General features: G+C 40.4%; 1 long non-coding RNA gene across 1 annotated transcript; it reads left to right on the top strand.

The window, feature by feature from the left end:
* Window positions 1-15,883: 15,883 nt before the first annotated feature.
* Window positions 15,884-55,210, top strand: LOC117274772 (uncharacterized). Its single transcript, XR_011411903.1, has 4 exons — window positions 15,884-16,321; window positions 25,092-25,162; window positions 54,372-54,442; window positions 54,896-55,210. It is a non-coding gene; the product is annotated as an uncharacterized lncRNA (long non-coding RNA).
* Window positions 55,211-72,089: the final 16,879 nt, after the last annotated feature.

Here is a 72,089-nt window from a genome sequence, read left to right as displayed (position 1 = left end):
ATGCTAAGCAACCCAAACTCTCCGCCTTACGACTCAAGGCATCGGCCGCCACATTAGCCTTTCTGGGATGATAGAGAATGGTGATGTCATAATCCTTAAGCAACTCCTACCACCTCCGCTGCCACAAATTAAGATCCTTCTATTTAAACAGATGATGTAGACTCCAGTGATCGATATAAACCTCACAATGGACACCGTACAAATAATATCGCCAAATCTTCAAGGCATGAACAATAGCTTCTAACTCAAGGTCGTGGATCGGATAATTCTTCTCATGTACCTTTAATTGTTTGGATGCATAGGCAATCACCCACATAAGACTCAATGCCTAAGAAGTAATTTCCCCACTCGAGGTTAAGCAAGACACTTACCTTTTTAAAGTATATATCGATATTCCAAAATAGTCTTCTTGCTTGAATTGACCTCCGGACAGCTCAAATCTATCCAAATTAATTGCACAACCTCATTAAAATTCATCGGAAATAATTCCGGATAATAATACGTTGACTTAAAAATTTATTCCAAAAAGTCAACAAAGGTCAACGCAGGGCTTGCCTCTCGGAACCCGACATAATTTTTACCAAATCTGAACACCCATTCCGATACGAGTTCAGCCATACCAATTTTATCAAATTTCAATAATAACTCGACCTCCAAATCTTAAATTTTCGTTTTTGGAAGATTTTGCAAAAATCTTGATTTTTTCCATTTAAATCCGAAATAAATAATGAATATAACCATAGAAACATGAAGTATAATCACTTTAGGATATAGAATACTTACCCCGATCCATATGGTGAAAATCGCCTCAAGAATCGCTTCAATCCGAGCTCCATAGCTCCAAATATGTTAAAAATGATTGAAACCTCGAAATATAGCTATTGCCCAGGTATTTACTCTTCGTGATCGCAGAAAATGCTTCGCGATCATGAAGCACAAAAATTTTCAGCCCCAAAATTGCTCTTCGCGATCGCGGAAAACCAATCGCGATCGCGAAGAACAAACTCCCCAACTCTTCGAGACAGCCTCTAGTATAATAGTCATATCTTTTTGTACAAAACTCCAAATGATAAATGGTTTAACTTTATGAAAACTAGACTCCAAGGACTATAACTTTATTTTTTTTTTATCTCCCAATTCCTTATATATTTTGAGATATAAGCTTCCATATTCAGCCCTATGCAATAGAGATTTCCAAACTCTCCCCGGACAGCCTATAGTGTATCCACTATAACAGTTTATACATACCTCCAAATGACAAGTGGTTTACCTTTCTGAAAACTAGACACAAAGAGCTACAACTTTTACTTTGGGATCATCTCAAAATTCTTTATAGATTGCGAGATATGAGCTTCCAAATTCGGGTCAATGCGGTAGGAGTTTCCTCTACGCGATCGCGAAAAGCCTTCCGCGATCGCGATTCATAGTGTTGGAACAGCAAAATTGCTTTTCGTGATCGCGACCGTTTGTCCTCGATCGCGATGCATACCTCTGTGGCCAAAAATCAGCAACTAAAAATGGCCTAGAAATGGTCCGAAACTACCCCGAAACTCATCCGAGCCACTCGGTACCCCGTCCGAGCATACCAATAAGTCTTAAAACATATTATGGACTTAGTCGAAACCTCAAATCACATCAAACAACGCTAAAACCATGAATCATACTCCAATTCAAGCTTAATGAAACTAAGAAATTTCAACTTCTACATTCGACGCCGAATCCTATCAAATCAAGTCCGATTGACCTCAAATTTTGCACACAAGTCATAAATGACATAACGGACCTATGAAAATTTTCAGAACTGGATTCCGACCCCGATAACAAAAAGTCAACTCCCTGGTCAAACTTTCTATTTTTGTCCTTTCAAGCCTAATTCCACTACGGACTTCTAAATAATTTTTCGGACACGCTCCTAAGTCCAAAATCGCCATACGGAGCTATTAAAATCATCAAAATTTGAATCCAAGGTCGTTTACACATAAGTCAAATCTCCGGTCAACTCTTTTCATTTAAACTTCAAAAATGAGAATTGTTCTTTTAATTAAATTTTGAATCTTCTGAAAATCAAAATCGACCACACTCATGGGTCATAATACATATTACGAAGCTTCTCGAGACATTAAGTCACTGAACGGGACGTTAATTCTTAAAACGACAAGTCGGGTCGTTACAATTGGCTTTATTGACTTTTCGAACGGAGTGGAGAATTATTATAAATTAATTAATTATGGGTAATATAGTACATTTTTATGGATTTGCACATTTGATTGATTAGTTTTGGAGAGACGGGCATCAGTTTGAGGTGTTTGAGAGGTGTTGGAGCCTGTTATGGATCTTCGAAGCGAGGTAAGTCTCATGTCTAACTCTGTGAGGGGGAATGTTATACGCAATATTTTCGTACGTGAAAGTACGCCGTAAATAAATTGATGAAGCTCGAAAATGAGATATTACATCCCGCATTTTCGTACGTTAAATTTTTGTCGCAAGTTAATCGACGTAAGTTCGGGAATGAGATTATTTTGAGATTATAAGCATTATGCTATTTGAAACAAGTGAAGAGTAAATTCGTGAAGGTGAGAGGGTAAGAAAATCGAAGAAAATGAATTTCGTCGAAGTTTGACATTTTGGGATAAAATACGGCCCGAGCTAAAATACCCGGTATTTATGGACTAGTACCATACAAGATACCACATGGCCATGATAGTAAAGTGTATTAGGTGTGTTAAAAGTGAGTTGTATTTTAAGTAATTAGAGATAATTCTTAATTATGTGGGTAGTTGATTGATTAATAGTTAATGAGAGATTAATTAGTTAAATAATAAATTAGTGATTAATTAAGAGTTTGGATAAACTCTTGAATCTAACGTAGCATCCAAGAGCAAAGTTAGATATGACTCTTAAATCTGTATAATAATGTGGCACACTAAGAGAATTTTGTGGCTTAGTCATCTTACAAAGTGGCCCCCACACCACCAAGACTTAAAAGTCTCTTTAATTCACAAAATTGAATGCTTACAACTACTATGTAACGTGTAAGGCTTCAGCAAAGATAAGAATTTGCATTAGCAACGTGAGTGGCTTCATTCTTTCATACAAAGACATCTTCCTAAGTTATTAAGTGAAATGCTTGTATTTCATCTACATAGCAAAGAAATTTCTTAATGAAATAGCAAAGAGATATCATTTTGGTAACGTAATTGCTTCAACATTTCATACGAAGACTATTTAATATTATAGCAACGCGAGATTTGTAAATCTAAAGGAGTACGGTACAATCTTTCTCAAGAATATCATACGGATTTTTTCCTATTTTGTTATGCCATTACGTGTTGTTGCAATTGACGTGTGTTAGAGGGATTGTCAAGAGAATCGACTTTGGTATGTTAAGGCTATCCTTTCTTTCTTTTTGGCATGACCCACATGATACTGCAAGAAACGAGTAAACGTACAGTTTCTATAAACGACTCTATTCATAGAAATATTAGGGGTGTCTATATTCTTGATTTCCCGTGTGAATTATTATTATATATTCTGTTCATGGGTCTCAGAAAAATACGTATTTAATAAAATTTATCCAACAGGCATATTATTTTTATGACATTCCGAGAAAATCTTATTAACGTATTTCTTAAGGCATATTATTTTTATGACATTCCGAGAAAATATTATTAACGTATTTCTTATGCATTTTATGCATTTATATATAGGCATTGACCCATGACCAGATGGCGTTATATACACATATATATGTATATTATATGTATATGGGATATGAAAAAAGGTTATGGGGTTATATACGCACCACTACCTGATCAGCTGGTATACGTTGATGATTTGCCCATAGTGGCCGAAATGATATGATGGGATGCCCTCAGAGGCTTGATGATGTTATGAACATATATACCAATGCATGGTATGACATTTATACGCATATGCATGGCATTATAAAAATGAAATAATTCACAGAGCTATGCAGACGTACATGTCGAGTCTTTTACTCCATGTTTCTCTTATGTCTATTATTTACTAATTTTCATTCCTTACATACTCGGTACATTATTTTTACTGACATCCCTTTTGCCTGGGGACGCTGCGTTTCATGCCCGCAGGTCTCGATAGACAGGTCGAGAGTCCTCTAAGTAGGCGATCAGCTCAGCGGGAGATGTTGGTGCACTCCATTTGTTCTGGAGTTGCTTATGTGGTCAGTATGATTAGGACATATACTGATTAGTATGGCAGGGCCCTGTCCCGATCTTTATGACATTTATGTAGTCTTAGAAGCTTGTAGACATATGTCGTATACGTGAAAGATTGTACGGCCTTGTCGGCCTATATTTTGAGTTTATAAATGATGATGTTGTCCTATTAGGCCTGTATGTCACGTGTATATGATAATGTAATAAGAAAGATACGTTACGTTGGTACTCGGTTGAGTAAGGTACCGAGTGCCCATTGCGGTTCATCGGGTTGGGTCATGACAAAAGTGGTATCAGAGCAGTACTGTCTTAGGGAGTCTACAAGCCGTGTCTAGTAGAGTCTTGTTTATAGGTGTGTCGTGCACCACACTTATAAGCAGGAGGCTACAGGGCATTTAGGACTGTCACTATTTCTTCTTACTCTAGATCGTGTGGTGGAGCTCAGTTGTAAGAACTCAATTTCCTAAACTCTATCTTATTCATAATACGATGATGCCTACATCTAGAAAGACGGTTGGTAAGAGATTGCAGGTGGCTGTGAAAGTGTTGAGTCAGAGGAACTCGATTTTGCATGATGCGTATGATGAGTATATGTAAGGTCTTTAGTAGATCATGTGTGTACTAAGACATGTAAGCCTCTTAATAAGGAGCCTTAAGGAAAAGAATATCTATCCACTCCTATGGTGAAAGGCAATGAGAGATTCAGAAGATAGATACAAGCTTCAACAAGTAAAAGGAGCAAGATGAGAAGGGTGCGAGGTACCCAGTTAATGAAGATTATCGATATTTTCAACTCCGACAGAAAAATATAAGCATTGTAAGTTACCTTCTACAGTAACAGAGGTATGTAGAATTGGCCACACCCATCTCAGTTATACCCTATTGGGGGCTAACAGGTGTAGTTTAAGAAAAGGACGGGATATTAGGATCCGATTGGGGTTAGAATAACTCAAAATGGTAAATGGATTGTTTGTGTTAGTTGACATTTCCGAAGGATATTACAAAAGTGCTAATAAATCTCCTTGTGAGGCACCCAGATGGTGCACTCTAGGATATTATAATTAGATGTGAATATTAGCATGATAAAAAAAAAACAGAAGATAGACACTGAAAGCCTAGAAGGGATAAATATTACCGTAGTGTGGCTCGTGTCCCTAGTAGAGCGAGAACGTTAAGCAACCCGAAGAGCCACTGGATGGAGCAAAGGGGAGCTAAAAGCAAAAGAATGTCTTGTTCGAGTTTTCAGAATAAAGTCATAGACAAAAAGTGTTAGCAAGGAAATAAGAAGAGAATTAATGAAGCATTATGAGTAAAATGTGGTACATGGATGACAACAGTAGATCAAAACAAAAAGAGATAGTATTACAGAGTCTATAGACAAGGGAAGGAAAATACGAGAGGTGACAGGCCTTGAGGCAACAAAAGAGTATAGGCCATAAAGTCATATCCTCATTTCAAAAAATAAGTTTGTGACTCCAACGCGAGTACCAGAAGGAAAAGTTAGACCCCAGAGTAATAGAATTTAGTATGGGCTGGTGAACAAGATAAACTAAACATGAATTAGGGACTGTATGTGCTAGTTATACTAAGTGTCACCCTCGCGAGTAAGGAATTTTGTTATCCTTGGTACAGAAGGATTACCGCGAGGCGAGTAAGGATCATCGATGATGTGGAAAGATGCCAAAGATGAAGAGGTAAAACATCAATACGTAGATCATCGTAGCACTAAATATTAGTACTCCCCTAAAGGGAGAAATATGGAGTGATGTGGCATTAAGTCAGAATTAAGTGGTTTTAGTAACTATGGAATGGTAAAGGAAGGATGTAATAAAAAATGAGAAAGCGATGAGATTGCACTTATTCAAATCCTACATACATGCTACGATTCCAGAACATTATGCAGATACGGCGTCAAGGAGAGGAAGTAAGGGTTCCTGCCCGAGATGTTATTGATACAAAAGGAGCCAGAGCGAGACGTAAGTTAAGACCCCGGGAATAACCCAAGAGGGATTACGCGGAATACAGATATGAGAATTGACCAACGAGCAGTTAGTAATTGATCCAGGAAGAGCCTAGTTATGGATAAACAAAAGGATACAAACAAATTAATAGATTGTGCAAGATGAACATAGTGAACTCCAACATGGGGAATTCAGTCTCGCAGATATGACATCGTGATCCTTGAGAAATATTCAGATAGGAGTTGGGGTAGTTAAAGGTACCGTATGAGTATTAAGAAAATAAAAGATAATGCCACTGGGAAGACAGTCAAAATATTAGTTCAGAAGCAACCCTACAAGCACAAGGGCGTGGAGATGAGTAACTACAGATAATTATAGGTGATAACGAACATCAAAAATTCTATCGGGAATACGATATAATAAGCTTGCAGCTTTGCAAGAATCAGAGGGTCCTCCCTAAGTACTACAATGAAAGACTAGCTGAGGAAATAAGGACGAAGGCTTCAACCTAAGCACAGTGACCTAAAGAGGAAATGGTCTTGGAACAACAGTCTCACAACAACATTGTATGCACTCCATAAGAAAAAGGCACCTATCGTGGCTAATGAGCGGGAAATGAAACCAAAAGTAATATTCGAGACCTTATGAATTGCACAAAATTCAGGCATGCGTGGGAACTAAGATGAGCTAAGTATGCATCTAACAAGGGGCAGAAAGACTAGGAAACGTAATTTCTTACGTTTAAAGAAAGCTGAGATGGATCGAAAGGAATTATTCGATTAGTGATCCAGAGTTAGTTATGTCATGAATGCACTTACGATTTCGGAATATTATCCATGCAGCATATATACTCAAAGCAGACCCTCTCTGAAAAGGCTAGTAAGTTCTAAGGCGGACCTCGAGAACTAGAATAACTACCAGAAGAACCTGGTACAATGATCCTTGAACTGAAGGAGCACAGGGCGTACTCTAGGCTGGAAGTGCACTGAGAGATGATTGACCCTGATGAGAACTGTATGAACCATAGCTGGATGATATACCACGGTGAACTGGACAACCCGTTTGAGCGTGTCTGTAAGGACGACCCCTGTTGTGGTAGGACTGCCCTCTAACATCAAGGCCTCTTGGCCTCACTCTCACCACGCTCTTGGCTACAGACCACCTCTATCTGTTGAGCAATGTCAACTACCTCGTCAAAAGTGGCACCAGATACCCTCTCCCTAGTCATAAGTAACTGCATCTAATATGTGAGGCCATCAATAAACCTATTAATCCTCTCCCTATCAGTGGGAACCAACCAAACTGCATGACGAGCCAACTCAGAAAATCGCATCTCGTACTATGTCACAGACATGCCATCCTGACATAACTGCTCAAACTGCCTGCGCAGCTCCTCTCTGCGAGACTGCGACACAAACTTCTCCAAAAAGAGAATGGAGAACTCCTGCCATGAAAGTGGTACTACACCGACCGACCTGCGCCTCTCATAAGCCTCCCACCATCTGAAAGCAGCCCCAGAAAACTGAAAAGTAGTGAACGAGACCCCACTGGTCTCCAGAATACCCGCTGCCCAAAGCATCCGCTGACACTTATTCAGAAAACCCTGAGCACCCTTTGACTCAGCACCTCTAAATGATGGAGGTCAAAGCCTCCCAAATCTCTCAAGTCTCCTCTGTATATCATCTGCCATAACGGGGACTACTGGGGCTTAAGCAACTACAACTGGCTAGACTGGTAGTCCCCCCAGCATTTGAAGTCCCTGCACTACCTGATCTGGAGTACGGGCAACAGTGGTAGGAGTACCTCCCTCGGCCTAAGAAGTGGTAGGTGCATCCTGAGCCGAAACTACCTGAGCAAGGCCAGTGCAAACTATCAATATCTGGGCCAAAGCCTCCTGAAGGCCTGGAATCACAATGAGCACAACTGGTGCCTAAGCTGGTCCTGTTGGCTCATCTATATCTAGAATATGCTCCTGAGCTGGAGCAATTGGTGGTGCTACAGGTGCTTCCCCAACTGCTATACGAGCTACACCTCGACCTCTACCTCGGCCCCGGCCTCTACCACGGCCACAGACTCTCGCGGCCCTAAATGGTGACACTGGTGGCTGACCGTCCGATCCGGTAGTACGTGTCCTCATCATCTGTGAGAGAATAAAATAATAAAAATTTAGTTTCCAGAATCAACAAATTCGCACGACAGAATACAAGAAGGTGAATTTTTCCTAAGGGTTCGACAGTCTCTCGAAGATAAGTACAGACGTATCCGTACCGATCTATAAGACTCTACTAAACCTGCTCATGACTCGTGAGACCTATGTAACCTAGGCTCTAATACCAACTTATCACAACCCAAAATCTCATCTGTCGTGATGGCGCCTATCTCGATACTAGGCAAGCCGACAATCTCAAAAAACCACCATATCTTTTAAGTTTGAAAACATAATATTTAAATTCAGTGGAAGAAATCTCATAAATACATATATAAACACTCCCAAAACCCGGTGTCACTTAGTATATGAGCATCTAAATGAATACAAAGTCTGACTGATAAAATTACAGCCTGAAAATATAGAACAGTACAATAACTAAAAAGGAAGGGAGTCAAAGTATGCGGACGCCAAGCAGCTACCTTGATTGTCTCCAACAGAATAAACTCTGAAATCTAGCAGTTGCCATATCTGGGAGCACCTGGATCTGCACACGAGGTACAGAGTGTAGTATGAGTACAATAAACTCAATAAGTAACAAGACTAACCTTTGGAAAAGTAGTGACGAGCTCAGCATGTACATTCCAATATAGAAATAACAATACAGAAATGTAGGCATGCTTTCAAGTTCAACAGTTACTCTCAGTAAAAATAAAATAGATCAATTCTGAACAATATAAGGAATATGACATCTCCGTATCTACATGCCAATGTACATACTGTATGTGATACACCTTAGTGAAAACTCCGTGCACTCACAATATAAAAATACTCAGTCACTCAGTACTGTATATGGCTAATCCAGCCAAGGGAAGATCCATTCCAAATATATATATGTATATCCATCAACTGACAGTCAGTCACTCAGTACTGTATAAGGCCAATCCAGCCCAGGGGAAGATCCATCCCCGAATATCAATGATTCGGACAAGATCCATGTCTAGAAAAAATTCATCTCACAATAAAAATGCTTCGGGCAAGATCCATACCCAGGGAAGATCCTATATATATATATATATATATATCAACTACGCTCACTGTGGGGGTGCAGACTCCAGAGGGGCTCCTTCAGCCCAAGCGCTATAATAGCCAGATCCAGGCATAAATAAATAAACATAACTATCACTCAGAATCTCCAGTCTCTCGGGCTCTCAATAACATGAAGAATCAACCCGACATGATGATATGAAGTATCAATGAATGACAATAGAGATTGAGATATGATATGCGAGTGATAGATGTGACTGAGTACAAAAATTATAATTTAAACAATAATTCAACAACAATACGACCCATGTGGGTCCCAAAATATATTAGTGTGTAGCCTAAACATGATCTTTAATATGAATCTCAGCTCAATTTATCTAACACGTGGAGGATATGCGGATAATGTCATTTATTTAATTATGCAACTCCTCGGAATTATTTTAAGTCACAATTTCCACGACGCACACCCACACGCCCGTCACCTAGCATGTGCATCATCTCTAAACAATTCACACAACACGAAATTTCAGGGATTTATACCCTCAAAACCAAGTTTAGAAGTGTTACTTACCTCAAAACCGCGTAATTTCTTACTCCGCTATGCCCTTGCCTCGTGAATTGGTCTCCAAACATCCCAAATTTAGCCACCAACAATACAATACAATCAACATAGGCTAAAGGAATCAATTCCACAAAAAAATACGAAATTATAGTCAAAATTCCGAAATCGGATCAAACCGGGCCCCCAGACCCACGTTTCGAAATCCGACAAAAGTCACAAAATCCGAAATTCCATTCACTCACGAGTCTAACCATACCAATTTTACTCAAATCCGATAACAAAATCAAATTCAAAGCATCAACATTCTAGTCCAAGAACTCTTCCTCATTTTCCCCAAATTTCCATCTCAAAATACTAATTAAATGATGAAAATAATAATATATTCGTGTATATTGACAAAATCCGAGTTAGAATCACTGACCCCGATATTTTTCCTTAAAAATCTCTCAAACATCGCCTCTCCCCAAGCTCCAATTTGTCAAAAATAGAAAATGGGACGAAGCCCCCGTTTTATAACTTAAAGTTTCTGTCCAGGTGCTGCCCTGGATTTCCTGCCCTCGATTTCCTTCCCTAGATTTCCTGACCTTGATTTTCAGCCTTCGATTTCTAGCCTCGATTGTTTTCCAACCGAAAGATTCCAGCAGCTGTTAATTAAGTCCAAATTTTGATCTGTTAACCATCCGAAACTCACCCCAGGCCCTCGAGACCTCAACCAAATACACCAACAAGTCCTAAAATATCATACGAACTTAGTTGAAACCTCAAATCACATAAACCAACGCTAAAACCACGAATCATACCTCAATTCAAGCTTAAGGAACTTAATAATTTCCAACTTCAACATTCAATGCCGAAACCTATCAAATCAATTTCGATTGACCTCAAATTTTGCACACAAGTCATAAATGACATAACGGATCTATAAAAAATTTCAGAAGTGGATTCCGACCCCGATATCAAAAAGTCAACTCCCCGGTCAAACTTCCCAAAAATTCAACTTTTGCCATTTCAAGCCAAATTTCACCATGGACTTCCAAATAATTTTTTGGGCGCGCTCCTAAGTCCAAAATCACCATACTGAGCTATTGGAATCATCAAAACTCCATTTCAGTGTCGTTTATGCATAAGTCGACATCCGATCACTATTTTAACTTAAGCTTTAAACCTTGGAACTAAGTGTTCCAATTCATTCCAGAACGTCACCGGACCCGAACCAGTTACCCTGACAAGTCACACAACAATTGTAAAGAACAAATTGAGTAGTAAATGGGGGAATGGGGCTACAACTCTCAAAATGACTGGCCGGGTCATTACACCTGCCCGTAGATGCGGAGGTGGGGGCTTGAAGGTAACCACATAAGCGGAGTTTCTGGCTGCACCTGCAGAACTGCAGAAGCAGTCAAGTGACAGCAGGTGCGATGATCGTTGGGCAGTGGTGCTTTTTAATCGAGGCCTAGCTCTCATTTCTCTCATTTTCTCTTGGGTTGGCCAAAATTGAGGAGCTATTTTGAGGGGGGTTTCATCGAGCCACATGAGGCAAGTAATTTCTACAAGTTGTGAGTTAAACATATGAATTTGGGCTTGTAAATACATAAAATTTGTGGAAATTATGGGATTTTAAGAGAAAACCTAGAAATTAGTATTTTTGGATTTTTACCATGAAATTGGATATGGAATTAGGAATAAATTATATATTTGAGTTCGTAAGGTTATGGTAATGTTTATCTTCAAATAATTTCAGAATCCGGGCACCTAGGCCCGATGGTTGACTTTATTGACTTTTCGAGAGAAGTTGAAAATTATTATAAATTATTAAATTGTAAGCATCAGAGTATATTTTGATTGATTTACACGTTGTTTGACTAGTTTTCAGATGTTTGGCTTTGCGTTGAGGTGTTAGAGAGGCGATATAGCTGGTGATGGAATTTTGGAGCAAGGTAAGTCTAATGTCTAACCTTGTGAGGGAGAAACTACCCCTAGGTAATATTTATTGTTATGGCATCTAGTTATGGGTGCTACATACGCATGAGGTTACGATAGTCCATAAGTAGCTAAATCATGTTTATGTCCGGGTAGACTTAGGACTCTATCATGTAATATTTGAATTGTTTGGACTCCTTTTTCTAGCTTAATTACCTGAAATTTTAACTGAAATTGAGTTAGAAACATATAAATATATTAGGCCGAGCTTTATCACCTTGAGTTGTTGACAAGATATTTGATAAATGTAAAGGGGCATATTTATTATTGTGCCCATGTACTGTGTTGTAAGCACGTATCTCATAATTCGATAATTTTCTTCCTCTTTTGTGGAGCGAGCCGAACGTCTCAGCAGTATAATGGATGCATCAATGGTTCATGCTGCTCAACCCTCGGCAGTATACACATTATTCAGGATCGGGCCGAATGACCTCGGCATAATCGTGCATTATATCGGTGGTAGTCCGAACATTCACGAGATTATCTTTCCACTGATGCCCGATTTTTTATATGGTATTTCTTATTTATTTGATATTTGTACTTGACATTTTCTAAGCTATTAAGGTAAAATATAAGATTGAGAAATTCATACTTTAAAAGAAATATTTGGAAGATTAGGTAACTTACAGATTTACCCCATTATGGCCGTGAACATCACATCTGCTTATTGTTTTATTATAGTGTTTTATTGGACCTCTAGTAAATTGTCGATGTCGAACCCTCATCACTACTTCTCCGGGGTTAGGCTAGATACTTACTAGGTACGCGTTTATTTACGCACTCATTCTGTACTTCTGCACTAAATGTACAGGATCTGACAAGTTCATTTGATGATCATCTTGGCGCGTAGGCGCACCTGTTGAGTGACTTTATGTGAGTTGCATTCCAGGCTATGCATCGTAGTCCACCGAGTCTCCATCGTACTATTTATTTTATTCTGTCTCATTTACATTATGGATAGATGTTGTATTGTTATTGTACTCCTTAGAAAATGCTCATGCACTTGTGACACTGAATTTTTGGGTTATATTAGTTAATGCTCACGGTTCCGTATATTATTATTGCCTTTCATTTCTTTTATAAACTATAAATGTTGTACGTCCCCGTGGATTTAGAAGTGTAAGTCTCTTTCCTTATTAAAATATATGATTTCGAAAGTAATAAAATGGGTAATTAAATTGATAAATCACCGTTGGCTTGCCTGGCGGAGGCGTTAGGCGCCATCAGGACCTATATTGGATGTTGGGTTGTGACACCCTCGGCCTTTACCACGTCCACGAGTGGTAGAAAAGGAACTCTGAGTAAACAGTGTTTAGGTACAATAACAGTATGGGCTTCATCCTTTTTAACTGTCATTTTTCATTCAACAACAATCCATACAATGCATCAAAAGTAATATCCTCTTGACGTGATTCAAGAGACCGTGTAAAAGGACGATAGGCAGGTCCTAGTCCAGCAAGAACAAATCCACCAAATCATTATTGGGAACCAAATGCTGCAATGCATCCAACTTATCTGCTATTCCCTTTGACTTTTGCACATACGATTCAATATTATCATTATCACGATGCAAAGTGTGCAACTGCATCTTGACGTCACGAATTAGTGATTTTGATCCTGAAGCATATGCAACAACAAATTTGTCCCAAGCTGCACAAGCAATGGCTGCTTTAACTCAGGCAAGATGCTTTCTGAAATAGAAAGAACAATCCAACTTACAAAAAGTTGGTCTTCACGTAGCCAAATCGTATAGTCCGGGTTGGGTTTGGTATTGGTATTATCCAGAAATTGTGTTGGCATCAGTTTACTACCATCAATATGATGGTCCAAACCACATGCATATACCATAAGCGTAAATTATGTCTTCCATAGTAGAAAACTGGAAGGTGTGAGTTTCACAGGTAATTGATGTGCCAGGTTTGGAGAAGATGAGACAATAGAGAGGCTTGAAGTCATGGAAGAGCGGTTGTTTTCACCCATGGACGCGTGTTGGTCTCTCTCTCTCTCTCTCTCTCTCTGGATGAAAAAAAGGATTTTAGGTTGGTTTAACCTCAGATTGCTCTTGATATCATAATATATCATAAAACGCTTCTCATCTCAGAGTAGTCACTACTTAGGACTACTAATTAGATAACGATTACGCCAAATCTATACAAATACACTTCAACAATTTCTGCGTGAAAGTATCCTTACACTTAAGGGGGCGATAAGGGTACCTATGGGTATTATAAAATAAAATATTTAAAAAATATTATATTTAAATACACACAAACTTTAATGGATAAAAATAATTCAAGGCTATAAAGTGTCTATTATTTTATTTAATGCAACGTAAATATTAAATTTTTTTACAAGTTACAAGTATTTATTTATATTTTAATACTTGTAAAAACAAATTACATAGTTCGTTTGAACAATTTACATAATTGTTCAATAATATTTCGTGATATTTTGCTTGGAATTGGTAGCACTTGTTCTTCTGCGTCACCATATTCGGCAGGTAGTATTTCATTATACGCATCGTTGAATTATTTCTAGAAGGACAAAGTTTCTTCTCTCTGCTTTAATTAATCCAATCTCTGAATAAGACGGTAGTCTCCAAGGTGTCTTCTGCCAAAAAGTATATTTGGTCTCCAATTTGAAATCATGTTGTACTGAAAGCGCTTTCAGAAACTGCTGATGAAACTTGAATAGTTAGCACATCTTGGGCCATTCTTGAAAGAATCGGAAATGTTTATTCGTTCATTATTCAATATTTCAGCAAGTCTTCATTTCCTTCATCATCGCAATTATCAATAATTCATGCAAGTAAATAAACGCCAAACTCGTTAACTTGTGAGGATTGTGATTGACTAATCATTTGTCGAATAACACCAAAAGTCTATGTGTAGCAGTCTTTATAAGAGGTTGCGATGAAAAAGAAGAAGAAGAGGCACCACTAGTTAGTGCAACAGAATTCCTCTGTCCTTGGTAATAGTCATACGCAACTTTAGTATATGGTTGAATACTAGCCAAACAAGTAGAAAGATGTGGTCTTTGTGTTGGTTCAATTTTAATAAGTGTCTTTGTACCAATAACTTTTATTTGAGAATGTAAACAATAGCAACAATGTAAATAACAGGAATAGGAAGAAGAAAATTTTTTAATCTTCAACCATTATTTTAATAACATATTTATAGCCTTTGTTTTGTTTATACTAAAAATATAACATCGAAATTCCAGTTATATAAATTAACATGCTAGAAATAATTGGATGATATATCCCAAAAAAATCTTCAGTAGCATAAAACAAAATTCTAAAAATTGAATAAGATGAAAAGCAGTATCCTAATCATCATCTATTATCCTATCTTAAATAGACGAAATATGTGCATTAAACATGTTGGTAATAGTCAATCGATATTGATAAGCAACAAACAACATATCATATACTGAATTTCATCTAATTGCAACTTCTTTAGAAATTTTTCTAAAGGGTAATTCACAATGTAATATAAATTCTCTATGTCTAGCAAATATTTGAGAGCAAAAAATATAACCAACTGCAAATCTAATTTTATCAAGAGTAGTGCCGAATAAAGTAAGTTCATAATGAACAACTAAATTATAAACGTGACAAGTACTTCAAATATGAATTAATTCCAAAATAGGTGGAGTTAATCTAGTTTCTAAATCTCTTATAACAGAAGTGTTACTACACTACAAGAAATTAGGTTTTTAGTGACGATCTTTAGTTGCGACGGTTCTTGTTGCCACAAAAGTACTAATTTTAGTGGTTACTAGAACAGATCGCCACTAAAATAATATATATTTGGTAGCTACTTTCATTATCGCCACAAAAAGTCAGGTTTAGTGGCGACTTTAACGAGGTCGCCTCTAGTAGTTACTTAGATTTTATTTTGAAACTTTGCTGAAGAATAATTTGTAGCAACCGTCAAATACTTGCCACAAAATCGTATTTGTAGCGACAAAGTCGCTACTAGTTATATTACTAATATTTTTATTTTCTTTTTGGATTATATCGCTTAAACTTAAGAAGAGAATACGCTGCCAGTGTTTTCTTTATTTTCCTTGTTTCCCCAAATCCCTTCCCCTTTCTCCCAAAACCCTAGCCGATGCAAAAATCATTCCTAAATCCCTTCTTCTGCTCTTCCAAACCCTCACTACTGTTAGATCTAATCGTCGTTCAGCTCTCACCCGTGGCTGTTAAAGGACTTAGAGTTGAAAGGTGTGACAATACCATGAAATTTTGGAAGAAGTTGGGGACTATTCTGTGTGCCGTTGTGTTTGAAAGATTTTTATGACGGATGTGATTTCTTTCTCTGTAAAGAAGAGAATTCCTTGATCCTCCTTAGGGTCTTGAGACTCCTGTTACACATATTTTACCTAAAAGAAATTCGATTATCAGGCATTTGGAGCCAAATTCAAGGTAAAAGTGGATCATTCATTTTTACGAATTATTATGATGTTTCAGTTTATGTATTTTTCGTTTTTTCCCCTTTAAATTTGGATTCAATTAAATGTGATTCTAATTTATTTTCTTTTCTGTTAATTACATATTATATTTGTTGTTCTTTTCCGATCTGTAGATACTTTAAAAGGTAACTTCTTGATTTCTCTTCTTAGATCAATCTAATTTTGTTTTTGTTTGCGGTTTTTGTTTTTTGTTTTTAATTGGTAACAAGTGTGGTCCTTTGTTTTGTGGCTTTTGTTCCGTAGATAGTTTCTTGTGTGGTCACAAGGACATATATGACGGGTTGAAAAGTTTGGGTAATTGGCTATATTGCAATATAGTCTTGATTCTTGAACGTATGATTTAGTATTAACTTGAGTAGAGAAATAATAATCATTTGAGAGAAGGAGGAACTGTAATTTGATTTACTAGGATGATATGTGGGATACTATTAAAGAATATGTTGAAAAGAAAAAGAACATCTTTAGCACCCGATCCCAACTTTTCATCAGTTAACTTTAGCACTTCTTTGAAAACATATAATGTAATTCTTATATTACAATCTGGTTGTAATTGAAATTCTCGAACCATATGAACAAAAGATAAAATTTTTGATCACTTTGTTCCTTATGGTGGAGTCTTAAAGTTGTCATAACAAGAATACCAGTTGCAGAGGCTGCAGATCTAGTATTTCTTTAAATATATCAGTTATAATACATATACTATCTCCAAAGTAGATTATAGTTGCCTGATACTCGAACAAAAAATATGTTGAGAAATTAAACATGCTTTAGAATGTTAACTGTACAGAGAGAAAAGTTTAATATATAACTAATGCAAAGTGTACTAATCTCAATATGTTCAGGAGAGATCTCTGGTCCTTAGATATTTATATCAATGTGATATGACCCCTAGCTGTAAACAACGCATTAGTCTCAATATATGCATCGATATCAACATTATCATATACTTCATAAGTATTGCAGCAGTAAACATGGCAGATGTAATAATATGACTGAAGTGTGTCAAGGTACAATATGCTCTTGATATCTTTACCTTTTAAAGAATGTTTGGATTACTTAAGTTGCTTCCCTCGTTAGTTCTTAAAAGTGATTGATTTGATTGTATCTATATTTGTGTTCATATTTTTGTAAGGACCCGACCGGTCGTTTTGAGCTCTAGTGCGTCATTCGGCGGTTTGAGGCCATGAGTAGTTTCACTTCGTATATTATGACTTGTACGTATTGTCGGAATTGAAATTCGAAAAATTCGGAGTTGATTTGGAGAGAAAATTTTAATCTCGGAAGCTTTAAGTTGGAAGAATTGACTAAGGTTTAACTTTTGAGTAAACGACCTCGGAATCGAATTTGAAAGTTCCAACAGGTTCGTGTACAACAACAACAACAACAACCCAGTAGAATCCCACTAATGGAGTCTGAGGAGGGTAGTGTGTACGCAGACCTTACCCCTACCCCAAAGGAGTAGAGAGACTATTTGCGAAAGACTCTCGGCTCAAGAAAACAAAAAGACAAAACGACAAGAGAAGACAACATTAGTATCACCACAACAATCATAGAAAAAAATAGGAATACCATGAAATGCAGAAGAAAGATGCAAAGCAAAAACGATAGCTAGTAAATAGGACATGCACTGAAAAGCGAAGTAGTAAAACACAATATTATCACTAGCTACCCTAGACAAAAACCTTACGTGGCCAGTCCCACAATGGTACGAAGTAAGTTAAGACTTAACTACATCCTAACCTACAACTCTAATACTCGACCTCCACATCTTCCTATCAAGTGTCATGTTTTCGGAAATCTGAAGCCTCGCCATATCCTGTCTGATCACCTCTCCCCAATACTTCTTAGGTCGCCCTCTACCTCTTCTCGTGCTTTCCACAACCAGCCGCTCACACCTCCGTACCAGAGCATCTGGGCTTCTCCTTTGAACATGTCCGAACCATCTAAGCCTCGCTTCCCGCATCTTGTCATCAATGGGAGCCACGTGCACCTTCTCCCGAATAACATCATTCCTAATCTTATCTATCCTAGTGTGCCCGCACATCCACCTCAACATCCTCATTTCTGCTACTTTCATCTTCTGGATATGTGAGTTCTTAACGGGCTAACACTCAGCCCCATATAACATGGCTGGTCTAACCACCGCTTTATAGAACTTACCTTTGAGTATTGGTGGCACTCTCTTGTCACACAGGACTCCAGATGCTAACCTCCACTTCATCCATCTTACCCCAATACGGTGTGTGACATCCTCGTCGATCTCCCCTCCCCTCTGGATAACCGAACCAAGGTACTTGAAGCTGCCTCTACTCGGGATGACCTGTGATTCAAGCCTCACATCCACGCCCACTTCCCCTGGCTCAGCGCTGAATTTATACTCTAGGTATTCCGTTTTCGTCCTGCTCAACTTGAAACTCTTAGGCTCAAGAGCCTGTCTCCAAACCTCTAGCCTCTCGTTAACACCGGCTCGCGACTCATCAATCAGAACTATGTCATCGGCAAATAGCATGCACCATGGCACCTCCCCTTGAATATGGTGTGTTAACGCGTCGATCACGAGGGCGAATAAGAACGGACTGAGCGCAGAACTTTGGTGTAACCCCATTACAACCCGAATCAGGTGGGGAGCCTTAACTAAGGATAAAGCCTAAGAGTTGGAAGGGCGGTTGTCGGCTATAGGAGCTTGGAGAAGCAGTGGCGGCACGAGCACTATGTGGTCAGCGACATCAGACTGTATTAGGGAGGTTGCGAGAGAGGTGTTAGGAGTCTCGACGGGCGTCTCTGGTGGGCACAAAGGAGACTGGTGGTGGAATGAAGTGGTTCAAGGTAAAGTGGAAGCTAAGCAGGTGGCGTACCTGAAGTTGGTGGGGAGCATAGATGGGGAGGAGAGGCGAGCATGCATGGAGAGGTATAAGACAGCTAGGAAGGAGGCTAATGCTTAGCCTCTGTGACCGCCAGAAAATGACATTTCCATTCAAATAAAGCATCAGATAAAATACTGATTTGGATATAAAATTTATTAAATTAAAACATACTAAAAATTTTCTTTCACTTAAAACAACTCAATCATCAAAACAAGTACAACCCAAAAATACAAATCCTCAAAGTCTCGTATGAAAAAGTCAAGGTCAACACAATACATCAAGAAATACAAAACATTTAATATTAAGTGAAATAATACATCACGGAGAACACAAGAAGTTACAAATTACGGAAAAACAAAATAACTAAAGGCAAGTACAGCCATAGAGAAATATCAACAAAAGGGCAGTCCCGAGGTACCGCCTCGTAGTCCCAAATCATAAATAAATTCACAATCTTTCATTTCCTTATATCACCGCGGAAGCCTTTACATTAAATTTTAAAGAATTTTTTTTTCCGAAATAGCATCTCACGTTTTAGCCACCCTTATCACACCACATGACTTTTAGTAGTTCCCCTACTAGCCACGTATTTCAAGCCACCCTTATCTCACCGCATGCGTTTCAACACCCTGATCTTATATCACCGCATGACTTCTAGTAGTTCCCCTACCAGCCACGCATTTTAAGCCACCCTTATCTCACCGCAAGCATATCAATATCACAATATTTCACAAATCACACCTCAAGTGCCCAAATATCACAGCATAATACAACTTGCACCTCAAGTGCCCAAATATTACAACATATCACAATTTGCACATCAAGTGCTCAAATATTTCAACATATCACAAATTGCACATAAAGTGCTCAAATATTACAACATATCATAAATTGCACATCAAGTGCTCAAATATTACAACATATCATTTTTCCACAATAAGGAGCCACGACTCGATCACAATGTGCACAACATCTTAACAAAATGTTTGGGAGTGAACAACTCAACTGAATAATATTTCACAATTTGGCGCCTTGCCTCAATATGATTCATGGCCTTTATAATTCAATACCAAAGTTTCAACAATGTGAACTGAAAAGTAATTCATCTTATTAACTAAATTTTTCATTTAAATTATCTGTAGGTAAAATCAATAGTGAAAGTGTTTTTCATAAAAATGAAAACTCAAACAAACACAGAGTTTACATAAAAGTCAAGTGGCAATCATACCAAATTATCACATAAAAACAACCTCGGCAAACAAGGAATGAGGCATGACAAATAAGGGATTTAATAAGTTACAATAATTTTCCAACTTAATACTTAATGGCATCTACGAATTTCAACTGATATAATTTGCACATATAAACCAAGTACGTACTCATCACCTCATGTATATGGTTTTCAATTACACAATATGACACATAAGACTCGATGCCTAAGGGGTAATTTCTCCACTCGAGGCTAGGCAAGACACTTACCTTATTGAAGTTATGCCGATATTCCAAAATCACCTTCTCGCTAGAATTGACCTCCGGACAGTTCAAATCTATCCAATTCAATTGTATAATTTCATTAAAATTCATCGAAAATAATTTGGTCGACTTAAAAATTTATTCTAAAAAGTCATCAAAAGTTAACGCAGGGCTCGCCTCTCGGAACCCGATAAAATTTTAATGAAATTCGAACACCCATTCCGGTACGAGTTCAACCATACCAATTTTATCGAATTCTAATAACATATCGACCTCCAAATCTTAAATTTAGACCAAGAGGGTTTTCACAATTTTTCCAACTAAATTCATCGATTAAATGTTAAAAACAACTATGTATTTGGGTAATTTAACCAATATTGAGTTAAGAGCACTTATCTCGTTGTTTTCCTTGAAAAATTCCCGAAAATCGCCTCTTCCCGAGCTCCAATCCGTCTTTCAGAACTTAAACTCACTTCCCAGTGATTTCTTCTACGCGATCGCGGACTTCCTCACGCGATCGCGAAGCACAATTTCAACACTGCCAAAATTAACTCTACGCGATCGCAAACAATGCCATGCGATCGTGATGCATAGAGTTCCCAGCTCTACGCGATCGCAGCTCTCTTCACGCGATCGCATAAAGCAAACGCGTGACCACCACTTCTGCTCCGTTACTCTACGCGATCGCAACCATAGCTATGCGTTCGCGAGTCACAACTTTTCAGAGCTACGCGATCGCATCCCTCTTCACGCGATCGCATAGAACAAGACTCAGCAGCCCCCCAATTAACCTTACGCGATCGCAAATATCCCTACGCGATCGCAGAGAACAAAATTCCACTGCCCAACTAAGCCTACGCGATCGCAGACACATTCACGCGATCGCGTAGAAGGAAAACAGGATCAAATATCGGAAAATTTCAGCAGTTGTTCAAGTCCAAATTTTTGATCCGTTAACCATCCGAAACTCACCCGAGCCCCTCGGGACCTCAACCAAATATACCAACAGGTCCTAAAACATCATACAAACTTAGTCGAATTCTCAAATCACCTCAAACAACATCAAAACGACGAATCGCACTCCAAATCAAAATCTAAGAACTTAAACTTTCAAATTCTATATCTTGTGCCGAAACACATCAAATCAATCCGGAATGACTTCAAATTTTGCACACAATCTATAATTGACATAACAGAGGTATTCAAATTTTCAGAATCGGATTTCGCAACCCCCGATCATACTTCCCAAAAATTCATCTTTCGCCATTTAGGCCAAATTCCTTTACAGATCTCCAAATAATTTTTCGGACACGCTCCTAAGTCCATAATCACCATACGGAGCTATTTATATTATCAAAATTCCATTCCGAAGTCGTTTGTTCAAAAGTCAACTCTCCGGCCAACTATTTCCATTTAAGCTTATAAATAAGGATTGTTCTTTTCCTTAAATTCTGAATCTTCAGTAAATCAAACTTGACCACACCCACGAGTCATAATACATATTGCGAAGCTGCTCGAGACCTTAAATTACTGAACGAGGAGTTAATTCTTAAAACGATAAGTCGGGTCGTTATAGTTTGTATGATGATTTTGGACTTGGGCGTATATCCGAATCGGGTATTGGATGACCCGAGAGCGTTTTGGCACCTATTGAGGAAGTTGATATTTTGGAAGGATTTTATAAATTTGGATTGGAGTGTATTTTAATGTTATCGATGTCCGTTTGGAATTCCGAGTCTAGGAATAGCTCCACATAGTGATCCTGGACTTATGAGCGCGTCCGGATGTGGATTCGGAGGTCCGTAGGTCATTTTGGGGTCTTTTGGCGAAAATTGGAATTTGAAGGTTTTGGGAAGTTTGATCGGGAGTGGACTTTTTGATATCGAGGTCGTATTCCAATTTTGGAAGTTGGAGTAGGTTCGTAATATATAATGTGACTTGTGTGCGAAATTCGAGGTCAATCGGACATGATTTGATAGGTTTCAGCATTGATTGTAGAAGTTTGAAGTTTTAAAGTTCATTAGGTTTGAATTAGAGGGTGATTCGTAGTTTCGATGTTGTTTGGCATGATTTGAGGCCTCGACTAAGTTCGTAATGTGTTTTGGGACGTGTTGGTATATTTGGTTGAGGTCCCGAGTGTGGATTTCGGATGGTTAACGGATCGAGTTTGGACTTGGAAGGAAAGCTGAAGCATCTGTCTTCTGGTGTAACCGCACCTGCGAGGTTTTGACCGCAAGTGCGTAGCCGCAGAAGCGGCCAAGAGGGTTGCAGACATGGTTCTGGCTGGGGAAGGCTGGGACCGCAGATGCGGTCGAGATACGCAGAAGCTGGACCGCACCTGCGCACGTGGAGCTGCAGAAGCGAATGCGCAGAAGTGCGTATGGGGCCGCAGATGCGGATTTAATAGGCCTGAAGGAGGACCGCAGAAGCGGTATTTCGGCCGCACGTGCAGGACTACAGAAGTGGTTAAGTGACCGCAGGTGCGAGAGGTCATTGGGCAGTGTTATCTTTTAAAAACCGGACTTGGCCCATTTTTTCTTCCACTCTCTCTTGGTTGGGCGATTTTTGGCGAGCTTCAAGTGGAGGTTTTCATCATTTATGCCAAGTTTTGGAGCGTTGGGCATCGAATTGAGTCATGTGAAAGGCTTGGGAGCCGGCTATGGAACTTCAGAGCGAGGTAAGTCTTTTCTAACCTTGTAAGAGGGAATTAACCCCATAGGTATAACGACCCGATCGGACGTTTTGAGCTCTAGCGTGTCGTTTAGCAGTTTGAGGCCATGAGCAACTTCACTTCAGGTATTATGACTTGTACGCATGGTCGGAATTGAAATTTCGGAAGTTCACAATTAATTTGAAAAGCAAATTCTCATTTCGGAAGCTTTAAGCCGGAAGAATTGACTAAGGTTGGATTTTAGAGTAAACGATCTCGGAATCAGGATTTGAAAGTTTCAACAGGTTCGTATGATGAATTCGGACTTGGGCGTATGTCCGGATCAGGTTTTGGATGACCCGGGAGCGTTTCAGCGCCTATTGTGGAAGTTGGCATTTTTGGAAGAATTTCATAAATTTGGGTTGAAGTGCATTTCAATGTTATCAATGTCCGTTTGGGATTCCGAGTCTGGAAATAGCTCCGTATGGTGATTCTAGTATTGGGAGCGCGTCCGGAAGTGGATTCGGAGGTCCATAGGTCATTGGAGTCATTTGGCTAAAGCTTAAAATTTGAAGGTTTTTGAGAAGTTTGACCGAAGTGGACTTTTTGATATCGGGGTCGGAATTCAATTTCGGAAGTTGGAGTAGGTCCGTAATGTTATTTATGACTTGTGTGCAAAATTTGAGGACAATCGGGCATGATTTGATAGGTTTCGGCATCGATTGTAGAAGTTGAAGTTTCAAAGTTTATTAAGTTTGAATTGGGGTACGATTCATGATTTCGATGTTGTTTGATGTGATTTGAATGCTCGACTAAGTTCGTAATGTGTTTTGGTACGTGTTGGTATAATTGTTTGAGGTCCCGAGGGCCTCGGGTGTGTCTCGGATTGAGTTCGGACGGATATTGGACTTTGAGGAATTGCTGGTTTCTGGGCATCTGGTTTCCTCTTCCGCGATCGCGAAGAAAGGGCCGCGATCGCGAAGGGTTAAGTGGAATGGTGGGATTTTTACTCTATGCGATCGCGTATAGTATTTCGCGTTCGCGGAGGGTCGAGCTGGAGGTTCTTCGCGTTCACGTCGGGGCCATCGCGAACGCGCTGTGTTAATGGGGCTGGCCCGTTTGGTGAAGGTTGTTCTATGCGATCACATAGTAGGGTTCGCGATCGCGAAAGAGGAAGGGGTTGAGCAGTGCGATCGCGTTCTGGGCATCACGTTCGCGAAGGAGAAGCTTTAAGGCAGCTGTTGATTGTCCTTCGCGATCGCGAGTGGATTTCCGCGATCGCGAAGGGGAAAGACCTGGGCAGTGTTCTTTTAAAATCGAGATTTTGGCTCATTTACACATCATTTCCTCCATGGGAGCCGGTCTTGGAGCGATTTTGGAGCTCCATATTCATCACGTATGTCAAGGTAAGTGATTCCCATCTATTGCAAGTTAAATACATGGTTTATATAAGGATTTAGACGTGAAAATTTGTAGAAATTTAGAATTTTGAAGAAAAACCTAAAAATTGGTATTTTTGGAATTTGACCACGAATTTGGGTAAGGAATTGCGAACAAATTATATATTTGAGTTCGTAATGCTATGGGTAATGTTTATCTTCAAAAATATTTGGAATCCGGGCACGTGAGCCCGGGGTTGATTTTATGATTTTTCGAGCGTAGTTGGAAATTGTAGTAAATTGAATTGTTATGAGTATTAGAGTATATTTTTATTGGTTTGCACATTGTTTGGCTAGTTTTGGAGCGTTGGACATCAGATTGAGGTGTTAGAGTGGCGTTGGAGCCGGTTCTGGAATTTCAGAGCGAGGTAAGTCTCCTTTCTAACCTTATAAGAGGGAATTAACCCCATATGCGAACTAAATTATTGTGTGTTTCTATATGTGGGGGCTACGTTCGCACGAGGTGACGAGAGTCCGTGCGTAGCCAATAGCTACTCCTGTGTCTGGGTAGTTTAAGGCTCACATCATGCCTTGTTGATACTGTTATTGATTTATGTTTATTGTCTGCCTCGAGAGGGAGCAAGATTAAGTTTGCTTATTAAATGTTTTGAAAGGAATTGAAATTTAAGAACTTAAGATTTAAAAGGTTTCATTTGAACTTCGTAATTTCGAAAAGGATTGAGAAATGCTATAATAGCTTAAGAAATCTATGTGTAATCGCGTCGCATGTATGTTTAGCGAGCGGGGTAATTTCCTTAAAAGGCTACAAGCTAAATTTCCCATATTTTGAAAAGAATCAGGAATGAGTTATCATTTTAATGTTAAATTTATATTTGACCGCGTCGCAAGTATGATCTGCGAGCGGGGAGATTCCTTAAATTTATATTTGACCGCGTCGCACGTATGATTCGCGAGCGGGGTATTTCCTTCTACCACTCTTATGGGATCGGACCGTTTGCCTCGGCAGGACTTATGTACCACACTCTCATGGGAGCGGACCGTTCGCCTCGGCAGGACTTATGTACCACACTCTCATGGGAGCGGACCGTTCGCATTGGCAGGTTAATAGATGCATCTATGGTTTGCGCCGTTCGACCCTCGGCAGTGCACAGTTTACTTTTATGTTGGATCGGGCCGTACGCCTCGGCATTTCCTATATATATATATATATCATCCTCATGGAATCGTGCGTAACGTTTGGCAATAAGCCAGTGTATCTGAGGATTTACTGTATCTGATATTATCGGACAACTAGTAAGTGTCGAAGTCGACCCCTCGTCACTACTTCTTCGGGATTAGGCGGAATACTTACTGGGTACGCATTGATTTACGTATTCATGCTATACTTGCTGCACATTTTTGTGCAGGTACACATATGTTTAGCGACCTTGTGGGCGCAGAGACGCGATTATGACGGGGACTAAGGTGAGGTGCATTCTATACGACGCACCGCAGCAAGCAGAGTTTCCTTTAGATTATTGTATTTTTTCCTGTCCGAGTTGTATTCCGGACAGTTATTGTATTTTATTTTAAATTTTTAGAAAAGGCTCATGCATTTGTGACATCGGATTCTAGGATGATTATGGGATATTCACTATTGGAATTGAAAAACATTGTTATTTATTCTGTAAATTCATCTTTTACTAGATAAATTGAAGTGAATTTACGATTTCAAAAATATTAAAATGAGGATTTAATTAAGTATTTATTGTTGGCTTGCCTGACAATGGAGTCCGGCGTCATCACGACCTTTATGAATTTTGGGTCGTGACAATAGGTGAATTGAATTAATATGTGTTTCCATTTGTCTGTGTGTGTGTAGGGGGGCTACGTACGCACGAGGTGACGAGAATCCTTACGTAGCTACTAGTTATGCCTTTGTCTGAGTAGTTTTAGGTTTACATTATGCCTTGTTGATACCGTTATTTGATTATGTTTATTATTTGCCTTGAAAAGAATTGAGATCGAGTATGCTTATTAAATGCCTTGAAAAGGGTTGAAATTTAGGATTTCGAGACTTGAAAGTTTTCATTGAATTTCGTATTTTTGAAAAAAAAAAGAATTTAAGAATATTATAATAACTTAAAAAATCTATGTGCAACCGCGTCGCAAATATATTCTGTGGGCGGGGTAAATTTTCACTACTCTCATGGGAGCGGGCCGTTCGCTTCGGCAGGTTAATAGATGCATCTATGGTTCGTGTCGTTCGACCCTGACAGTGCACAATTTATATTTATTTGTTGGTTCGTGCCGTTCGACCCTCGGCAGTGCAAAGTTTATATTTATAATTTGGATCGGGCCGTACGACCTCGGCATGACTTACACATGATAACTCTTTGGAACTAATAATACTTGACGCTGCTTTATTGGCTTGAGATATAAATTGTTAAATGATGAAAATGAATTTGGGAAGTTCTATTAGTAAAAAGAATTGTTGATTATTTTCAGTTATTGAATTTTCAGCTATTTTATGTATTCCATGCTTAAATATAAGATTGGCATTTTATTTTTAGCCCATAGTAAGTGTCGGAGTCGACCCCTTCTTCTTGATTCCTCATCGTGCGATTTGATTCCTTTGAGGCTTATACCTTCATTTCTCTCCTATTCACTCTTATGCGACGTGAAGCGCTTGTTATCTATTGGGAATCGAAGAATTTTAATGGTACCGCAGAGGTGGTGCGAGATGTTTCTCCCTACGCATTCGAGCAAGTTATTATGGTCTTCTTGCGGAAGGGCGTTCTGTCATTTCGGTTCAGTAGCTGTATTTCTGATGGTTTTGAGGCTATGCGCAGGTTGCCATGATGTTCGTAAGTTGTTATCGCACAGTAATGATGTAATGGTAGGATGCTTGTCTAGGCGTCGAGGCAGTGAATGACCTGAAATGGGGTTTTACTCAGTACATGATTCAGAGATTCAGTATTTTATTTCCGGTAGAGGAAAGGCAATCAGACTAAGAATGTTAAGATTTGGGTTGATGGAGTAACGAGACTGGGTATTTTTGTGCGTGGTGGAATTTTCATCTGTGATGTGGTGCCGTTGTCCTTGTTGAATGTGCTAAGTTCGCCGGTATTATGATTTTATTCAATTCGCCTTTAGGGCGAGGTATTGTGAAATGGTATCGGGGAAGCGGCTGTTAGAGATCGCGATGTGCAGTGATTCAGAATCGAATCGGTGTTCCTAATATTGATGGCTTGAGGAAATTATCTTCGGAGAGGTTTAAAGTTGGTAGCAATCTTGTCACGACCCAAAAATCCATTAAAGGTCGTGATGGCGCCTGACACCGTTATCAGGCAAGCCAAAAATAAATACTTAATTTAGTTCTCATTTTAATATTTTTGAAATCATATTTCCTTCAATTAAATAGTAAAAGACGGAATTTACAGAGTAAATAATAATATTTTAACAATTTCAATACAGCACAACCCATAATCACCCCAAAACACGGTGTCACAAGTGCATGAGCCTCAACTAGGAATATAAAATAAAATACAACATCTGTCCGGAATACAAATTTGGACAGGAGAAATATAAATACTCTGAAGGAGATTCTGCTTGCTGCGGATCATAGTATAGAATGCAGCTCACCTAAATCCCCGCAATAACTGCGCCTCTGCGCCCACAAGGTCACTAGACATATATGTACCTGCACAAAAAATATACAGCAAGTGTAGTATGAGTACGTAAATCAACGCGTACTCAATAAGTATCCCGCTTAACCTCGAAGAAGTAGTGACGAGGGGTCGACTCCGAAACTTACTAAGGGCTAACAATAAAATACCGATATTATAATTAAGCGTGGATTGTATAAAACGACTGTAAACTCAATAACATGAAGTAAGTAAACAATTCTTTTGTTAATAGGAACTTTCCAAATTTATTTTCGTCATTTAACATTTTTGTATCTTGGGCCAATGAAAGTAATATCAATTATTATCAATTCCAAAGATATATCATGCGCAAATCATGCTGAGGGTCGAACGACGCATACTATAGATGCATCTATCTGCTACCGAGGAGTTCGGCTCGCTCCATAAAATAAAAAATACATTAAACAACCAATTCAAGATTTATTAACGGCAAATATTCTAAAAATTTTAAATTCTCATTTAACAGTCAAGTAAATGAAGTTTAACTTTTTTACAATTCCTCTATCGAGTTTCTAAATGTTTTGAACGATTAAATTAACAAGTAGGGCGCAATCATCGCAAGTACAACATGATATGGGTCCTAGACTACCCGGACATAAGCATAATAGCAGCTACGCACGGATTCTCATCACCTCGTGCGTACGCAGCCCCCTCAAATAGAAACACATAATGATTTGATTCACCTATGGGGTTAATTCCCTCTTACAAGGTTAGAAAAGTGACTTACCTCGCTCTGAAACTCTATAACCGGCTCCAAAACCTTTCCAACAACTGAAACCAATGCCCATCGCTCCAAAACTAGTCAATAAAGATGCAAATCCATAAATATACTCTAATACTCATTATAATTCAATTTTAAACTATTCCTAACTCTGCTTGAAAAGTCGATAAAAATTACCCTCAGGCCCACGCGCCCGGATTTCGAAAATTTTCGAAGATAAACTTTACCCATAACACCACGAACTCAAATATATAATTTATTCCAAATTCAATGTCCAATTTCGTGGTCAAAATCCAAAAATATCCATTTTCTAGATTTTTCTTCAAAATTCCAAATATCCACAAATTTTCAAGTTTAAATCCATATACAATCCAAGTATTTAACTTAAATAGGTGGGAATCACTTACCTTGAGATAGATGACGAAAATCTCCCTTCCAAGAGCTCCAAAAATTGCCTAACCAAACGAAAAATGGAGAAAAATGGCCAAATCCTGTCTTTTAAAAACCTCACTGCCCAGGCGACCCCTCTTCGCGAACGTGGCACATCGCTCGCGTTCGCGAGGCTCAACAACCTCACGCCCAGAAATCTCTCTTCGCGTTCGCGACACTCTGATCACGTTCGCGAAGGCCAGCTTTCCAGACCCCTCGCATTCGCGTTCCCTTCTACGCGTTCGCATAGGCCAATTGGCCTTAGGCCCATCTTTCCCTTTCTTCTTCGCGTTCGCGTCGCCTTCCCCGCGTTCGCGAAGGCTTGCCCAGCTCTTGTTTTGCGTTCGCGTTCGCATCCACTTGCTCGCGTTCGCGAAGGCCAACCCAGCAGCCTCACAATTTGTTCTACGCGAACGCAGGACTTCCTTCGCGTTCGCGAAGAAGGAAACCAGACACCAGCAACAGCAGTCCAAAACAACCCGAAATGATCCGAAACCATCCCGAAACACACCCGAGGCCCCCGGGACCCCGTCCAAATCGCACAAACAAGTCCCATAACATAACACGGACCTGCTTAAGGCCTCAAATCACATCAAACAAAATCAAAATCACGAATCGCACCCCAATTCAAACTTTATGAACTTTAGAACTTCAAACTTCTACATTCGATGCCGAAACGCATCAAATCGCGTCCGATTGACCTCAAATTTTGCTCACAAGTCACATTAAACATTACGGACCTACTCCAACTCCCGAAATCAGATTCCGACCCCGATATCAAAAAGTCCACTCCCGGTCGAACTTCTCACTAACCTTCAAATTTCTAACTTTTGCCAAATGACCCCAAAATGACCTACGTACCTCCGAATCCACTTGCAGGAGCGCTCCCAATACCAGAATCACCATACGGAGCTATTTCCAGACTTAGAATCCCAAACGAACATCGATAACTTTGAAATGCACTTCAACCCAAATTTATGAAATTCTTCCAAAATGCCAACTTCTACCATAGGCGCCGAAACGCTCCCGGGTCATCCAACACCCGATCCGAACATACGCCCAAGTTCAATAACATTATATGAACCTGCTGGAACCTTCAAATCCCAGTTCCGAGGTCGTTTACTCAAAAATCACACTTTAGTCAATTCCTCCAACTTAAGGCTTCCGAAATTAGAATTCTCTTTCCAAATCAACTTCGAACATACCAAAATTCACTTCCGACCATGTGTACAAGTCATAATACCCGAAGTAATGCTGCTCATGGCCTCAAACCGCCGAACGACGCGTTAGAGCTCAAAACGACCGGTCGGGTCGTTACATTCTCTCCCACTTAAACATACGTTCGTCCTCAAATGTGCTAAGAACTGCTCTGGAGTTGTCTGAAATCACTGTTTAACTCCTCGTGCACCTACCTGTTATATTAGCTCGAGCAAATCTGAAGTCCTCCCCTTTAGTTAGGCAAATAAGCCTTAGAGCCAAATTCCAACATCCGAAATTCTCTACTAGGCCTGCTTCCAACATACGAACACTGTTTCAAACACTACACGATGTACCAATACATGATTGTATACTCTCGCTGAATTCACACCATGCACTGCATTATTCACATGCCCATAATAACATCCTCTGACAACAATAGCCGAAATCCCACGAATCTGATGCTCACGACACACCTCATGACACCTATAAGTCTTGTTCCAATTCTTGAAATGCCATGACAGAGAAGATGTGTAGAACTCATAGCCACCTGCCGAATTACAATTTATGGAGTCTCTTCTCCCGACAAGAACCATTACCTCATTCTGGACTGAATAACAATATTTACTCTTTGATATACTTCATATAAATCTGATCGCATTGATCCTAGGTCCAATAATCTCGTCTCACCCAGTACAAGTTGCTCAGACAATAAGCCACCTCAGACACTGCCAAAAGTCTCATATGATGCCACAATGTGCCAATAAGCTACAAACTCGAATGTGATACATAAGGAAACGAACTCTGGAAAGAATTTCTCAACCCAAGTAACTAATTTAAACAACCGAAAAAATATTATGGACCTTCCTCGGAAAAATATGAGAAGAAAAACACACAATAGAAGATATGGGATACTGTACTCAACATCATATTGTTGTGGTGTGCAACCCGATCCAACCATAATACCGTTGCGGCGTGCAACCCGATCCAACCATGATACCCGTGGCGGCGTGCCACCCGATCCAAACAATGTACCCATGGCGGCGTACCACCCGATCCAACCATATACCCGTGGCGGCGTGCCACGCAATCCACATATGACAATAAATAGGGAAGTACCCATCAAGCCAAAATGCTTATACCTACGAACTACCCGAATGTCAACCACAAGCACGCCAAGTGCACAATACCATCCCTGGGGAGACTGATAGCGCCATACACTACAAAACTCGAGCACGACTAAGGTGCAATAAATGACCTGCATCTCGGGAGCCATCCTTCTCATATAACACCACAAACTATACAGGATCTCAATACGAGTGCGAATAATCAAACTGCCTCACAACCCACATGGCACAATAAAGACTACACGGAAAGGCCGACAACAGAAATATCATCCAAGGCCCGAAGACCCCTCCGAAAACAACGCTATGCTGAAATGAACACATCCGGCATGATATAGAGCCCACATTCACATTTATATCCATCTACGGACCTCAAACTGATTTTGATCGTACCGCACCAGGCTAATAACCTTTCAAGGATCCACAATAACCTTTTTTCCCCCGACACACAAGAAAAACCGTCAAATCTGAAACAAACTTCCACAGTCCGCAACAAAATAAATCGAGCGCCCTTCAGGCATAAATTCTCACACTAGCGTTAGTACCACAATCTCCATACTTGGTTTTAAATCATTAATAAATCAAGTGACTACATGTCACACTTATACCATCTATCCGTGGGATACAATCCCACGACTTTCCGTACCAGGTAACAAGTCTGCACACCCATGCCACCGACCATACAAATGCTGTAAAGCTAATCGGAAATCCGCAAATTAGGTCACAAAGCCCCTTACACAGGACACCATTCTCAGGCGATGCTAAAGAAAATACCAGCTTACTTTAAACATCTGAATTCTTTCTTGATCATTCGAGCTCGTGACATTCTTGCCAACCCCGAACCGCAACTTTGATCCTCAACTTTCAATTTCCATGCCGCCTACTGCATCTAATCACGACAATATGTGAGAGTATAAGAATTCAATCTTAACTCCTGAACCACTAGTAGGATACACATTTCATCATGTATGAACCTTTCACTTAACTCATTTCAGGAAGACCATAGCAACACGCGACTGAATTCACATAACCGCAGAAATTACAATCCCCTAGTAGTGGTCTAAATCGCCATAACTCTTCTGGTATCCATCCACACATAACATGCCATAATACTCGAATGCCTCCAAATAAAATCGATTACGGCATCCATCAAGCCTCGCACGTACCGCCATACAGCACATGTATGTCTTAACACGCTAAAGGAACTGATCATTGCCGCCATCATACCAATTCAACCATTGCTAACCGATCTGACTTCTTCTAATTTACTCTGGACTTGCCTTAGGAATAATAATAGTCCCATTAAAACATAATGAACCCAAATCCGCACTCATCCCAAGTGACCTTATTTCACGAGACCACGATGTCTCAAGACCCACGAACCATCTCATAACCTCCTTGTGCGCATATTCACATCTTTAACTGGTACACCTATCCTGATAATTTCTTCATGAATCCGAAGTTACCTTCCCCCATTCCTCCAATGCTACACCGCAGACTGGACATATCAAGGAACACTCCAAGCCCCTATCATAACCCACTGCAAAGGCTCGATATTTAACCATACTACGGATTCGAAATCCTTAGGCACTGCACTTTAACTTTTGAATCCGCTAGGACCGTTGATGAGAGTCACCCACTCTGACTTGGTCCCGAATATAATCAAATTCCAAAGCCCTGGTAGCACATGAACACCCTTTCAAAGAAGCACCCAGCTGAATCACGTTCCTTGTAACTCACCTCTATATGAAGCATAAATCCTGAGTCTTCCCAAAGCCTGAACATGAATCGATAAGGCCAATTATAGCATACACTCCTCAAATCCTTTGCTCAATTTGCCACTGATGTTTTCTTTCCTTCGTCGTAATAATTTATCAATATGCTGCTAACCATAAACCTCACAAGTAGATAACCATACAATCCAATCGTAGGCGGGGGAAGGGGGGGAGGGGGAGGGGGTCCCACTTAGCTCGAAGCTACCATTGTATAACTCTAGAACCCACCAAGATTCCTTATCCCCCATTAACATGATCTTGCACAATTAACCCACCAAATTTCTCAAAACAGTTATGTTAAACTCTTCATGGCCACTCTGAATCACTAGCCACATGCACATATTCGACCTCTTCCTGAATAGTTAGTAGAAAATCTTCGTAGGAGCTTCGTCAACACCACGCAACTGCTAACCTGCTCACAGGAGATAACCCACCTGTGGAAACTCCATGCCGACATCATCCGATGCCGCTGCATTGGGTACAATTACTACAAAATCAGTAACCCATCCTAAGCTCGTACTTATTCACCAGCTGTACAAGTCCATTCACTCCTCATGGACATCAATTAAAGGTGCGATAATACATCCCAATCCAAAGTCCTGTTGTATCCCTCTTCATATCAAACAACTCCTTTATGTTGTATCCAACCTTCCTCCGTATAGCAGCCAACACTCCAAATTAAGCCCGTAGACCGAGTCACTGTCCACCATGAAATCCCAAATCACTCTAAACTTTCTCAAGGCGTGTAGTCATCCTACCACAGAACCCATATACTGCTCTGCCACTCTCCCACTTTGGTCAAACTTACTCTTTTAAGCAACTACTTAACTCATGTTTCTCACACTTGGCCTTCTAGAAGTTTATCCACTGCCAGACACCTCCCTCATGTCCTTCTTTATCCTTCGCTGCCCAGTTGTTGCCTTAAGTCAAATCCACCTCTGCAACACTTGAACCAATAGATCGCTACCAATTTTAAACCCCTCCTAAGATCATCTTCCTCGAGCCGTCAACATTAGAAATACCCATTTAAATTTCGGAATTACTATACTTCGTTGTCTCTGACAATCGCTTCTCCGGCACCATCTCACACTTCTCTGCCCCGAAGGCAAATTGATGAAGACCATGACGCTGGCGAACTTTAACGCGTTCAACAAGGACGATGACACCACATCACAGATGAAAACTCCACCACGCTCGAAAATACCAAGTCCCGTTACTCCATCAACCCAAACCTGAAAATTTATAGTCTGATCGCCTTTCCTCCACCGGAAATAATATACCGAATCTCTGAATTATGCACTTAGTAAACCTCCTTCCAAATCATTCACTGTATTGACGCATATACAAGCATCCTACCATTACATAAACATTGTGCAGTAGCAATGCACGAATCCTCATAACAATCAATGCCAAATCTCAAAACCTTAGTTAATACTGATACTGAGTTGAAACGACAGAACGACTTTCCACAAGGCGACGACAATAGCCCAAAGAAAATACACAGGGAGAAACATCCTGCACCATATATGTAGTATCATTTAAATTCCTCGATTCCCAATTTATAACAAACGCTTCACGTCTCACAAGATTGAATTGGAAGAAAATGAAGGCATAAGCCTCAAAGGAATCAAATCGCACGATGAGGAATCAAGAAGGGAAGTGCTTCTAACAGTCCTGTAGCCTCTCGAAGATAAGTACAGACGTCTCTGTACCGACCCGCAAGACTCTACTAGACTCTGTCATGACTCGTGAGACCTAAGTGAACCTAGTGCTCTGATACCATGTTGTCACGACCCAAAAATCCATTAAAGGTCGTGATGGCGCCGGACACCATTGTCAGGAAAGTCAAAAATAAATTCTTAATTTGGTTCTCATTTTAATATTTTTGAAATCATATTTCCTTCAATTAAATAGTAAAAGATGGAATTTACAGAGTAAATAATAATATTTTTAAAAATTTCAATACAGGACAACCTATAATCACCCCAAAACCCGGTGTCACAAGTGCATGAGCCTCAACTAGGAATGTAAAATAAAATACAACATTTGTCCGGAAGGAGACTGTGCTGGCTGCGGATCGTAGTATAGAATGCAACTCACCTAAGTCCCCGCAATAACCGCTCCTCTGCGCCCACAAGGTCACTAGACATATATGTACCTGCACAAAAAATGTGCAGCAAGTTTAATATGAGTACGTAAATCAACGAGTACCCAGTAAGTATCCTGCCTAACCTCGAAGAAGTAGTGACGAGGGACCGACTCCGACACTTACAAAGGGCTAACAATAAAATACCGATATTATAATTAAGCGTGGATTGTATAGAACGACTGTAAACTCAATAACATGAAGTAAGTAAACAATTCTTTTGTTAATAGGAACTTTCCAAATTTATTTCCGTCATTTAACGTTTTTGTATCTCGGGCCAATGAAAGCAAAATCAATTATTATCAATTCCAAAGATATATCATGCACAAATCAGGCCGAGGTCGTACGGCCCGATCCAACAGAAATATTTAAATTGTGTACTGTCGAGGGTCGAATGACGTGAACCATAGATGCATCTATCTGCTACCTAGGCGTTCGGCCCACTCCACAAAAGAGAAAATACATTAAACAACCAATTCAAAATTTATTAAGGGACAAATATTCCAAAAATTTCAAATTCTCATTTAACAGTCAAGTAAATGAAGTTTAACTTTTTTACAATTCCTTTATCGAGTTTCTAAATGTTTTAAACGATTAAATTAACAAGTAGGGAGCAGACATAGTAAGTACAATATGATATGGGTCCTAGACTACCCGGACATAAGCATAATAGTAGCTACGCACGGACTCTCGTTACCTCGTGCGTATGTAACCCACACAAATAGAAACACATAATGATTTGATTCACCTATGGAGTTAATTCCCTCTTACAAGGTTAGAAAGGAGACTTACCTTGCTCCGAAATTATATAACCGGCTCCAAAGACTTTCCAACAACTGAAACCAATGCCATCGCTCCAAAACTAGTGAATAAAGGTGCAAATACATAAATATACTCTAATACTCATTATAATTCATTTTTCAACAATTTCAAACTCCGCTTGAAAAGTCGATAAAAACTACCCTCGGGCCCACGTGCCCGGATTTCGAAACTCTTTGAAGATAAACTTTACCCATAATACCACGAACTCAAATATTTAATTTATTCCAAATTCTATGTCCAATTTTGTGGTCAAAATCCAAAAATATCCATTTTCTAAGTTTTTCTTCAAAATCACAAATTTCCACAAATGTTCAAGTCTAAATCCATATATAACCCAAGTATTTAACTTGCAATAGGTGGGAATTACTTACCTTGACATAAGTGACGTAAATCTTCCTTCCAAGAGCTCCAAATGTCGCCCAACCAAATGCGAAATAATGAAGAAAAATGGCCAAATCCCGTCTTTTAAAAACCTCACTGCCTAGGCGACACCTCTTCGCGAACGCGGCACATCCCTCGTGTTCGCGAGGCTCAACAACCTCCCGCCCAGAAATCTCTCTTTGCGTTCGCGACACTCTGATCGCGTTCGCGAAGGCCAGCTGCCCAGACCCCTCGCGTTCGCGTTCCCTTCTACGCGTTCGCGTAAAATGGCCTTAGGCCCATCTCCCCCTTGTTCTTCGCGTTCGTGATGCCTTGGCCGCGTTCGCAAAGGCTTGCCCAGCTCTTTCCTCGCGTTCGCGTCCACTTGCTTGCGTTCGTGAAGGCCAACCCAGCAGCCTCACAATTTCCTCTACGCGAACACGGGATTTCATTCACGTTCGCGAAGAAGGACACCAGACACAAGCAACAGCAGTCCAAAACAGCCCGAAATGATCCGAAACCATTCCGAAACACACCCGAGGCCCTCGGGACCCTGTCCAAATCACACAAACCAGTCCCATAACTTAACACGGACCTTCTCGAGGCCTCAAATCACATCAAACAATATCAAAATCATGAATCGCACCCCAATTCAAACTTAATAAACTTTAGAACTTCAAAATTCTCCATTCGATGCCGAAACCCATCAAATCACGTCCGATTGACCTCAAATTTTTCACACATGTCACATTCGACATTACGGACCTACTCCAACTTCCGGAATGGGATTCCGACCCCAATATCAATAAGTCCACTCCTGGTCGAACTTCTCATAAACCTTCAGATTTCTAACTTCCGCCAAATGACTCCAAAATGACTTACGGACCTCCGAATCCACTTCTGGATGCGCTCCCAATACCACAATCACCATACGGAGCTATTTCTAGACTCGGAATCCCAAACGGACATCGATAACATTGAAATGCACTTCAACCCAAATTTATGAAATACTTCCAAAATACCAACTTCTACAATAGGCGCCGGAACGCTCCCGAGTTATCCAAAACCCGATACAGACATATTCCCAAGTCCAATGTCATCATACGAACCTGTTGGAACCTTCAAATCCAAGTTCCGAGGTCTTTTACTCAAAAATCACATATTAGTCAATTCCTCCAACTTAATGCTTCCGAAATTAGAATTCTCTTTCCAAATCAACTCCGAACCTCCCGAAATTCACTTCCGACCACGCGTACAAGTCATAATACCCAAAGTGAATCTGCTCATGGCCTCAAACTGCCGAACGACGTGTTAGAGTACAAAACGACCGGTCGAGGCGTTACAGGTTTAGCAATCCAAGTGCTATAGAGATGAATTGTTTATTTAAGGCAACAACTGGGCAGCGAAGGATGAGGAAGGACATGTGGGAGGCTTCTTGTGGTGGTTAAATTTCTAGAAAGCCAGGTGTAAGAATCAAGAGTCGGGTAGTTGCTTAAAGGAGAGGGTTTGACCAAAGTGAGAGAGTAGCATGTGGGCTCTGTGGTAGTATAGTTGCACGCCTTGGGGAAAGTTAGAGTGATTTGGGATTCATGGTGGACAGTGACTAGGTCTACGTGTTTAATTTGGAATATTGGCTTCTATATTGAGGAAGATTGGGTGTGACATGAGGGAGTTGCTTAATATTAAGAGGGATGCAACATGACTTTGGATTGGAATGTATCGTCGCACCTTTAGTTAATGTCAATGGGGAGTGAATGAACTTGTACAACTGGTGAATGAGCATGGGCTCAGGATTGTTTATAGATTTGGTAGTGATTGTACTTGGTGCAGTGCTGTTGGAAGATGTCGGCATGTAATTTCCACATGTGGGTTATCTCCTGTGAGCAGGTTAGCGGTCGTGTGGTTTTGACGAAGCTTCTATGAAGGATTCTACTGGCTATCCGGTAAGAGGTCGGATATGTAAATGTGGCTAGTGATTCAGAGTGCTCATGTGCTAACAGGGCCTTAGAGTTTGATTATAGTCGGGACCAAGCCAGAGTGGGTGACTCTCAACGACGGTCCTTGTGGATTCAAAAGTTAAAGTGTGGTGCCTAAGGATTTCGAGTCCGTAGTATGGTTAAGTATCGAGCTTTAGCAGTGGATTATGAAAGAGGCTTGTAGTATTCTACATTATCTTTGGTCTGCGGTGTGGCATTGGAGGAATGGGAGAAAATAACTTCGGATTCATAGAGGGATTTTCAGAATTGGTGTACCAGTTAAAGATGCGAATATGCGCATAAGGAGGGTATGAGATGGTTCGTGGGTTTTGGAGACAACGTGGTCTCGTGAAATAAGGTCACTCAGGATGAGTGCGGATTTGGGTTCATGATGTTTTGTATGGAGCTATTATTATTCCTAAGGCAAGTCCAGAGTAAATTAGAAGAAGTCGGATTGGTTAGCAATGGTTGAATTGGCATGATGGTGGCAATGATCTGTTCCTTCAGCGTGTTAAGTTATACATATGATTTGTGGCGGTACGTGCGAGGCTTGACGGCCGCCTTAATTCATTTTATTTGGAGGCATTCAAGTATTATGGCATGTTATGTGTAGATGGATCCCGAAAGAGTTATGGTGGTTTAGACCACTACTTGAGGATTGTATTTTCTGCGGTTATGGGAATTCAGTCGCATGTTGTAATGGTTCTTCTGAAATGAGTTAAGTAAAAGGTTGCTATGTGATGGAGTGTTTAGTCTATTAGTGGATCAAGAGTCATGATGGAATTCTTGTACTCTCACGTATTGGTATGTTAGGTGCAGTGAGCGGCATGGGAATTGGAAGTAGAGGATCAAGGTTATAGTTTGGTGTCGACAAGAATGTCAAGAGCTCAGATGAGCAGGAAAGGATTCAGATAGTTAGAGTAAGCTGGTATTGTCTTCAGCGTGTCACCTGAGATCAGTGTTATGTGTAAGAGGCTTTACGTACTGATTGCGGATTCTTGATTTGCTTTGCAGCATTAGTGTGGTCGATAGTATGGACGTGCAGACTTGTTACCTGGTGCGGAAGGTCGTAGGAGTGTATCCCACGGGAAGATTTGTATAAGTGTGACATGTTAGTCACTTGATTGTTAAAGATTAAAACCAAGTATGGTGTCACGACCCAAAATCCATTAAAGGTTATGATGGCGCCGGACACCGCTGTCAGAAAAGCCAAAAATAAATACTTAATTTGGTTCTCATTTTAATATTTTTGAAATCATATTTCCTTCAATTAAATAGTAAAAGATGTAATTTACAAAGTAAATAATAATATTTTTAACAATTTCAATATATGACAACCCATAATCATTCCAAATCCCGGTGTCACAAGTGCATGAGCCTCAACTAGGAACGTAAAATAAAATACAACATCTGTCCGGAATACAAATTTGGACAGGAAAAATATAAATACTCTGAAGGAGACTCTGCTGGCTGCGGATCGTAGTATAGAATGCAGCTCACCTAAGTCCCCTCAATAACCGCGCCTCTGCGCCTACAAGGCAACTAGATATATATGTACCTGCACAAAATATGCAGCAACTGTAGTATGAGTACGTAAAATCAACGCGTACCCAGTAAGTATACCGATATTATACTTAAGCATGGATTGTATGAAATAGCTGTAAACTCAATAGCAAGAAGTGAGTGAACAATTCTTTTACTAATAGGAACTTTTTTTTCCCAAACTTATTCTCGTCATTTAACAATTTATATCTCAAACCAAAGAAGCGATATCAATTATATTTGGTTCCAAAGATTTATCATGCGCAAATTATGCCGAGGTCATACGGCCCGATCCAACATAATATTTAAACTGTGCACTGCCGAGGGTCAAACGGCACGAACCATAGATGCATCTAATCTGCTACCGAGGCGTTCGACCCGCTCCACAAAAGAGAAAAATACATTAAACAACCAATTCAAGATTTATTAAGGGGCAAATATTCCAAGAATTTTAAATTCTCATTTAACGGTCAAGTAAATGAAGTTTAACCTTTTAACAATTCCGTTATCGAGTTTCTAAATGTTTTAAACAATTAAATTAACAAGTAGGGGGCAAACATCGCAAGTACAACATGATATGGGTCCTAGACTACTCGGGCATAAGCATAATAGTAGCTACGCACGGACTCTCATCGCCTCGTGCGCACGTAGCCCCCACAAATAGAAGCACATAATAATTTGATTCACCTATGGGGTTAATTCCCTCTTACAAGGTTGGAAAGGAGACTTACCTCGCTCCGAAATTCCATAACCGACTCCTAAGCCTTTCCAACAACTCAAACCGATACCCAACGCTCCAATAAAATCATCCTCGGGCCCACGGGCCCGGATGTTCGAAAACTTTCGAAGATAAAACATTACCCATAGCATCACGAACCCAAATATATAATTTATTCTCAATTCCATGCCCAAATTCGTGGTCAAAATCCAAAAATGCCAATTTCTAGGTTTTCTACCAAAACCCCAAATTTCCACTAATTTTCCATGAATTTCAATGTTAAAAATCTATATATAATCTAAGTATTTAACTTGCAATAGGTGGGAATCACATACCTTGACATAGATGACAAAAACCTCCCTTCCAAGAGCTCCAAAAATCGCCCAACCAAATGAAAAATGGAGGAAAATGGCAAAATCCTGTCTTTAAAACTTCACCGCCCAGGTCTGCCCTTCTTCGCGATCGTGGAAAGACCATCGCGAAGGCCAAAGAAACGCTGCGTCCAATTTCCTCTTCGCTTTTGCATCATCCTGGTCGAGTTCACGAACATTTGATACCACCACCCTTCGCGTTCGCGAAGGCCAACTGCTCCAAGCCCCGCTCCCTCTTCCTTCTACGCGTTCGCGGCAGGTCTCCCGCGTTCGCGTAGGCTGTTCCAGACCCTCTTCCACGTTCGTGGCTCCCGTGCCGCGTTCGCGATGAACAACCATCAGCAGCCCAAAAATCCTCCCTTCGCGATCGTGGGACTCCCTTCGCGTTCGCGAAGGACAACATCAGAACCAGCAGCAGCCAAAACAATCTGAATTGATTCGAAACTACCTCAAAACACACCCGAGACCCCCGAGACCCCGTCCAAGTCGCACAAACTAGTCCCATAACATAACACAGACCTGCTCGAGGCCTCAAATCACATCAAACAATATCAAAATCATGAATCACACCCCAATTCAGACTTAATGAACTTTAGAACTTCAAACTTCTACATTCGATGCCAAAACCTATCAAATCGCGTCCGATTGACCTCAAATTATGCACACAACTCACATTCGACATTATGGACCTACTCCAACTCCCAAAATCGGATTCCGACCCCGATATCAAAAAGTCCACTCCTGGTCAAACTTCTCATAAACCATGAGATTTCTAACTTCCGCCAAATGACCCCAAAATGACCTACGGACCTCCGAATCTACTTCCAGATGCGCTCCCAATACTAGAATCACCATACGGAGCTATTCCCAGACTCGAAATCCCAAACGAACATCGATAACATTGAAATACACTTCAACCCAAATTTATGAAATTCTTCCAAAATGCCAACTTCTACAATAGGCGCCAAAACGCTCCCAGGTCATCCAAAAACCTGATCCGGACATACGCTCAAGTCCAATATCATTATACGAACCTGATTGAACCTTCAAATCCTAGTTCCGAGGTTGTTTACTCAAAAATCACACTAGTCAATTCCTCCAACGTAAGGCTTCCGAAATTAGAATTATCTTTCCAAATCAACTCCGAACTTCCCGAAATTCAATTCCGACCACACGTACAAGTCATAATACCTGAAGTGAAGCTACCCGAGGCCTCAAACGGCCGAACGACATGCTAGAGCTCAAAACGTTTGGCCGGGTTGCTACATTCTCTTCCACTTAAACATACGTTCGTCCTCGAACGTGCTAAGAACTGCTCTGAAGTTGTCCGAAATCATTGTTTAACACCTTATGCACCTACCCGTGCTACCATAACTCAGCCGAGCACATCAGCTCTAGAAAATTTGAAGATCCTCCCCTTTAGTTAGGCAAATAAGCCTCAGAGCCAAATTCCAACATCCGAAATTCCTACTAGGCATGCTTCCAACATCCGAAAACCATTTCAAACACTACACGATGTACCAATACATGATTGTATACCCTTACTAAATTCTTACCATGCACCGCATAATTCATATGACCATAATAACATCCTCCGATAACAATAGCCGAAATTCCACGAATCTGATGCCCATAATACACCTCATGACACGTATAAGTCCTGTTCCAACTCTTGTAATGCTTCCACGACGGAAGAGATGTGTAGAAATTCATAACCAACTACCGAGTCAACAAATCATTGAGTTTTTCCTCTCGACAAGAACCATTGCCTTATTCTGGAATGAATAACAATATTTACTCTTTAATATGCTTTATATAAATCTGATCGCACTGATCCCAGGTCCAATAATCTCATTTCACCCAGTACAAGCTGCTTAGACAATAAGCCACCTCAGATACTGCAAAAGCCTCATATGATGCCACGTTGTGCTAACAAGCTACAAACTCGAATGTGATACATAAGGAAAATGAACTCTGTAATGAACTACGCAACCCACGTAACTAATTTAAACAATCGAAAAGATGTTATGAACCTTCCACAGGAAATGAAAAGAAAAACCCACAATAATGGATATGGGAAACTGTACTCAACATCATACTGTTGTGGCGTGCAACCCGACCTACACATGATACCGTTGCGGCGTGCAACCCGATCTAACCATGACACCCGTGGCGGCGTGCCACCCGATCCAAACAACATACATATGGTGGCGTGCCACCCGATCCACACATAATAATCTAAAGAAGACACACATCGAGCCGTAATACTTATAATCACGAAATTCCCGAATCTCAACCATAAGCACACCAAGTGCATAATACAAATCCTGGGGAGACGGGTAGCGTCATACGCTATAAAACTCAAGCACAATTAAGATGCGATATATGATCTGCATCTCGAGAGCCATCCTGCTCACATAACACCACCGCTACGCGGGACCTCAACACATTGTACAAATAATCAAGCCGTCTCACAACCCACACAGCACAATAGAGTATTACATGAAGTAGCTAACGACGAAAATAACATCCAACACCTGAATACTCCTCCATAAGGAATGATATGCTGAATGAACACACCCAGGGTGGTGTAGAGTACACATCCACATTTGGACCCATCAACGGACCCCAAACTGATTCTGATCATACCATGCTTAGGCAAATACCCTCTCAAGGATCCACAATGACCTTTTTCCCATATCACATAAGAACAGCCATCGAATCGGGAACAAATTTCCACAATTCACAACCAACTGAATAGAGTGCCTTTCAGGCCTAAACTCTCACATTAGCGATAGTACCAAATCTCCATACTTGGTTTCAATATTTTATCAATCAAGTGACTACATGTCACACTTATACAATCTTCCCGTGGGATACGATCCCACGACCTTCCGCACCAGGTAACAAGTCTGCACATCCATACCACCAACCACACTAATGCTGTAAAGCAAATCAAGAAGTCGCAAATCAGTACACAAAGCCTCTTACACAGGACATCGATCTCAGGTGACGCTAAAGACAATACCAGCTTACTCTAAACATCTTAATTCTTCCCTGCTAATTTGAGCTCGTGACATTTTTGTCAACACCTAACCGCAACCTTGATCCTCAACTTCCAATTTCCCATGCCGCTCACTGCACCTAACATGCCAATACGTGAGAGTACCAGAATTCCATAATAACCCCTGATCCACTAATAGAATAAACACTTCATATAGAAACCTTTTAGTTAGCTCATTTCAGAAGAACCAATGCAACACGCAACTAAATTCCCAAATCACAGAAAATACAACCTCATGTCGTGATTTAAACTGACATAACTCTTTCGGAAATCACTTTACACAACAAAGCCATACGAATCGAATAACTCCCAAATCAACCAGGTTATGGTGGTGCTCAGGCCCAAGTGTACAACCACAAACCACATGTATAGCTTCACGTTGGAGAAACTGGTATCTGCCATCATCATGCCAATTTAACCGTTGCTAACCGATCTGACTTCTTCTAATTTACTTTGGACTTGCCTTAGGAATAATAATAGCCCCATTCAAAACATCATGAACCCAAATCCACACTCATCCTGAGTGACCTTATTTCACGAGACCACGTTGTCTCCAAAACCCATGAACCATCTCATAGCCTCCTTATGCGCATATTCACATCTTCAACTGATACACCCATTCTGAAAGTCCCTCTATGAATCCAAGTTATTTTCTCCCATTCCTCCAACGCCACACCGCAGACCGAAGATAGCGTAGAACACTCCAAGCCACTTTTCATAATCCACTGCAAAAGCTCAATACTTAACTATACTACTGGCTCGAAATCCTTAGGCACCGCACTTAAATTTTGAACCTACTAAGATCATTCTTGAGAGTCACCCACTCTGACTTGTTCCCGAATATAATCAAACTCCAAGGCCCTGCTGGCACATGAACACCCTCTCAAAGAAGCACCCGGCTGAATCACGTTCTTTGTAACTCACCTCTACACGAAACATAAATTTTGAGTCTTTCCAAAGCGCAAACATGAATCGATAAGGCTAATTATAGCGTACATTCCTCAAATCCTTTCTCAAATTGCCACTGATGTTTTCTTTCCTTAGTCGTAATAACCTATCAATATGCTGCTAACCAGAAACCTCACAAGTAGATAACCATACAATCCAATCGTAGGCGGTGGGGCTCTCCTACTTAGCTCGAAGCTACCATTGCATAACTCTGGAACCCATCAAGATTCCTTATCCCCCATTGACATGATCTTGCACAATCAACCCACCAAAGTTTTCGAAACCTTTATGTTAACCATTTCATGAACACTTTGAATCACTAGCCATATTTACATATTCGGCCTCTTACTGGATAGCCAGTAAAATTCTTCGTAGAAGCGTCATCAACACCACGCAACCGCTAACCTGCTCACAGGAGATATCCCACCGGTGAAAATTCTATGCCGACCTCTTTCAACGACGCTGCACTGAGTACAATTACTACGAAACCAATAAACCCTCCTGAGCCCGTGCTCATTCACCAGATATACAAGTCCGTTCACTCCCCATTGACATCAACTAAAGGTGTGATAATACATTCCAATCCAAAGTCACGTTGCCTCCCTCTTTATATTAAGCAACTCCCTTCTATCGTATCCAACCTTCCTCAGTAGTAGCCAATATTCCAAATTAGTCCATAGTCCTAGCCATTATTCACCATGAATCTCAAATCACTCTAAACTTTCTCCAAGGCGTGTAGCTATCCTACCACAGAACCCATATGCTACTCTGCTAATATCCCACTTTGTTCAAACCCTCTCCTTTAAGAAACTACTCGACTTCTGCTTCTCACACTTGGCCTTCTAGAAACGTAACTGCGACAAGACACCTCCCACATATCTTTCCTTATCCCCCGCTGCCCAGCTGTTGCCTTAAATCAAAATTCGTCTCTGTAGCACTTGAACCAATAGATCGCTACCCACTTTAAACCTCTCCGAAGATCATCCTTCTCAATCCATCAACACTAGGAACATCGATTCGATCCTAAACCACTGCACCCCGCGATCTCTGACAGCCGCTTCCCCGACACCATTTCACAATACCCTTCCCCAAAGGCGAATTGAAGAAGACCATAACACCGGCGAACTTAACACATTCAATCAAGGACGACGACACCACATCACAGATGAAAATTACACCACGCTTGAAAATACCAAGTCTCGTTTCTCTATCAGCCCAGACCTGAATGTTCATAGTCTGATTGTCCTTCCTCCACCGAAAATAATATACCAAATCTCTTAATAATGCACTGAGTAAACCTCCTTCCAAATCATTCACTGCCTCGATGCATAGACAAGCATCCTACCATTACACAAACACTGTGCGATAGCAACACACGAATCGTCATAATAATCAATGCCAAATCTCAAAACCTTAGGTAATACTGATACTGAGCTGAAACGACAGAACTGCCTTCCACAAGGCGACGACAATAGCCCAAACAAATACGCAGGGAGAAATATCCCGCACCACATTTGTAGTACCATTTAAATTCCTCGATTCCCAATTTATAACAAGCGCTTCACGTCTCACAAGATTGAATAGGAAGAAAATGAAAGCATAAGCCTCAAAGGAATCAAATCGCACGATGAGAAATTAAGAAGGGAAGTGCTCCTAACAGTCATGTAGCCTCTCGAAGATAAGTAGAGACATCTCTGTACCGATCCGCAAGACTCTACTAGACTCTGTCATGACTCATGAGACCTAAGTGAACCTAGTGCTCTGATACCATGTTGTCATGACCCAAAATCCATTAAAGGTCGTGATGGCGCCCGACACCACTGTCAGGCAAGCCAAAAATAAATACTTAATTTGGTTCTCATTTAATATTTTTGAAATCATATTTCCTTCAATTAAATAGTAAAAGATGTAATTTACAAAGTAAATAATAATATTTTTAACAATTTCAATACAGGACAACCCATAATCACCCCAAAACCCGGTGTCACAAGTGCATGAGCCTCAACTAGGAACGTAAAATAAAATACATCATCTGTCCAGAATACAAATTTGGACATGAGAAATATAAATACTCTGAAGGAGACTCTGTTGGCTACAGATCGTAGTATAGAATGCAGCTCACCTAAATCCCCGCAGTAACCGCGCCTCTGCGCCCACAAGGCCACTAGATATATATGTACCTACACAAAATGTGCAGCAAGTATAGTATGAGTACGTAAATCAACGCGTACCCAGTAAGTATCCCGTCTAACCTCGAAGAAGTAGTGACGAGGGGTCGACTCCGACACTTACTATGGGCTAACAATAAATACCGATATTATACTTAAGCATGGATTGTATGAAATAGCTGTAAACTCAATAGCAAGAAGTGAGTGGACAATTCTTTTACTAATAGGAAATGTTTTTCTTCCAAACTTATTCTCATCATTTAACAATTTATATCTCAAGCCAAGGAAGCAATATCAATTATATTTTGTTCCAAAGATTTATCATGCGCAAATTATGTCGAGGTCATACGGCCCGATCCAATATAATATTTAAAATATGCACTGTCGAGAGTCGAACGGCATGAACCATAGATGCATCTATCTGCTACTGAGGCGTTCAGCCCGCTCCACAAAAGAGAAAAATACATTAAACAACCAATTCAAGATTTATAAAGGGGCAAATATTCCAAGAATTTCAAATTCTCATTTAACGGTCAAGTAAATGAATTTTAACCTTTTTACAATTCTGTTATCGAGTTTCTAAATATTTTAAACAATTATATTCACAAGTAGGGGGCAAACATCGCAAGTACAACATGATATGAGTCCTAGACTACCCGGACATAAGCAAAATAGTAGCTACGCACGGACTCTCGTCGCCTCGTGCGTACGTTGCCCCCACAAATAGAAGCACATACTAATTTGATTCACCTATGGGGTTAATTCCCTCTTACAAGGTGAGAAAGGAGAATTACCTCGCTCCAAAATTCCATAACCGGCTCCTAAGCCCTTCCAACACTTCAAACCGATGCCCAACGCTCCAAAACTAGTTAATAAATATGCAAACCCATAAATATATACTCTAATACTCATTATAATTCAAATTACAACTATTTCCAACTTCGCTCGAAAAGTCGATAAAATCACCCTTGAGCCCACGTGCCCGAATTTTCGAAAACTTTCGAAGATAAACATTATCCATAGCATCATGAACCCAAATATATAATTTATTCTCAATTCTATGCCCCAATTCGTGGTCAAAATCCAAAAATACCAAATTTCTACTAATTTTCCATGAATTCCAATGTTAAAAATCTATATATAATCCAAGTATTTAACTTACAATAGGTGAAAATCACTTACCTTGACATAGATGACGAAAATCTCCCTTCCAAGAGCTCCAAAAATTGCCCAACCAAATGAAAAATGGAGGAAAATGGCAAAATCCCGTCTTTAAAACTTCACCACCCAGATCTACCCTTCTTCGCGATCGCAGAAAGACCATCGCGATCGCGAAGGCCAAAGAAACACTGCCTCCAATTTACTCTTCGCGTTCGCGTCCTCCTGGTCTCGTTTGCGAACATTTGAGACCACCACCCTTCGCATTTGCATTCCACCAGCCGCGTTCGCGAAGGCCAACTACTCCAGTCCACGCTCCCTCTTCCTTCTACGCATTCACGGCAGCTCTCCCACGTTCGCGTAGGCTGTTCCAGACCCTCTTCCGCGTTCGTGGCTCCTGTGCTGCGTTCGCGATGAACAACCATCAGCAGCCCAAAAATCCCCCCTTTGCGATCGTGGGACTCCCTTCGCGTTCGCGAAGGACAATATCAGAACCAGCAACAGCAGCAGCCAAAACAACCCGAATTGATCCGAAACACACCCGAGGCCCCCGGGACCCCGTCCAAGTCGCACAAACCAGTCCCATAACATAACACGGACCTTCTCGAGGCCTCAAATCACATAAAACAACATCAAAATCATGAATCGCACCTCAATTCAAACTTAATGAACTTTAGAACTTCAAATTTCTGCATTCGATACCGAAACCCATCAAATCACGTCCGATTGACCTCAAATTTTGCGCACAAGTCACATTCGATATTATGGACCTACTCCAACTCCCGAAATCGGATTCCGACCCTGATATCAAAAAGTACACTCCCGGTCAAACTTCTCATAAACCTTCAGATTTCTAACTTCCGCTAAATGACCCCCAAATAACCTACAGACCTCCGAATCCACTTTCGGACACGCTCCCAATACCAGAATCACCATAAGGAGCTATTACCATACTCGGAATCCTAAACGGACATCGATAACATTGAAATACACTTCAACCCAAATTTATAAAATTCTTCCAAAATGCCAACTTCTACAATAGGCGCTGAAATGCTCCCAGGTCATCCAAAAACCCGATCCGGATATATGCCCAAGTCCAATATCATCATATGAACCTGTTGGAACCTTCAAATCTAGTTCCGAGGTCGTTTACTTAAAAATAACACTTTAGTCAATTCCTCCAACTAAAGGCTTCCGTAATTAGAATTCACTTTCCAAATCAACTCCGAACTTCCCGAAATTCAATTCCGACCACAGGTACAAGTCATAATACATGAAATGAAGCTACTCAAAGCCTCAAATAGCTGAACAACATGTTGGAGCTCAAAACGACCGATCGGGTCGTTACATATGGGATTATGGTACTATCGCTAATGTGAAAGAGTTTATACCTAAAGGGCATTCCATTACTTGGACTGTGGACCACCCGAGTTTTTCGAATTTGACGGTTTTTCTTGGGTGTCATGGAAAAAAGGGTATTGTGGGTCCTTGAAAGGTTATTAGCCCAGTACGATACGATCAAAATCGGCTTGAGGTCCATGGATGGATCTAAATGTGAATGTGTGCTCTATATCAGGTCGGATATGTTTGTTTCAGCACAGCATTGCTTACGGAGGAGTCTTCGGGCTTTGGATGTTATTTCTATCGTCAGCTATTCCATTTAATACTTTATTTTTCCATGTGGGTTGTGAGGCGTCTTGATTATTCGCACTTGTGTTGTGGCCCCGTGTAGCTTGCGGTGTTATATGAGTAGGATGGCTCTCGAGATGCAGTTCATTTATTGCACCTTAGTCGTGCTTGAGTTTTGTAGTGTATGGCGCTATCTGTCTCCCCAGGGATGGTATTATGCACTTGGCGTGCTTGTGGCTGACATTCGGATATTTCGTAGGCATGGGCATTCTAGCTCGGTGAGTATTTCCTTATAGATTATTATCTATGGATTGGGTGGCACGCCGCCACAGGTATGTTGTTTGGATCGGGTTGTACGCCGCAACAGTATCATGTGTGGATCGGGTTGCACGCCGCAACAGTGTGATGTTGAGTACAGTTTCCCATATCCATTCTTGTGTGTCTTGTTTCTCACTTTCTGAGGAAGGTTCATAACAGCTTCTCGGTTGTTTAATTAGTTACGTGGGTTGAGTAGTTCTTTCCAGAGTTCGTTTTTTCTTATGTATCATATTCGAGTTTGTAACTTGTTGGCACATTATGGCATCATATGAGATTTGTTGCAGTGTATGAGGTGGCTTATTGCCTGAGTAGCTTATACCGGGTGAGACGAGATTAATGGACCTGGGATCAGTGCGATCAGATTTATATGAAGTGTATTAAAGAGAAAATACTGTTATTTGGTTCATAATGAGGTAATGGTCCTTGTCGAGAGGAGAAACTCAATGTTTTGTAGACTTGGCAGTTGGTTATGAATTTATACACATCTCTTCCATCGTGGCGGCATCGCAAGAGTTGGAACAAGACTTATATGTGTTATGAGGTGCGTTGTGGGTATCGGATTCGTGGAATTTAGGCTATTATTGTCAGAGTACGCTATTATGGTCATGTGAGTTATGCGGTGCATGGTGTGAATTCAGTAAGGGTATACAATCATGTTTGGTACAATGTGTAATGATTGATACAATGTTCGTATGCTGGAAACAGGCTTGCTAGAGAATTTCAGATGTTATAATTTGGATCTAAGGCTAACTTAACTGAATAAAAGTGAGAATTTTCAGATTTGCTCGAGCTAATATGCTCAACTGGGTTGTGGTAGCACGGGTAGGTGCACGAGGTGTTAACCAGTGATTTCGGACAACTCCAGTGCAGTTCTTAACACGTTTGAGGACTAACGTATGTTTAAGTGGGAGAGAATGTAACGACCCGACCGGTCGTTTTGAGCTCTAGCGCGTCATTTGGCGGTTTGAGGCCATGAGTAGCTTCATTTCGGGTATTATGACTTGCACGTGTTGTCGGAATTGAAATTCGGAAAAATTCGGAGTTGATTAGGAGAGAAAATTTTAATTTCGAAAGTTTTAAGTTGGAAGAATTGATAAAGGTTTAACTTTTGAGTAACCGACCTCGGAATCGGGATTTGAATGTTCCAATAGGTTAGTATGATGATTTTGGACTTGGGCGTATATCCGGATCGGGTTTTGGATGACCCGAAAGCATTTCGACACCTATTGTGGAAGTTGGTATTTTGGAAGGATTTCACAAATTTGGGTTGGAGTCTATTTTAATGTTATCGATGTCCATTTGGGATTTCAAGTATGGAAATAGCTCCGCATGGTGATCCTGGTCTTAGGAGCGTGTCCAGATGTAGATTCGGAGGTCCATAGGTCATTTTGGGGTCTTTTGGCAAAAGTTGGAATTCGAAGGTTTTGGGAAGTTTGACCGGGAGTGGACTTTTTGATATTGGGGTCGGATTCCGATTCTGGAAGTTAGAGTAGGTCCGTAATGTCGAACGTGACTTGTGTACAAAATTCGAGGTCAATCGGATGTGATTTGATAGGTTTCGGCATCGATTGTAGAAGTTTGAAGTTTCAAAGATCATTAGGTTTGAATTGGTGGGTGATTCGTAGTTTCGATGTTTTTTGCATGATTTGAGGTCTCGACTAAGTTCTTAATGCGTTTTGGGACGTGTTGGTATATTTGGTTGAGGTCCTGAGGGCCTCGGGTGGATTCCGGATGGTTAACGGATCGAGTTTGGACTTGGAAGGAAAACTGAAGCATCTGTGTTCTGGTGTAACCGCCCCTGCGAGGATTTGGCCGCAGGTGCGGAGCCACAGAAGCGGCCAATAGGGTCGCAGAAGCGGTTCTGGCTGGGGAAGGCCGGGACCGCAGATGCGGTCGAGTTCCGCAGAAGCGAGACCGCACCTGCGCACGTGGAGCCGCAGAAGCGCGTATGGGGCCGCAAATGCGCAGTTGAGGGGCCTAAAGGAGGACTGCATAAGCGGTATTTCGGCCGAACCTGCAGGACCGCAGAAGCGGTCAAGTGACCGCAGGTGCGAGAGATCGCTGGGCAGTGTACTCTTTTAAAAACAGGACTTAGCCCATTTTTTCTTCCACTCTCTCTTGGTTGGGCGATTTTTGGAGAGGTTCAAGTGGGGGTTTTCATCATCTATGCCAAGTTTTGGAGCTTTTGGCATCGAATTGAGTCGTTTGAAAGGCTTGGGAGCCGGCTATGGAACTTCGGAGCGAGGTAAGTCTCTTTTCTAACCTTGTAAGAGGGAATTAACCCCATAGGTGAATTGAATTAATATGTGCTTCCATTTGTGGGGGGCTACAGTGTATGAGGTGGCTACTAGGTATGCCTATGTCCGGGTAGTTTTAGGTTTACCCCGTGCCTTGTTGATACCATTATTTGATTATGTTTATTATTTGCATTGAAAAGAATTGAGATCGAGTATGCTTATTAAATGCCTTGAAAAGAGTTGAAATTGAGGAATTAGAGAGTTGAAAGTTTTCATTGAATTTCGTATTTTGAAAAAAAAAAGAATTTAAGAATATTTTAATAACTTAAGAAATCTATGTGCAACTGCGTCGCAAATATATTCCGGGAGCGGGGTAAATTTTTACTACTCTCATGGGAGCGGGCCGTTCGCCTCGGCAGGTTAATAGATGCATCTATGGTTCGTGCCGTTCGACCCTCGGTAGTACACAATTTATATTTATATGTTGGTTCGTGTCGTTCGACCCTCGGCAGTGTACATTTTATATTTATATATTGGATCGGGCCGTACGACCTCGGCATGACTTGCGCATGATAACTCTTTCGAACTAATAATAATTGACGCTGCTTTATTGGCTTGAGATATAAATTGTTAAATGATGAAAATGAATTTGGGAAGTTCTATTAGTAAAAAGAATAGTTGATTATTTACAGTTATTGAATTTTCAGCTATGTTATGTATTCCATGCTTAAATATAAGATTGGCATTTAATTTTTAGCCCATAGTAAGTGTAAGAGTCGACCCCTCGTCACTACTTCTTCGAGGTTAGATTGGATACTTACTGGGTATACGTTGATTTGCGTATTCATACTACACTTACTGCACAATTTGTGCGGGTGCATATATATCTAGTGGCCTCGTGAGAGCAGATGCGTGGTTAAATGCGGGGACTTAGGTGAGTTGCATTTCATATTACGACACGCAATCAGTAGAGTCTCCTTCAGAGTATTTATATTTTTCCTGTCCAATTTGTATTCCGGACAGATGTGTATTTTTATTTTACTTCCTAGTTGATGCTCATGCACTTGTGACACCGGGTCTTAGGGTGATTATGGGTTGAGGCAAGCCAACAATATTCTAAGCATTGTCTCTAAATTGCTTATCTTCTTGTGAGAATTGCTTATTGCTTTGGAAGAATGCCGCTAAAGAACAAATGCTATGGCTTATCTACCTACATGTTACTTGTAGATAGTATAATATGCACCAGTGAAGTGGGGAAGAACGTACTCAAAAGTCAACAAATGCATGTTCAGATATAGGTAGTTAACTTTTCATACTTTTTAGATTCTTATAATATATTTGTTACAATGGAAATTTTTTGATTTATTTACCATACTTAGTGTGGTAATCTAGAGTTAACATGATCTGTGAACTTGTTTCAGATTTTATTTTGTCATCCATGCTCCTTTTATTTTTGAACAACTAGGTTATTTTTATCCAACATAGCAAATGTCTACATAATTAGCTAGAAAAAGATGTATATTCTTAACTATTTTACGCTCAATTGCAAAATATTCTATTTTGAAGGAAGTTTAATTTGTTGAATAAAATTGATGGTGTTATCCGGAGTATTGATCCACGTAATGCATATCCCAATACGTATGCTAATGTTTTAGTTGAATTATCAAATATTTGGCAAATCATAATTAGTATTTTTGGGATCCCAAATTGGGTTATTGTTGTTTATAATTCGTACTTCTTGGCTCTTTCAGTACAGAAACTCGAGGGAAATTACGAATATTTTGAAGGATACAGAGAATGAAGCTAAGAGAGTTGGCGTGAATTTGCAATTGCTCTCCATGTGTGCTTACCGGTGATTTTTAGTTGTCGATGGCAAGGTTCTTCATCAACTGACATTGAAGGTGGACAGGGACTAGGATGAGTTTGAAGACAGAGTAGTTTGAAGGCATTTTGTATTTTTTAGTATTCTGTATATATACAATAAAAATGTAATGTGAAGTACTGGATATCTTATTTGTATTAGACCTTTTTAGCAATAAAAAGTTCATACAATTCTATTTGATAATTGATTGTTTGTTTTTTAGCTATCTATTAGCATGTTAATGTGTTAGAGAAAATTATAGATGTAACTAATTTATGAAAATTAGGTTAACAGTGGGAATGTATTAGCACTCTGGCCATTGAGAAAAAATCTGTTTTATTGGCGACTAAACTTTGTCACAATAATAATAGAATTTGTGGCAACTAAAGTCGCAGCTAAAGCTCATGTATTTGTGGCGAGTAGAGCTGCTGCTGAAGTTACAATAGTATTTGTAGCGATAATGGTCGCCACTAAAAACATTCATTAGTGGCGACCTCCCCAAATATCAGTATTGTGAAACTTTTTTGTAGTAGATTTATTAACTATTTGTGGCGACAAAAGTCGTTACTAATGTGTAGATTTTGTGGCGACTTTCGATAGTCGTCGCAAAACACATTCGGTAACGGTTGTGCTTAGCAACCCAAATGTGGCTACTATACACCTTTAGCAACCCAAATGTGGCTACTAAAGTCGCCGCTAAAAGTCAGATTTCTTGTAATGCTAAAAACATTATCTAAAGTAACGGTGATAATTTTGTTAGAAAATCCATAAAAGTCACAAATCTTTTTAATTTGTTAAGAAATAAAAATACCAGTGTGTCGGTCATCAATAAATTTATAACTAATAATGCATTTTTGTATAGTTTAGTTGTTATCTATCCAATGACATATGATTGTTAAGTAATTATAACCATTAACATTACAACCTATGCCAAAAGTGATAAAAACTCTACTATCTAAGTGAAAAAATAAATAACGTAAATATTGTTGATATTCATGTTGAAATTTAAAAATATTATTTCTACAGTTGTTCAAGGAAAACCTTAAAAATCAGGATTACGTGTTTCTTGTATGTAATGAATAAACCTGTCACATGACGAAAAACTAAAAGGCAAACCCTCTACAATAACTTTTTTTGCTATATTTTCTCTATCTTTTTTTGGATTATAATGGAGAAGAACTATAGTCACAGGGTTAATTTGTGATTGTATAGTATGAGAACCATTCTCAGACTTAGTAGGATTTGTTTTAGAACGGGGACCCCCTCCTAGCAAGCCAAACAACTTTGTGATGAAGTTCCATGTGCTTCTATAAACCTCTTGTTCCGCCATGACCAGAATTATTTTTAAAAGATAATTATTTTTGACAAATTGTACAATTAGCTTTTTCATTAATCTTATCTTGCGTAAACCTATAATGACTCGCCCGGTCATTTTGAGTGTATTAGCCCCGATCTCCTATTTACTATTTTTTCCATATCTGTTTCTGCTTATGTGACTTGCCGGGAGGTCTTGTTTTTTTATTTCGGATTGATTTGGGACACTTAGTCCCTAAAACAGAAGCTTAATTCTTAGGATTTTGACCGTAGTTGGAAGTGTGTGAAGACGACTCTAGAATGGAGTTTTGTTGATTCCGTTAGCTCCGTTGGGTAATTTTAGACTTAGGAGCATGTCCGGACTATAAATTTGACATCTGTAACTAATTTAGGCTTGAAATGGCGAAAGTCGAATTTTTGGGAAGTTTGACCGAGGGGTTGACTTTTTTATATCGGGGTTAGATTCTAATTTCGGAAGTTGGAGTAGGTCCATAATGTTGAAATGACTTGTGTGCAAAATTTGAGGTCAATCGGACGTGGTTTGGTATGATTCGGCATCGTTTATAGAATTTGAAAATTTCAAAGTTCTATAAGTTTGGATTGGAGGGTTATTCGTGTTTTTATGTTATTTGAGGTAGTTTCAGGATTCGACTAAGTTCGTATAGTATTTTGGGACTTGATGGTATGTTTGGTTGAGGTCTAGGGGGCCTCGGGTGAGTTTCGGGTGGTTAACGGATCATTTTTAGACCTTGGTTGATGGCTGATATCTGCTGGTGTATATTTTCAGGTTTCCTCTTTCCCGTTCGCGAGAGGAGCCTCGCGTTCACGAAGGGTTAATGTGAGATGGGAAGATTTTGTTCTTCGCGTTCACAAAGAAGAGGAAGCGAATGCGAAGGTGTGGTTTGCGTGTGCATCGCGAACACGTGAGTGGTGTCGCGTTCGCGAAGAGAAGTGAGGCAGCTAGGGACCCCAAGTCTTTGGTCTACGCATTCGCGAGGTATAGGCCGTGTTCGCGATGAGTTGAGCTTGTAAAGCTTCGCATTCACGAAGAGTTGATCGCCCTCGCGAAGAGTAAACTGGGAGGCAGTTTGAGTTGGCCTACGCTAACGCGAGAGGACGGCCGCGTTCGCGAAGAAGGAAATCTGGGCAGACATTATTAATTTCAAAAATGAGGGTTTGAACCCATTTTTCATATTTTGAGCTAGAGAACACGGAATTGGGTGATTCTTGAAGGGATTTTTGTGGAGTTAATTGGGGTAAGTGATTCCTACTTGGTTTTGGTTAAATCCCATGATTTCATCTTTAATTTTATCATCTAATTTTTGATTTGGGTTGAGAAATTTGGGAAAAAGAGGAAGAACTCTTGAGTTAGAATTTTAAGGTTTTGAATGGGATTTTGTTATCGGATTTGAGTAATTTTGATATGCTTAGGCTCGTGAGTGAATGAGCTTTCGGATTTTGTGACTTTTATCGGATTTCGAGACGTGGGCCCGGGGGGCCGGGTTGAGCCTATTTCGAATGTTTTGGCTTATAATTTCGTATTTTCTTGTGGAATTGATTCTTTTAGCTTATATTAATTTCATCGTACTGCTTGTAGCTAGATTCGGGGCGTTTGGAGATTGATTCTAGGGGCAAAGGCATTGGAGAGTAGGATTTTATGCGGTTTGAGGTAAGTAACAGTTTTAAATCTGGTCCTGAGGGTATGACACCCTGGATTTTGGGAATGATGTGACTAACTTGGAGGTGACGCACATGCTAGGTGACGGGCGTGTGGGCTTGCACCGTGAGGGATTGTGACTTGGTCTATCCCGTGAGACTGTAAAGTCGAATAGCCTATTGTTAATTACATGTTCTCTCTGTGTTATAGAAATTTGGCTGCAAATCATGTTAGAAATCATGCTTAGGCTATGTGATGGTACTGTTGGGACCCGCAGAGGTCGCATACTTATTGAAGTATTTGCTAATTCATGTCTTGTACTCAGTCATGGTTTTTACTTGCGTATCATATCTCAGTCTCTTCTTGATTCTTGTTGATAAACTATGTTATTTTTGTTTGGGCTGATCTTTATGATTTTTGAGAGCCCGAGAGACTAGAGAGGTTGGTGACTGAGTTAGGGCCTGATTGCCGAGCTGTGAGCTATATGTATGTATATGGATCGGGTTGCAAGACGAAATAAGCCTTAGGGTTTTTTATATGGATCGGGTTGCACGCTGCAACGAGCCTTAGGGTTGTATATATGGATCGGGTTGCACGTCACAACGAGCCTTATGGCTATTTATATGGGACCGGACTGCACGCCGCAGCGATATAGCGCTTGGGCTGAAGGAGTCCCTCCGGAGTCTGCACACTCCAGTGAGCGTAGGTACCTATTGAGTGTGAGTACTGAGGGCTGAGAGTCGAGTGATTGAGTTGTTGTGATGAGTTGAGTGTCTGTTGCCCTGAGAGGCTGTACTTGTTTGTCATTTGTTGATGCACTTAGTTGCTATCTATCATTGTTGTGAAATTATGAAAGATTCTATATCCGGATTACTTGCACTGTAGTTGTATACACTGATTTGACTTGCACTGCAGGATTTGGAATCATGTCTATTCTTTGCTGGAATTATTAAAAATGACTTGTATTTGTATAACTCGTCACTACCTTCTTAGTTCCTAATTTATTTTTGTTACTTACTGAGTTGGTTGTACTCATGCCACACCATGTACTTCATGTGTAGATCCAAGTGTGTTTGATCACGGAGGTCGTTGAGTTCGTGCGCGAACGAGTACCAGAGACTACGAGGTAGTTACCGGCGTTCGCAGACCTTGTCTTTCCTTCTATGTTTTCTTTATTTTCTGTATTGATACTTAGACATTGTTTGTATTACACTGGATATCTAGATGCTCATGACTCAATGGCACTCCGATGTCGGGCTATTTTTCCGCACTTATGCTTTGGGTTTTACCCCGTTTTTATGAAAAACTCCGATTATTTTAAATATATTAATTCATTTTTGTTAAATATTGAAAGTGTTTTGGAGATGTCGGCTTGCCTAGTATCACGATAGGCGTCATCACGACAAGTTAGATTTTGGGTCGTGATAAGTTGGTATCAGAGCCTAGGTTACATAGGTCTCACGAGGCATGAGCAGGTTTAGTAGAGTCTTGCGGATCGGTACAGAGACATCTGTACTTATCTTTGAGAGGCTGCCAAACCCTTAGGAAAAACTTCACATTCTTGAATTCTTGTCGTGCGAATCTGTTGATTCTGGTGACTAAACATCTGTTGTTTCATTCTCTCACAGATGGTGAGGACTCGTACTATGGGACAGGGCGGACAACCACCAGTACCACCAGCCAGGGCCACGAGAGGCCGAGGTCGAGGTAGAGGCTGCTGTAGGGGCAGAGGTGCAGACCCACCAGTTGCCCCAGTTCAGGAGCAGGCACCAGTTTTGGATGAGCCTGTGGGACTAGCTCAGGCACCACATGTATCTATTGTGATTCCAGGCCTTCAAGAGGCCTTAGCTCAAATTCTGACCACGTGTACCGGTCTTGCTCATGCGGTCTCTATTCCGGCCGCAGCAGCCACTTCTTAGGCCGGGAGAGGTGCTCAGACTCCCGTCGCTCGCACACCAGAGCAGGTGGTACAGGGATTCTAGACACTGGGGGCACCACCAGTCCAGCCGGTTGCCGCTGCTCAGTATTATGTGGTTCCTGCTATGCCTGAGGATGAGCAGCGAAAATTGGAGAGGTTTGGAAGGCTCCAGCCTCTATCTTTCAGTGGTCCAGAGGGAGAGGATGTACACGGTTTCTTGGATAGATGTCAGAGGATACTCCGTACTGCAGATATTCTGGAAACCAGTGGGGTCTCGTTCACTACTTTTTAGTTCAATGGGGCTGCCTTCAGTTGGTAGGAGTCTTACGAGAGGCGTAGCCCGATTGGAGCAGCACCCCATATATGGCAACAGTTCTCCGTTCTTTTCCTAGAGAAATTCGTGCCTCAGTCCCGCAGAGAGGAGTTGTGCAGGCAGTTCGAGCAGCTTCGTCAGGGTGATATGTCCGTGACCCAGTATGAGATGAGATTTTTCGAGTTGGCCCGTCATGCTATCTAGTTGGTTCCCACAGACAGAGAGAGGATCAGAAGGTTCATAGATGGCCTCACTTTTCACCTGCGATTGCTTATGACTAGAGAGAGAGTGTATGGTGCTACTTTTGATGAGGTTGTCGACATTGCTCATCAGATTGAGATGGTTCGCAGCTAGGAGCGGGTTGAGAAAGAGGCCAAGAGGCCTCGTGGACAGGGTGGATTTAGCGGTGTTCCTTCTGGGGCAGTTCCACAACGGTAGGGGTCGTCCTTTCAGACATGCTCAGACGGCTTTCCCAATTCACCGTGGTGCATTATCTGGCCATGGTTCACACAGTTATCAGTAGGGTCATTCATCTATCAGTGCCCTCCTAGCTTAGAGTTCGTCCCGTGCTCCAGCGGGCTAGGGCTCGTCTATGCTAGGTCCTTCTACAAGTTATTCCGGTGTTCGGGGTTCCCTTCATTCCCCAGCACCAGCACCGGGGAGTTTCTATGAGTGTGGAGAGTTTGGCCACATTAGGAGACATTGTCCCCGCCTTACGGGAGGTCCGTCTCAGCAGAGGAGCCAGTCTATGACATCAGCACCAGTTTCTTCACCACTCGCTTAGCCAGCTCGGGGGGGAGCCCAGTCAGCTTGGAGTCGCCCGAGAGGGGGAGGCCGATCAGGGGGCAGCCAGGCCCGTTTCTATGCTCTTCCTGACAGACCAGATGTCATTGCTTCGGATGTTGTGATTATAGGTATTGTCTCAGTTTTCCATAGAGATGCCTCTGCATTATTTGACCCCGGTTCCACTTATTCATATGTGTCCTCGTTTTTCGCTCATTATTTGGATATGCCTCTTGAGTCTCTAGTTTCATCTATTCATGTATCCACTCTAATGGGCGATACTATCATTGTGGATCGTGTATATCGGTCGTGTGTAGTGACTATTGGGAGTCTGGAGACCAGAGTAGATCTCTTGTTGCTTAGTATGGTCGATTTTGACATGATTTTGGGTATGGACTGGCTGTCTCCATGTCATGCTGTTCTAGATTATCACGCTAAGACCGTGATCTTGGCAATGCCGGGATTGCTGAGGGTTGAGTGTAGCGGCTCCATAGACTATGTTCCAGTAGAGTGATTTCATACTTGAAAGCTAAGCGGATGGTTGAGAAAGGTTGTCTATCTTATTTGGCCTTTGTGAGGGATGTTAGTGCAGAGGACCCTGCTATTGATTCTGTTTTGGTGGTGCGAGATTTCCCAAATGTGTTTCCTGTAGACTTACCGGGCATGCCACCTGACAGGGATATTGATTTCGGTATTGACTTGGTGTCGGGCACTCAGCCCATTTCTATTCCACCGTACCGTATGGCACCGGCTGAGTTGAAGGAGTTGAAGGAGCAGCTTCAGGAACTCCTTGATAAGGGGTTTATTCGGCCTAGCGTGTCACTTTAGAGTGCACCAATTCTATTTGTGAAGAAGAAGGATGGTACTATGAGAATGTGCATTGATTACAGACAGTTGAACAAGGTCACAATCAAGAACATGTAGCCTTTTTCGCGTATTGATGATTTGTTTGACTAGCTTCAGGGAGCGATGGTGTTCTCTAAGATTGATTTGAGGTCAGGGTATCACCAGCTGAAGATTCGGGACTCAGATATTCTTAAGACAGCTTTTAGGACCCGATATGGCCATTATGAGTTCCTTGTGATATCTTTTGGGCTGACCAACGCCCCAGCAACATTCATGCATTCGATAAATAGTGTGTTTCAGCCTTATCTTGACTCGTTCGTTATTGTATTCATTGATGACATCCTGGTGTACTCTCCTAGCCAGGAGGAGCATGCTCAGCATCTGAGGATTGTGTTACAGCGATTGAGGGAGGAGAAGCTTTATGTAAAGTTCTCCAAGTGTGAGTTTTGGCTCATTTCAGTGGTGTTCTTGGGGAACGTGGTGTCTAGTAAGGGTATTCAGGTGGATCCGAAGAAGATAGAGGCGGTGCAGAGTTGGCCCAGACCGTTCTCAGCCACGGAGATTTGAAGCTATCTTGGGTTAGCGGGCTATTATCGTCGTTTTGTGGAGGTTTTCTCATCTATTGCATTGCCCTTGACCAAATTGACCCAAAAGGGTGCTCCTTTCAAGTGGTCGGAGGAATGTGAGGAGAGCTTTCAGAAGCTCAAGACAGCTTTGACCACGACTCCAGTTCTAGTCCTACCATCAGTTTTTGGTTCTTACACCGTGTATTATGATGCCTCATGGATCGGCATTGGGTGTGTTCTGATGCTGGGGGTAGAGTGATTGCTTATGCCTCGCACCAGTTGAAGGCCCATGAGAAGAACTATCATGTCTAGACCTTGAGTTAGCAGCTATTGTTCACGCCTTAAAGATTTGGCGGTACTATTTGTATGGGGTCCATTATGAGATTTACACTGATCATCGGAGTTTGCAGCATCTGTTCAAATAGAAGGATCTTAACTTGCATCAGCGGAGGTGGTTGGAGCTTCTTAAGGACTATGATATCACCATTTTGTACTATCCCGGGAAGGCCAATGTGGTGGCCGATGCCTTGAGTCGCCGGGCGAAGAGTTTGGGGAGCTTAGCATATCTTCCAACAGCAGAGAGACCACTAGCATTGGATGTTCAGGCCTTAACTAGCCAGTTTGTTAGATTGGATGTTTCTGAGCCGAGTCGAGTATTGGCTTGTGTGATCTCTCGGTCTTCTCTTTATCATCGTATCAGGGAGCGTCAATATGAGGACCCTCATCTTCCTATCCTTAAGGACACAGTCTAGTACAGTAATGCTAATGAGGTCACTATTGAGGATGCAGGGCAGGCTATGTGTGCCCATTGTAGATGGTTTGCGTGAGTTGGTTCTCCAGTATGCTCACAGTTTGCGGTATTCTATTCATCCGGGTGCCGCGAAGATGTATCAGGACTTGAGACAGTATTACTGGTTAAGGAGAATGAAGAATGACATAGTGGAGTATGTAGCTCGATGCCTAAATTGCCAGCAGGTGAAGTATGAGCATCAGCGACTAGGTGGGTTGCTTCAGAAGTTAGAGATTCCGGAGTAGAAATGGGATTGGATCACTATGGATTTCGTTTTTGGGCTTCCACGAACTCAACGGAAGTTTGATGCAGTTTGGGTGATTGTGGACCGGCTGACCAAGTCAACCTATTTCATTCCTGTGATGACTACCTATTCTTCCGAGCAGCTGGATCGAGTGTATATCCGTGAGATCGTCAAGCTTTATGGCGTACCAGTATCTATCATTTCTGACCTGGGTACGCAGTTTACATCACGGTTCTGGAGGGCCGTACAGCATGAGTTGGGTACTCGAGTGGAGTTGAGCACAACATTTCACCCTCAGACGGACGGATAGTCCGAGCGCACTCTTCAGATATTAGAGGATATGTTCCATACGTGTGTGATGGAGTTTGGGGGTTCGTGGGATCAGTTCTTGCCTCTAGCAGAGTTTGCTTACAACAACAGTTACCAGTCCAGCATCCAAATGGTATTGTATGAGGCTCTGTATGGTAGGCGGTGTAGGTCTCCAGTGGTTTGGTTCGTTCCGGGCCAGGCTAGATTATTGGGTACAAACTTGATTCAGGATGCTCTGGAGAAGGTTAGGGTGATTCAGGATAGACTACGCACAGCCCAGTCCAGACAGAAGACTTATGCCGATCGGAAGGTTCGCGATGTTGCATTCATGGTTGGAGAGCGGGTCTTGCTCTAGGTGTCACCCATGAAAGATGTTACGAGGTTCAGAAAGAAAGGCAAGCTGAACCCGAGGTTTATCGATCCATTTGAGGTATTGCGACGTGTTGGATAGATTGCTTACGAAATTTCCCTGCCTCCCAGTCTAGCAAGAGTTCATCCAGTATTCCATGTTTCTATGCTCCGGAAGTATCACGGGCATCCGTCTCATGTATTGGATTTCAGCTCAGTCCAGTTGGACAAGGATTTATCTTATGTTGAGGAGTCGGTGGAAATCTTAGATAGGCAGGTTCGAAAGCTGAGATCAAAGAATATTGCTTTTGTGAAGATTCAGTGGAGGGGTCAGCCGGTCGAAGAGGCTACTTGGGAGACCGAGCATGATATGCGCAGCCGTTATCCTCATCTTTTCACCACTTCAGGTATGTCTCTATGCCCGTTCGAGGATGAACGATTGTTTTAAGAGGGGGAGGATGTAACGACCCGGCCGGTCATTTTGAGTGTATTAGCCCCGATCCCCTATTTATTATTTTTTCCGTATCTGTTTCTGCTTATGTGACTTACCGGGAGGTCTTATTTTTGGCTTCGGAGTGATTTAGGATTTTGACCGTAGTCGAAAATATGTGAAGACGACTTCGGAATGGAGTTCCGTCGGTTCCGTTAGCTCCGTTTGGTGATTTTAGACTTAGTAGCATGTCCGGACTGTGAATTTGAGGTCTGTAGCTAATTTAGGCTTGAAATGGCGAAAGTCAAATTTTTGGGAAGTTTGACCGGGGTATTGACTTTTTGATATAGGGGTCGAATTCTGATTCCAGAGTTGGAGTAGGTCCGTAATGTTGAATATGACTTGTGTGCAAAATTTTAGGTCAATCGGACGTGGTTTGGTATGATTTAGTATCGTTTGTAGAATTTGAAAATTTCGAAGTTCTTTAAGTTTGGATTGGAGGCTGATTCTTGTTTTTGATGTTATTTGAGCTGGTTTGAGGATTCAACTAAGTTTGTATAGTGTTTTGGGACATGATGGTATGTTTGGTTGAGGTCTCGGGGGCCTCGGGTGAGTTTCGGGTGGTTAACAGATCATTTTTGGACTTTGGTTGATGGCTGATATCTGCTGGTGTATATTTTCTGGTTTCTTCTTTCGCGTTCGCGAAGGGTTAATGTAAGCTGGGAAGATTTTGTTCTTCGCATTTATGAAGAAGAGGATGCGAACGCGAAGGTGTAGTCTGCATGTGCATCGCGAACGCATGAGTGGTGTCGCGTTCGCTAAGAGAAGTGAGGCAGCTGGGGACCCCAGGTCTTTGGTCTACGCGTTCGCGAGGTATAGGCCGCGTTCGCGATGATTTGAGCTTGTAAAGCTTCGCGTTCGCGAAGAGTAAACTGGGAGGAAGTCTGAATTGGCCTACGCGAACGCGAGAGGACGGTCGCGTTCGCGAAGAAGGAAATCTGGGCAGATAGTATTAATTTAAAAAACGAGGGTTTGAGCCCATTTTTCATATTTTGAGCTAGAGAATACGGAATTGGGCGATTCTAGAGGGGATTTTTGTGGAATTGATTGGGGTAAGTGATTCCTACTTGGTTTTGGTTAAATCCAATATTTTCATCTTTAATTTTATCATCTAATTTGTAATTTGGGGTGAGAAATTGGGGAAAAAGAGGAAGAACTCTTGAGTTAGAATTTTGAGGTTTTGAATGGGATTTTGTTATCGGATTTGAGTAATTTTGGTATGGTTAGGCTCGTGAATGAATGTGCTTTAGGGTTTTGTGACTTTTATCGGATTTTGAGACGTGGGCCCGGAGGCCGGGTTAAGACTATTTCGAATTTGTGGCTTATAATTTCGTATTTTTCTTGTGGAATTGATTCTTTTAGCTTATAATAATTACATTGTACTGCTTGTGGCTAGATTTAGGGCATTGCGGAGTAGGATTTTACGCGATTTGAGGTAAGTAATAGTTTTAAATCTGGTCCTGAGGGTATGAATCCCCAAATTTTTGGTATGATGTGACTATTTTGGAGGTGATGCACATTCTAGGTGACGGGCGTGTGGGCGTGCACCGTAGGGAATTGTGACTTGGTCCGTCCCGTGAGACTGTAAAGTTGAATAGCCTCTTGTTAATTACCTGTTCTCTCTGTGTTATAGAAATTTGACTGCAAATCATGTTAGAAATCATGCTAAGGCTATGTGATGGTACTGTTGGGACCCGCAGAGTTAAAGTATTTGCTAATTGATATCTTGTACTCAGTCATGGTTTTACTTGCTTATCATATCTCAGTCTCTTCTTGATTCTTCCTGATACACTGTGTTATTTTTGTTTGGGCTTATCTTTATGATTTCTGATAGCCCGAGAGACTAGAGAGGTTGGTGACTAAGTTAGGGCCTGAGTGCCGAGCTGTGAGCTATATGTATGTATATGGATCAGGTTGCACGCCGCAACGAGCCTTAAGGTTGTATATATGGATCGGGATGTACGCCACAACGAGCCTTAAGGCTGTACATATGGATCGGATTGCACGCCGCAACGAGCCTTATGGCTTTTTATATAGGATCGGGCTGCACGCCGCAGCGATATAGCACTTGGGCTGAAGGAGCCTTTCTGGAGTCTGCACACCCCCAGTAAGTGCAGGTACCTATTGAGTGTGAATACTGAGGGCTGGAAGCCGAGTGATTGAGTTGTTGTTACGAGTTGAGTGTCTGTTGCCCTGAGAGGCTGTACTTGTTTGTCATTTGTCGATGCACTTAATTTCTATCTATCATTGTTGTGAAATTTTTGAAAGATTTTATATCCGATTTACCTGCATTGTAACTGTATAAACTGATTTGACTTGAACTACCGGATTTGAAAGCATGTCTATTCTTTGCTGGAATTATTGAAAATGAACTGTATTTGTATAGCTCGTCACTACCTTCTCAGTTCCTTATTTATTTCTGTTACTTGCTGAGTTGGTTATACTCATGCTACACCCTGCACTTCATGTGTAGATCCAGGTGTGTTTGATCACGGAGGTCGTTGAGTTCGTGCGCGATCGAGTACCGGAGACTACGGGGTAGCTGCCGGCGTCCGAAGACCTTGTCTCTCCTTCTATATTTTCTTCCTTTTCTATATTGATACTTAGACATTGTTTGTATTAGACTGGATATCTAGATGCTCATGGCTCAGTGACACCCCGATATCGAGCTATTTTTCTGCACTTATGCTTTGGGTTTTACCCCTTTTTATGAAAGACTCTGGTTATTTTAAATATATTAATTCATTTCTGTTAAATGTTGAAAGTGTTTTGGAGATGTGAGCTTGCCTAGTATCAAGATAGGCGTCATCACAATGGGTTAGGTTTTGGGTCGTGACAAAACCATTACCAAAAAATTAATTTTTTTTACGTTCCACTGGTTGTTTAGTGGGAAGTACCGGAACATCAACTCCAAACTGAGATTGTCTCTAAGTTGGATCTGCAAGAGCAGGATTACTAGGTGTTTTATCTAAGTTTTCTTCATCCCTTTTCAAGTTTTCATAATTATCATATTGTGTTTGTAGTGTTTCGGGATATAATGATTGATAATTAATACTAACATCATGATAGGCATGTGTTTCATCTACGTGAGTAAAGTCATAAAGAGGATTAGGAAATTAGGGCTACTAGAAATAGTATTACCCTTTGTCAATTTTTTTAAACATATTTTTTACTATTTTATGATTCATTTCTAATAATAAATAATAAAAATAAAAATAAATGGCAACACAAATATAACAAAAATAAATGCAAAAAATATTATTAAAAATTAGAACGAATTTATCAAACGCTGACGTAAACACCGACGTATAATTGATGTTGATAAAAGAAAATTGCTCCAATTAGTAGTGTGTGGCAAGAAAAAAATACGCCACTGTATACTTGATGTTGATGCTTGAAATATTATACCAAAATAATTGAGTGCTAGAACGTGAGTTGCAATTAAAGATAGAGAATTAGAGAGATAGGAGTGTTTTGTGTGAAAATTGAAAAAATAAAATTGGTTATTTATAGTTTTAAAATAGGTCCAAAATGTATTTGAATAAACTTAGATGCTAAAAATGTAAATTAGGGGTAGGGGTATTAGGGGGCAAGAGAGGCAAAAGTAGTCATTTTTGGTCGTTGCCAACGACTATTTTTAAAAATATAACCATTGGCTAACGGTCCAAAAATGGCAACCTTTTTTTAAGGGTACTAACCGGACCGATTCTACCGGTATTTTTTTCGGTACCCTCCAAGTCCCCGTTCCAATTACCTAAATTCCATACCCCTATCCCCCAACCAAACAGATATGGAGCGGTACCGATACAGTATGAACCGGATCGATACCGGGTACTCCCATCCTCTTAGACAGCCTTAGGCGCCAATTACTATTCTAGGTTTTATTAGCCTTTTCATTCAAATATCATAGCCTATTTCTACTTTATGACCTAAATATGTTTAACTCTGTTCTTAAAATAAACTTATATAATTTACATATATAACAAAATATACTATAAGCTGTAAATCGGAATACACATTTTTAAATTTCCTTGTTTACTTTTTTTTCTCATATCAATACTCTTCAATCACACTATAAAATAAAAAAAAACCATCCTTCCTTAACTAACCAAATCAACTCCCTTCCTCCCCCTACTAATCTTATGGAAAAGCTTTAAACATTACTTTATTGATTAATTGTTTCTACCATTCTATTACACGCTACAAATTCAATAGAGAGAAATCAAGAACAAAACCGCAATTTGAGAGAAATATACCCGCAACCAATCTGTCCAATCATCTTGTAAGCTGGAAAAACGAATAGAAAGAAAGGGTAAATGGGAGTAATGGGGAATTTTATGAATTTGTTTTTAAAATTTGAGGGTACAACATTCCCTTTATGGAGCTGAATTCTTAGAGGAGGTTAAAGTCTGTAAATAGTGCAAACCCTAAATATGATGAATGGTTATCCTTCAACTGTGAAGAAGCAGCCATGGAATTGAAAGAAAATATGTGGCAGTCTTTGTTTTAGCAAAACAGCCGAGGAATTTCAGTTGTTTCGCTGATGTGGGTTTGGATTCTTAGGGTTGTGTCACTGATGTGGGTTGTGTTGTCTCAAGTTTCTTGTTATTTCACTGAGTAGATAGCCTCAGTATACATCCTTCATAAGTTTTTGTGAGGAACTTCTGCAGTATTAGGTATTTTTCCTTTAACTTAAGATGTAATTTTGACTGTAGTACATGAATATTTGAGCTTAATTTTTTTTTTCTTATTACTTAAGTTTTTGGAATTTCATGTTTATGAAATTTTATCTTGCATCTTGCTATAATATAAGCTGAAACTGTAGAAAAATGTTCTAAATATTCTATTTAGGTAGTGTTTGCATTAATGTGGTCATTACTTATTTTATTATAGTTTTTCTCATTACTTATTTTTATCATACTTTTGTATGCTCATTTATACAAATATGAGTTTAGTTGAGGAAGGTAAATTTTTAGATTTTTGTTTAGTAGAAAATCACTTTAGATTTGCTCCTCACTTTGTACTCGATTAATATATTTTCATTTAATTTTCTTAGTAAGTGTCGAGGGTGCATTTACGCAACTCAACCAAATTTGAGGTATGCTTCTCACTTTGTACTCGATTGATATATGGTTTTGTGTTCTGAGTTGTGAACTTGAGCATAAAAAGTTCTATCCTTTACTAATTTTCTTTTAGTTTTCCCACTAAGTGTTAAGGGTGTATTTACGCAACTCAACCAAATACTAAGTGTGAGGGAGTGAGACGACTTGAGAATTATTTTAAGACCCATGTGAGAGTGAAATAATCTAATCCAGGGGCATTTACGTAACAAGGTCAAGACAAAAAAATATAGCAAACTATATAACATCCACATTCCCAATTTGCATGCCTTAGTAAGCAAGTGTGAAAAAATTGTTAGAGAGAACAACAATGTCTCTTGGTCTAAACCAGCCAATTTTTTTGGGTGATTCTACGATATTCAAGAAGGATAATTCTTTAAAGTGCGAATTTCTCAAATTGTCTACAGTTTTTGTTTTCCAAAAGAAGACTTTGCAGACTTTACAATATTTTAGAGCTGATTTTCCCGTACCAAAGGGAAAGAGGAAAGTTCACACACCTAAGGTTTGGTTTGATGCGAATGTTGACATTGCAAGAAGAATCGATTTGGTGAATTAGAATGGTTTTTTAATAAGGACAGCTTTGGATGATGATAAACTGTGTAAAGTTGAGAAATATTTGATGAAGTATTCGACAAATTGAGTTTAATAGCTCGCATCTTCAAGTTCTTTGAAGCTTTATCCTTGAAGATCTCTCATGTTTCAGAAAAACTTGGTAGACTATTTGATAAAGATGAAATATCTCTTGTCCGCATATTCTTTCTGCTTTTTAGTTTTGGTACACCAGTGTCTTTAGTGTCTCTTGTCCTCCATATATTTTAGTAGTTGGGCTTCAACTTATCTTGGCTTTTGCCCTTCAATTTTTAGATTTTAGTCAAATATCCTTTTCTTTTAAAATTAAATAACACATTTTTGCTTAATCAAATGTTTATAAACTTTGTTGCAGAACGTTCATTAGTTTTGTTCTGATTTTAAATTAAATTCTCGTGAGTTTTAGTGCTAATATTTTGTTTGAAGCACTTTGGTTGAAATTGTTTGCATTGCTGCGAAACGTGAGAGTTAACAAAAAGAAAAGTTCAATTCTATCGTAAAATTGAACTAGAAGAGATGAATAAGCAGAATCTATGCTCTGACACCAATTGTTGGGAAAAATAACCCCCACGAAAATAATATTCATGGCATACGATTGTAATAAATATGAATTTCTAAAATACAGTATCCAATGATAATAATAAGAGAAACAAGGACACCAAGTTTTTTAGATGGAACCCCTTCTGAATAAGGGTAAAATCATGGCTTGAGTGGAGCAAATGATTTCACTATAACAAAATTTTTATAATATTTGGTATCGTGTAAAATATTTCAAGATTACTACCCACTCAAAAGAAATAACTCTCTTTCGATTTTTTACACCTTACTACAATACCTCTTAAATTTTTTATTTTTTTTCTCACAAAGTATTTTACGTCTTACTTTGTAAATTACTCTCTTTCTCGATGTAATGGTGCATCTTATAGCTGAGAGAAAAGCCTCCTATTTATACTGCTTAAAAGAATCTTCTTGATGTCATCAGTGACATACAATATAGCCAAAGGCAAATGTCATATTGAGAAATCGGAGAAATAATAGCTTGCCAATTCCTTTTTTCTAATGTTGATTTGGTTGGCTTAACAATTCAAAGCCAAAGGAAGTTATCTTCATTTCACATCGGCATGGGATGGACCCATCACCATTTTCATTTATCTTCATCGACTAATGTAACGACTCGACTGGTCATTTTGAGAATTAGCGCTCTGTTCAGTGGATTAAGGTGTCGAGCAGTTCCGTATAATGTGTTATTATGTGCATGCGTAGTCAAGTTCGGATTTCGGATGATTCGGGATTGATTTGGAAGAATGATTCGTGTTTTAGAAGCTTAAATGGTAAGAGTTGGCCGAAATTTGACTTTTGTGTAGACGACCCCGAAATAGTATTTTGATGGTTCCAATAGTTTCGTACAATGATTTGGGACTTAAGCGTGCATCCAGATTTGAATTTGGAGGCCAGTAGGGTAATTTGAAGCATTTCGGCGAAAATTGAAAAGTTGAAGTTTTGGAAGGTTAAGAGGTTTGACCGACAGTTGACTTTGGTGATATCGAGGTCAAAATGTGATTCCGAGAGTTGTATTAGCTTCGTTATGTCATATGGGACTTGCATACAAAATTTAGCGCCATTCCGGGCTGATTTGACATGTTTCGGCTCGAGTTTTGGAAGTTGGAAGATTTGAAAGTTCATAAGTTCGATTCAAGATGTGATTCGTAGTTTCGACGTTGTTTGATGTGATTTGAGGCCTCTAGTAGGTCCGTGTTATGTTATAGGACTTGTTGGTAGATTCGGACGAGGTCCCGAG

The sequence above is a fragment of the Nicotiana tomentosiformis genome, chromosome 11 (genome assembly GCF_000390325.3).
Source record: "Nicotiana tomentosiformis chromosome 11, ASM39032v3, whole genome shotgun sequence".
Taxonomy (NCBI): Eukaryota; Viridiplantae; Streptophyta; class Magnoliopsida; order Solanales; family Solanaceae; genus Nicotiana; species Nicotiana tomentosiformis.
This window is presented reverse-complemented; position numbering and strand designations above follow the sequence as displayed.